Source organism: Bombina bombina, chromosome 6 (assembly GCF_027579735.1).
Source record: "Bombina bombina isolate aBomBom1 chromosome 6, aBomBom1.pri, whole genome shotgun sequence".
NCBI lineage: Eukaryota > Metazoa > Chordata > Amphibia > Anura > Bombinatoridae > Bombina > Bombina bombina.
The window spans coordinates 140,518,553-140,590,641 of record NC_069504.1 but is presented as its reverse complement, the minus strand read 5'-3'; positions in this window follow the sequence as shown (position 1 = coordinate 140,590,641).

Genomic DNA, 72,089 nt, shown 5'->3' with positions numbered 1-72,089 from the left:
TGACTTTTGATATATATATATATATATATATATATACAGTATATATTTATATATAACATATATAACAGGATATATATATATATATATATATATATTTATTTTTATATATATATATATATATATATAGTACTTCACCAGAACCCATCACTCACTCGACGTTGCAGCTCCCAGGGTGCCCACAAAACATTACATACAGTACTCCTCAAGAAGCAGGCACTCACTGGCGTTTCAATATTTTAATTCATCAAAGAGTCAAATACCGTAAAAGTTTTCGGGCTTGCGCCCATCCTCAGACACCAGTGAGTGCCTGCTTCTTGAGGAGTACTGTATATATATATATATATATATATATATATATATATGATAACGTTAATGTAAAAGATATATCTCTATCTATCTATCTATCTATCTATCTATCTCTCTCTCTCTCTCTCTCTATATATATATATATATATATACACACACACACACACACAGGCATAGATATATACAGAACAGTTTTCCCTATTTAAAAATATAAAGAACATTATATTTGTATTAGTTAAACACACACATGTTTTTATATATATATATATATATATATATATATATATATAAAACAGAAAGAAATATTCACAGTCAGTCAGAGGAATAAATCCACTTAAAGACTTACCAGCGCTATCTCAAAATAAAAGAGAACCAGAAACTACCTTGAAATGTTCTCACAGATATCTCTCTGAGAGGTAGTTTAATATTTAGATATAGCTGCCAGTCCAGATGATGCAAATAAATCCCTCAGGCTTATTTTAAAAGATAAATACAAAAAATAACCTGGATGGCGCTTATATAAATATAAATATAAGTGTTAATCAACACTTAATAACCTCCATTACCTTAAAAATATTCAAATCTAAGAAGTGTATGATCACATCATCATATTCTAACTTAAAGCATATAGGGCTTGTGATTTCATTCAGATTATTAACCCATTCTGTCAATTCAGTTACAGTATCCCTCCATGTCAAGAAGACATCATCTATATACCTGGTATAATATGTAACATGACCATTAGACCAAGGTTTCAAGATGAGCTGTTTGTACCATGCCATATAAATATTCACATAGCTAGGGGCCATATTAGAGCCCATACCCATGGTAATAATCCCTCTCAAACTTAAAATAGTTCTTTTCTAGGCAAAGCAGGAGCAGCTCACATAGAAACTCAATAGGAGGACCTTGATATATGTCACTATTTGATAACATAAGTCTGACAGCCTCCACACTCCCCTCATGAGGAATGGAGGCGTAAAGACTGTCAACATCCATCATTACAAGTATATCATCCTGGTCTAAGGCAGAAATTTATTTCAACATTTGTATTAGACTTGCTGAGTCCTTTTGATATGAAGGGTTAGTTTTAACAACCGGTTGTAAAAAATGGTCAATATATTTGGCAGTGTTGGACAAAAAGGAATCCCTGGCAGAAACATTTTGCCTACCCAGTGGCTTTACCATACTCTTATATATTTTAGGTAATAAATATAAAACTGGAATCTTAGGTGTATCACATGTTAGAAAACTTAATTCATTATCACTCAGAATGCCTACCTCAAACCCTCTCTGTAGATATTGATCCACTTGTTTTTTGAAGACCACAGTAGGATTGTTGCAAAGTTTGATGTATACATTAGAATCTGAAAGTTGTCTGAGAGCTTCCTCATGATAGTCAACATAATCCTGAACGACAATAGCACCACCCTTGTCTGCAGGGCGAACGATGATGGTGTTGTCTTTAATAAGGTCAGTGAGGGCAAGACTCTCAGCTTTAGTCAGATTTGAATATATTTTAGTATCCTTTATAGCACTGTAGTCATTACATAACATGTGTAAAATGTTTAATAGAGGCATTAGTTGTATTCTGTAGAGGCTTTCTTAAAAGGTGTTGGAACCTCACCAATAGAATCTTTAAAGTGATCTTTCAACTTCAATTGGTGCTGTAGTTTATGTATGTATACCATTGTATTAAATGTGTCCTCCTTTGGTGTAGGCACAAAGGTTAACCTTTTGTTAAGTAAAGACATTTCATCATGCTAAGGTGTCTACTACTTAAATTATAGACAATATTCACTTCCTCTTGGTGAACTTTTTGCGGTTTGTGTATACCTCTTCTGCTGTGTGGTCATCTATGCCTCTTGTGTTTTGTGGTAAGAGCGGGGGTTTTGCTGTTGACCTTGTAGTTATCCCGGAAAAACACTGGGCATTGATAGACCCCTGAATTTTAGGGACAGTATCATTATTACGTTCAGAAATATCTGGTTCTGAAGAGTCACCACCACTACTATCCACTATACTCAGTTGGTTTTTAGCTCTCACAAATCTGTGTTTCTTTCTGAAGGATTCATCATCTTTTCCATGTAGCCACCTATACACCCATCTCTCCCATTTTCCACAGCAGTTAACTTTTTTGTTTTTAAAGCTTACCAAATCATTTCTATATTTAGCAACCAAATTGTCTAGTTTGGATATCCAATCCTGAGTAGTATCATTTGTCAGAACATGCATACTCTTATCCTTTATACTTTCAATCTCATGTTTGATTTTCTTTTCTAGTCTGTTAACCTCCTGTACTACCAATAGCATTAAATCATATGAGCATTTGTTCAGAATGGAACACCATGTCCTGCAAAAATCTACATTTTGTATATTATAGCCCTTTGCAGTCAAATACATGGCCATATATCTATACCTTTGACCACATATTATATTATATTTTTATTAACATATTTATGAATAATTGTATCATATATTGTTTATATGAGTGTAATAGTTTATTTGAATGAATTTACTTTTATTTTACCCCTCTTTACGCAAAGTCTTCAGTCGCACTAACCCAATGCACATTAAATTAAATAACGTTTGAGAGAATGCGTTTTCTTTCAACTTTTAATATGCATGCAAATTAATACTCTATATTGCTTTATTGTGTGTGCTATAAATTTTGTGCTCCACTTGTAATCTAGCCTTAAATAATTTATCAATAAAAATCCCCATATACCTTAATGAGGATTTTCTGTTGAAAAACATTATATACGATATGTGATTGTGAACGGCCTCCTGAATATTTATTGACAAACTGTACATTTTCATTCAAAAGTTTATAAGAACTTAACAATAATGCAGTACAATCAGTATATCTTAACATTTGTTAATATATAAATTCTGCTCTAAAAAATAGCAGATAAGAATAATAAAATTTGAATTTAACTGTCTATATGTTGACTTTGAAATACATGATAGCATCTAAAAATAACTACTCTGTCTTACTATATTTTAAACAAATTGTATTGAATATAATAAAAGACTGACATATGCAAGTACGATACAAACGTTGACAGATTGATAAAGGTGCCAGAACATGGTTTACATATTCCATATTTCAAAAACATATCTCAAAAGCAACCAGAAGGAAAAAGAGAACCATTATAATTTCCTTCCATGTGAAATAAATTAAAGCAAGCAGGGGGTACAGCCGTAAGAATATTTGTTTTTGAATGCACATTAATCTTTGACAACTAATATAGTAAAGTTGTAAACTTCAACAATTACAATAACAACTTCAACAATAACAATAAAAGCAACAACACAAAATGCCCATAAATTGTAGGCTGTGACAAGGATTCAGTAGATAATTAATCTTAAGTTTATTAAGCCTTAATAGAAAAAAGAAAATTGTTATAAATAGTTCTAATCTGACTCAAGTTGTAGAATGGCAATCAAAATAATAAAATGGGAGAAGTGTCTTGAACTATATGTAAAAAACAATAAAATCACAAAAAAAGCAGTAGCTAAAATGAAGATTATTTTATACAAATAATTATAGAATACATTTTCCTTAAGCTTCGACCACCAACATCTTTTATCCAATTAAAGGGACATGAAACCCAACATTTTTCTTTCATGATTCAGATAGATAATACAATTTGAAACAACTTTCTAACTTAATTCTATTATCTAATTTGTTACATTCTCTTGGTATCATTTGTTGAGGGAACAACAATGCCCTAGAGGTTTCTAACTGAGCACATGGGTGAGCCAATGACAATCGGTATATATATGCAGCCACCAATCAGCAGTGAGAACCTAGGTAATTTGCTGCTTCTGATCTTTCCTAGATAATCCTTTCAGCAAAGGATAACAAGAGAAGGAAGCAGATTAAATAAAAGAAGTAAATTGAAAAGTTGTTTTAAATTGTATTCTCTATCTGATTAATGAAATACAATTTGGGAGTTTCATGTCCCTTTAAGAAAATTAAAATAAACCAACAACAGAAAATACACCTGGGGAACATTAAGGAAAAGAGGGACAAAATGTAATATTGTAATTACAAAGGAAAGCTTGCAATTTAATTTCCATTTAAAAAAATCATGTTGCATCCTTTTGTTTTAGGATAATGTAATCCATGTAAATAGTATGTTGGCTTAGATGGTTAATTGTATCCCCAAGTGCTTAAGGGACCCGAATTCTACTTAAATGAACGACATTTTCATATCTGAGAAATGTGAAAATCAGGAATACAGATTGAGGACTAAATTTATTAAACAGCTAAGGCTGCTTTGGAGTGCATGCAGTAAAGTAGTAAGACTGTTGCTTCCTAACCTTTAAAGTTAAAGGGATATTAAAGTCCAAATTAAACTTTCATGATTCATATAGGGCATGTAATTTTAAACACTTTTCCAATTTACTTTTATCATCAAATTTGCTTTGTTCTCTAATCTCTTGGTATTCTTAGTTGAAAGCTAAACCTAGGTAGGCTCATATACTAATTTGGAAGCCCATGAAGGCTGCCTCTTATCTGAAATGCATTTGACAGATTTTGTGTAGCTAATTCTATGAATGATTTATGTCTGTTAATAAGAATGCTATTGGTAAGCCATTGCGTTTTGCTTAATGAATAATATGCATCACCCTAATGCTATTATCCCTAGCGTCCCTCTTGTTCTAGATATATTAAATCTGAAAGCCACATTTTTAGAATATAAGTTTACATTAGAGTTTAATTAAGGGATAGGTAAAAAGGAATCAGGACATTTCCATAACCCGGGAATCATTGCCATTTGTGTAACATCTTCTTATGGAATTTCATGCTTTAAAGGGACAGTAAACATGTAACTACAAGACATTTCTGTTGACTTGCTACATTTCTTAAAATAAATTAACATTTGTGTTTTAATAGCCAAACTCCACCAAAATAAAAATAAACATACAAAGTGCTCATTTGCATTACAAATCTTTTGGCGCACAGCAACAAACACACATCTTGGGGTGTACAGCAATGCTTGTGCAAACACACAAAAAAGTACACACCTTGGGTTCACACACATCTAAAAACTGTTTATTCTATTAAAGGGACAGTATACTGTAAAATAGTTTTTCCCTTAATGTGTTTACAATTGCTTTTTTTACCAAATGCAGAGTAAAAAATGTATGAAAATTAGCTTTTTAAGGTTTATTTCTGTATATTAAAGCTCTGATTTTGTGTTTTGAAGCCACAGCCTAATAAAATAGGTTGAGCTTGTAGGTATAATCAGATCTCATTACTGTATCACATTGTGCACATATACCTGATTCTTTATCTTATATCTGTCCTTAAAACAATCACCAATGCTTTGAGAGAACAATGGAAAATCAACATTTTATTACCTTATCTCTGCTTTATCATACTGAGAGTGTAATTTCTTCTGCTCGCTGTGTTTAAAAAGCTTATCTATAGCTGGTACGCGCGGCCACAAACTTTCAGAATAGGTGGGGATACCACATGCTAAATTAACAATTTCAAATGCCAATATAAGGGTAAACTGTAAACAATTTAATACACTCCAGCAGGTAAAGTGGATCATTGGGAACAAATTAAAGGGGAGAACATTTTTGAGTAAACTGTCCCTTTAAGCTTACTGACCGGACCACCAACTGTCTGGCCCACCGGCAATTTGCCCGCTGTGCCCCATGGCCTGTCTAGGTCTGGTGTCTAGGTCTGGTTAGGTGGAAGAATGAATGTTATAAAGGAAATTAATATCCTGAACATGCAGAATACTTTTCCTATTTCCTCAAAGGGATGTGGAACCCAAAACAATTGGTTGTAATTCAGATACAGCACTCATTGCCTGAAACACACGTCTGTCAAAAGAACTGAGATAATGGGCAGCCAGCAGAAACTTAGACACAAGGTAATTACAGAGGTAACAAGTATATTTCTATAACAGTGTTGGTTATGCAAACTGGGGTATAGTAAATAAAGGGATTATTTATATTTTTAAACAATAACATTTTTGGTGTTTACTATCCCTTTAAGGGTCCTGAGGACTGGAGTAGAGAAGCACTGAGGATAGAGCATAACAGCTTTGTAATTTATTTGTATTATACATTTGTCTTTGTTGTTATATTTTGTTGGAAAGCAGGAGCGTAAGCTCAGGAGCATGCCCATGCATGGAGCACAATATGGCAGGAATTTTACAAGAATGTTATCCATTTGCAAGAGCACTAGATGGCAGCACTAATTCCTGCCATGTAGTGCTACAAACACCAAAGAACACCATGACAACAAAACAAAGTTTATAATAGAAGTGAAATGAAAACTTTTTAAAAATTGTATGATCTGGCTGAATCACAAAGAAAATGTTTGGGTTTCAAATCCCTTTAATATTGGGGATTAATATTCAATTTATACCATTAATCTTAGGTATGTGGGTCTGTTTGTGTATGTTTTATGAATCTAAACTATCACTTTTCTGCATTTCATAGCATTTACCTAGGTTAGTGAGATAGTGGTCTTCTATAGAAAGTGTCTTCTATGTTCTGCTAGATCATCTTCTTTCCTAAAAAGCACCTCAAGTGCGCTAACCTGACATGAAAATATTATTATTTCACATTCCAATGTTCTTCAGATAGCAGAATGGTTTCTATTTATTCATAAATACATATTTCTACATATATCTGATGTTTTTTGGCACAATCTCTCTCTCTCTCTCTCTCTCTCTCTCTCTCTCTCTCTCTCTCTCTCTCTCTCTCATCTCCTGTATATAAAATTATCTATAGGCATTGATATATACCGATATAATAGGAGCGTCTATATAAATACTTAGAATTGGTATATACAGAAATAAATAGGAACATCTACAGTATATATAAATAATTAGAACATTTTCTGCTATGTGCACAACATTGGAATGAAATATTTACAGTAAATACATAGTATAACACTTTATTAAATACAAATATTGAATAAATATGTTTTTCATGTTCTCATCTACTTGACTGTAAAGGGCACTTATATATGTATTTATGTGTTTACATTTTTATATATGTCTGTAACATAAATGCATCTGTACACACACACATATATAGATTTAGACATTTATATGTATTTATCTCAATGTTAAAGCCCTTTAGAGTGCAGAATTATTAGGCAAGTTGTATTTTTGAGGATTAATTTTATTATTGAACAACAACCATGTTCTCAATGAACCCAAAAAACTCATTAATATCAAAGCTGAATAGTTTTGGAAGTAGTTTTTAGTTTGTTTTTAGTTATAGCTATTTTAGGGGGATATCTGTATGTGCAGGTGACTATTACTGTGCATAATTATTAGGCAACTTAACAAAAAACAAATATATACCCATTTCAATTATTTATTTTTACCAGTGAAACCTATATAGCATCTCAACATTCACAAATATACATTTCTGACATTCAAAAACAAAACAAAAACAAATCAGTGACCAATATAGCCACCTTTCTTTGCAAGAACACTCAAAAGCCTGCCATCCATGGATTCTGTCAGTGTTTTGATCTGTTCACCATCACCATTGCGTGCAGCAGCAACCACAGCCTCCCAGACACTGTTCAGAGAGGTGCACTGTTTTCCCTCCTTGTAAATCTCACATTTGATGATGGACCACAGGTTCTCAATGGGGTTCAGATCAGGTGAACAAGGAGGCCAAGTCATTAGATTTTCTTCTTTTATACCCTTTCTTGCCAGCCACGCTGTGGATTACTTGGACGCGTGTGATGGAGCATTGTCCTGCATGAAAATCATGTTTTTCTTGAAGGATGCAGACTTCTTCCTGTACCACTGCTTGAAGAAGGTGTCTTCCAGAAACTGGCAGTAGGACTGGGAGTTGAGCTTGACTCCATCCTCAACCCGAAAAGGCCCCACAAGCTCATCTTTGATGTTACCAGCCCAAACCAGTACTCCACCTCCACCTTGCTGGCCTCTGAGTCGGACTGGAGCTCTCTGCCCTTTACCAATCCAGCCACGGGCCCATCCATCTGGCCCATCAAGACTCACTCTCATTTCATCAGTCCATAAAACCTTAGAAAAATCAGTCTTGAGATATTTCTTGGCCCAGTCTTGACGTTTCAGCTTGTGTGTCTTGTTCAGTGGTGGTCGTCTTTCAGCCTTTCTTACCTTGGCCATGTCTCTGAGTATTGCACACCTTGTGCTTTTGGGCACTCCACTGATGTTGCAGCTCTGAAATATGGCCAAACTGGTGGCAAGTGGCATCTTGGCAGCTGTACGCTTGACTTTTCTCAGTTCATGGGCAGTTATTTTGCGCCTTGGTTCTTCCACACGCTTCTTGGGACCCTGTTGACTATTTTGAATGAAACGCTTGATTGTTCGATGATCACGCTTCAGAAGCTTTGCAATTTTAAGAGTGCTGCATCCCTCTGCAATATATCTCACTATTTTTGACTTTTCTGAGCCTGTCAAGTCCTTCTTTTGACCCATTTTGCCAAAGGAAAGGAAGTTGCCTAATAATTATGCACACCTGATATAGGGTGTTGATGTCATTAGACCACACCCCTTCTCATTACAGAGATTATTCTCTCTCTCTCTCTCTCTCTCTCTCTCTCTCTCTATATATATATATATATATATATATATCTCAATCTCTTAGTTCTAATAGACAATTCTAATAGTATGCACTAGGATATGGTACTTACATCAATTTTTCATTGGTAATACATATAAAATGAGTACATGAATAGTTTAAAGTTATATACATTAATAATTGACCAACACATGCTTGTGTTACTTTATTCTGATTTTATATATTGAATCCAGTGTTGATAAAATAACAAATGTTAAATGTTATTGTTAAATGTGGGCAGGGTATGCTGCCCGCTCTCAACAATGTTGGTTGGACAGGTTCCTGGGAGTGAACATTTCCCTTCTGGCTTTTAATAAATAGGACCCATCATCTATGGTTATGATTTAGAAAAAGAAGGAAAATAATTTAGAGAATGAACATAGCTCAAGATGCTTATTGGGAAGCCCCTGTTTACAGTATTGGAGTTAAGATATACAGGTATTATGAACATAAGGAGGTAAACAAATTAAATGCCTATTTATTGGTTGGTTGGAAGTCCTGTATATTGGCCTTTTATTCTGTTTCCTAGCATTCTCAGTCCATGTTGCTCTCATTTTTTTAATCTTGTTTGCAAGAAATCATTTAATGAGGATGGAAATTACATTAGGGTTATATATTCAACACGTTACTGAATTGGTCCAAATCATGAATTTCTGTAAATGGTTATTAGCAGATTTCTGGTGAATTTTAAATTACAGTAAAAATCCTTTTGATAACAGTTGTACTGTCTGATGGCTGGGTCTGGGAAGATTAAAAGATCAACTTCATCACGATTGATAGCTTTGTTATTTCCTAACAGCAGTAAGCATGTTTTCCTTAATACTGTAATTCTGAAATCTAATTATTACTTACCTTTAGGGAATAAGGATGTCCAATCTGCAGCATATCAATAGGAAACCTTTAAATAAAATGAAAAACTACGAAGACTTTGGTTCCTGTTCACGTTATTTAGGCATCACGTATTATCCCAGGGCCAGTTACAAACTAGATTATTACCAGGATGCTATAATTTTAAAATAACAAAATTTACTTGGGTTGAGAATATCTAGTCATATTATGATTTTTTTAAATGCTTTCCTCTAGCTGTTCCACTATGAAGATCATTGATTTTTTAATATTTTTTTGTAATCTCTACTAACTCTTTTTAATGTATCATTGACCTGAACATGAATATCTGGTAAGTGGAGTCTGATTCTCTGGAGAGGTGTGGTGTAAAATTGTATTTGATATGGAATCTTGCACCTAGGCTTGTTGAGTCAGATGTAAACCCAGTTTTCTGAGATTTTTAGGTGAGCACCCATAGGGGCCCATTTATAAAGGTCCGATCGAGTACGGGTTGATTGACATCCACCTGCTGGTGGCACCCGATTGACACCTGAATCTGCAGGGGGCGGCATTGCACCAGCAGCTCACAAGAGCTGCTGGTGCAATGCTGAATACAGAGAGCGTATTGCTCTTGGCATTCAGTGAGGTCTGTCAGACCTGATCCGCACTCTCAGATCAGGTCCGACAGACCTTTGTTAAATAGGCCCCATAGAGTGCGGTCTGCAAGTTTTGTATATGTCTAGGTAAGTTTACTAATATCTTGGCACCCTTGTTTGTATTTAAGTGTGTTGGGCTGGAGACTAATATGTATGACTTTAGGTTAAGGACTTTGGTAAGAAGAGGCCATGGTGTGTTACTCGGACCTACCAGAATTTGGCCAAATGTTGTCACTACTTCTTCATTTCATGCTTTTAACTCCTTCACTACAAGAGATTTCAGAAAACAAACGTACCAAAATACCAAGGTTTTTTTTAACACTTTGCCTATAACTGCTTATTTTTTTTGGTTTATCTATGAAATCTGTATTTTTTGGCAAAAAAAGGCTTCAGGTAATGACAGTTTTAACTAGCTTTTTATATACATAATTAAAAAATGAGTGTAAAATGACAAAATAAAATGGTTAAAAAATATAAAAATATAAAAATATTATCACATTCCACATTTAATTAAAAAAAATGGAAATATTTGTTCATTGACATCTTCTGAGCCAGCTAAGACCCAACATGTATATATATGATTATAAGTTTTGATCATTTTAAGCTCTTCATCTGCAGCTATGTATATTATGTTCTAAAATTATGCAATGGGGTAACTCTCATTTGGTATTGCAGAGCTTCCCAAATTCTCAAAGTTGACCCTCAAACTATATATATTTTTAAAGTAGATAACCCAAGGTATAGGCCTACCCGTGGGCATTCAAACATAGATAGTGGTCACTCAGCCAATATTCTAAAATGTTGCGAGTCAACTAGTGGTCACTCAGCCACCATCCTACAATGTTGTGAATCACCTAGTTTATACTCAGTCAGCAACCCTCAATGATGTGAATCACCAAATGGTAACTCAGCCAGTCTCCCACATGGGCATAAATCACCAAGTGGTCACACAGCCAGCAACCTGCAATAGTTTTTTTTCACATACTAGTCACAACCAGTCACCTTTTTCTATCTTTAGTTAATTAAAGGTTATACAGTATATCTGCTCACTTTTTATTCAGCTAAAGAAGACTTAAGCAATTTACATAAATTTAAATATGCAAATTACAATTTCCTAATTTCCCTTGCATGTGAAAAACAGTTTTATTTAAGTAACTCTTTTAGGTCTATTTGGCCAAATGTGGGAGCTTAGTATCCTCAATATGGGCCAGATTACAAGTGGAGCGGAATTTATTGCTACCACTAACATGCTAACGCCTTTTGCAGCTGGAGAACTCATATCTTTGAGCCCTTATAACTTTTTTGTGCAAAATTTTTTTTTTAATAATTTTTATTAGTGTTATTATGAATGTGACTGTACTTTTAAATGTACTTTTGGTGTATTTTGTGACACTTTTTTGTTTTGAGAAACAGTTAACCAGAGCTCTAAAGTTGTGCTTTCCTGACATGCATTAAACTCAATTGCTCTAAAGTGATTGCAATCACTTTCAACTTCTAATATGAGCGATACATCCGATGTGCGCAAACATCCATGATAAACCCCTTATCGCTCGCACGTGACTGTTAGCATGTCCCTTGTAATCTGGCCCTATATGTTTTGGGTCATATGAAGTATCAAGATACAAAAAAAATTGTGGGGGGGGGGGGTTCCACAAGCAACATAAGGAGAGAAAGATACGTAGCACCAACTTTCTTGCATTACAGTCTTTTAAATTCCTTTCCAGTTTAACCAGGCACTGCCAGCATTTTGTTACACATGAAAGGAGTTCTCAGCTCCACTGGCAGCTGGGAAATTACTTTGGAAGTTTAAAAACATCATACGGCCCTTTGTTTATAAACATATTAGAGCTGAGGGGGTTAATTCTTCTGTATGCACCAGAGTGAGTGCTGGCTAACCTGGGTGATGTGTTTGATATTTTTAATAAATCTTAAGATAACATGCGAAACTAAGAAGACTTTTGTTTCTATTTAAGTTATTTGACACATCACTTATAAGCCTTGGACCAGTTTCTTTCTAGATTATTAAAGCCTTTTCACCTAACCAAAGATTGGATCCTTATATGGAAGAACATATAAACCTGTATAAAAGGTTTGTAAAATTAGTTTGAGGCAATCTGCTGTAGATATTTCCATTACTTTAAAGTTGAGTTACCAATGGATCAAGTTAAGGACATAGCTTCATTTTATTTGTCTTCCATTTGTGATCTTTTGGATGCCTTGATGCTTTGTTTAAAATGAAAAATCAAGGACAAATCAAGAGAGCTATTATAAATGCCAGGGAAGTCCTTTATCATTATGTGATTTTGAGAAGAGTAATTTCCTAATGAAGATTGATGTACCTGAAATATATTCTGATACTAAGTATGATGAAAGCATATGGGGGGTTGATTACAAACCTTTAGGAAAATATATCAAATGATTTATCTACAAAAATCTTCATAGAATCTAATGATACATTTTGTATAAACATCATTAGATAAACTTTTCTTAAGACTTGTAATGAACACCCCAGGTTAAATGAAATAAGTGGAAATTATAATACATTTTGGATTCAGATTCAGGGAATAGCTAATATAGACAATATTGATAAAAGTCTTATATTCTAGGATTTGAACAATTAAAAGAATCCTATAATGTAAGATTTGTATTAGTATTTATTGTTTATATCAGCTGTTCCTATAAAGGTAACAATTCTTAAATTCAATATTCATCCAAACCAAATGCCTGAATGGTTGAAATTTGGCCGAATCAAATGTTTAAAATAAATCCAAAACAAATCTTTTGAAAAAAATAAATATTTTGCCTCTACAAGTCTACTAAACAGTTTTGTCCATGCTGCTTTATATTGAACCTGGCCTGGTTTACACAACTTTATACACTGCACCAAATGACCAGCAAATGTGTGTGTATGTATGTATATATATATATATATATATATATATATATATATACCAGGTGTCAGCTGACCACTGGCTGCAGGTCGGCTTTTGAAATAATTACTTTGGCTGAAGTCTCTGTAAAGAGACTGCGGGCTCCATTTATCAAAGGGTTGGCAGACAAGGTTTGGAGTCTTCAACCTCGTCTACCCAGCCTTGTGGTGAGCAGGAAGCCTTACGTTGTCCATAGTTAACATTGTACAATTCGCTGATTGTGCAACACTGCCCCCTGCTTGCCAATCACGTGCAATAGGGTGCTGTCAATCATCTTGATCTGATCAGATCGAGAGGATTGCAATACGCAACCTAAAGTGTTGCAGATAGGTTAAGTAGCAGTGAGACTGAAAAGCTAGGGCTTGTTAAATGGAGCCTTGTATCCTATATATTAAGGTTTTGTGCATCTTGTAAGTGCAATCTTATGGTTTTTAATAGAATGTGAATAAATTATGCTATGAATCACAGAGGCACTCTGTCTTGTTTGTCTTGATAGAAGTTCTGATTGTGGATTATGCACAGCCAAATCAAGGAAGTTAGAGTGCCACTGAGAGGTCACTGGTAGCGTAATTGTTGCAACTTTTGACAATATGACGGTTTTGTTACTTTGATTTGAGAGGTGCTGTTCTATTTTTTTTTTGGACATAACCACATCATTCTCAATTCCTATGGTGGGATCCGGAAATACTGGTTACTTACTATTTGGACTTCTGTGCTGCTGTCTATAAATGCTTATTAGCACCCAGGGCTGTGACTTTTGCTTTGCAGGCTAATAAATGTGTTTTCATACTGTTTTGAGAGTGTAGTTCATTTATATATATATATATATATATATATATATATATATATATATATATATATATATATATAAATATATATATATATATATATACATAAACAAATATATGACACATCCCTTTAAATCACTTTTACAATTTTAATTTTCAATAATAAACCTTTATTTTGCAATTATGCTTAAAGCTTAAATATAGGGAAAATAAATTTTTTAGTATATTTTTCACTTGTTTTCCAATGCATATTTTAAAGCATTAAAATTTTACTTCAGGTCTCCAAAGCATTAAATATTCCAGCTCTATTTTGTGTTGTGCTCGAGTGCCACACTTAAATCACCACTTTCACTATGAGTACTAAAAGCGTCTCTGCTCGATCCATTAAAAATATAGGGAACACATACCAAAAAATCCCGGTATAAAAGATTGTATACCATAAACCCGGTATAAAAGATTGTGAGCAAGGTCATGTAATTGGATAATGCATTCAACACTATCAATTGCGTGCCATTTTTAATCTAGGACATAATATACAGTATCTAAATTATTTGTGGCTTTATTGCTTAAAATAAAACAGATACAGAAAAAAATAATTTATATTATTTATATATCTCATGATGTATCAAGGATATTTTTTGCCTAGGTTTTAAATCTCTTGGAAAAATAAGTGAAAATAAATTATATTTATTTGCATACACAATAGATTAGGACATATAATATAATGTAGTCCTATAAAAATGTGTTATAATACCATATTGTATATTTATGTCCTACCTCTTGAATATATATGGAAACAAATACTTATATTCTTTTTAAAATGTTAAGCATCATGACAATTTATGATAACTGGTGAGACTATATCCACAGCTTAAGATGACATTATAGCCATATCTTATACTTGCCATGATTGATCAATATCTATATTACTGTTATCTTAATATGAATTAGCATCTGATGTTGCCTATACATCTTCTTGATGAACTGCATTCCTTTTATGCTTCTGGGACAATTTCTTTCTTGTATCTATGATCACTGCATCAACACTTCTACGAATAGAGTGATTGTAATGACAGAAACACTATAGAAGAATGCTAATTTTGTTCTCCTATATGACTGATTGGACAACTTCAGCAAAAATTGATTATTCTGTCACCACTTTGAGTCTGCTAATGGCATGTTGTTCTTCCAAAGAGACTCAGTCCTACTTGATAGACTTGGCCTCAGGTATTTCATTCAAATCTCAAAAGGAAGACAGCAATAAGTAAGGTTACAAAAAAGGCCAAAACCTATTGAACTCAAATTAATTAAATGACCAACAGACCTTTAAACAGCTAATTATAATATGCCTTTGTGGAATTAACAAGTAAAATGTTCAATTTCAACTTCACAATAAAAAAAAAAGCTAAGTGACTTGCAAATGCAATGTTCTTAGGACACAGGTTTAGACAAACATATACATTTAATTGATGTATCTATTTTATTTTATTTGTTATTTCAATATTTATTTATTTGGGTTTTATTGTTACTGCCAAGCAAATATAGTCATAGAGATTAAATTCTTTTTTCCCCCTTATAATTATGAAGAAACTATGGGCCAGATTACAAGTGGAGCGCTAAATATTGCTTTAGTATGCTAATGTGTGCTGTTATTACAAGTTTTCAGCATACGAGAGCGCGCTTCCATAGGCTCAAATGGGAGCCTCGTTCTGATGCTGTCAGAGATGACATCAGAACCTAAGCACAGCGAAGGGTTAAGTAGCGCAGCGATGGCCGCAAATATAATTATATATGTATATGATTGTATACATATATATGCTGGGAATAAACCCTACTCCCACCAACTTTACCCCCAAAATACTGCCTAGTGGAGTTATTTTATGGAAAAATAAAGGTACTGCTATCTTTATTTTTTTAATAAAATATACACCACTGTATTTTGGGGGCATTTGGGGCACATTAATAAAATTAATCAGAGATCCGTCCTCGAGGTAGCAATAACCAGCCACTTAATGGCTGGTTAATTATCACGCGCCTGCAAACGGGCATATTTGCCCATTTGCAGGTGCACAATAATTTTGTGCACCACTTGTAATCTAGCCCTATGTAAATAAATATTTGGTTTTAAGTCCTGCATTGCAGTGAAATATTTAATTAATTCTGTACATTAACATGGTGCATAATATAGATTTATTGTTGTAGATTTATTAATTGTCAAAGTATTTAGTACTGTCATGATTACAATTATTTTTAAAGTGTCTATTTGAATATGTATTAAAGGAATACTAAACCCATATTTTTTCTTTAATGATTCCGATAGAGCATGCAATTTTATGAAAATTTCTAGTTTACTCCTATTGTCAATTTTTCTTCGTTCTCTAGGTATCGTTATTTAAAAAGAAGGAATGTAACGCTTAGGAGCCGGCCCATTTTTGGTTCAGAACCTGGGTTATGTTTGCTTATTGGTGGCTAAATGTAGCCACCAATAAGCAAGCGCTATCCAGGGTGCTGAAACTAAATTGGGCTGGCTCCTAAGCTTTACATTCCTGCCTTTTAAATAAAGATAGCAAGAGAATGAATATGAAATTGATAATAGGAGTAAACTAGAAAGTTTCTTAAAATTGCATGCTCTATTGGAATCATTAAAGAAAAAATGTGGGCTTAGTGTCCCTTTAACGTATATAATGTATATGAGAAAAAGGTCAGTGGAAATCCCCTCAAGCATCTAGTATTGCGGAATTTACTAAAGGGATGATAAGTCGTCTTGATGGAACAATATAACATAGTTTTAGACTCGGAGGAACAGATTGAAATATTTTTCCATAAATGGTTAAATGTAATAATAGATCAGCCCGCAAATGTACAAATTCAAATTTTTAGGCCATTAAGAAAATCTAAGTTAGTAATACTTTGGATTGACAACAACAAACTCCCTGCCACATGGAGGTTTTTAATGTAAAACAACACTACCTCTTATATACATTTATTTATTGTTAGATCTATGGGGCCGATTTGCTATGCCCCGAATGGGGCCAACTAGCCCTGTTTCCGTGCGAGCCTTTAGGCTCGCCGGAACCAGGAGTTAAGAAACAGCGGATCCACCGCCTCTGAGCGGCATACAGCAATCAACCTGATTAAATACGATCAGGTTGATTGACACTAGAACTGCTTGTGCAATGCTGAATGCCGACAACATATGCTTTCCGCATTCAGCGATGTCTGTCGGACATGATACGCTACAGCGTATCATGTCAGACAGACATTGTTCAATCGGCCCCTATATCTGTATGTGGCACCCTATGTACAGGGGTAAGATATGTTAAATCGATTATGTTTTAGATGTGATATGTAGTATTAGTACTAAATATGAAAAGATTAAAGATCGCAAAAGATAACTTAATGTAAGAGTGTTCAGAGCTAATTTTGTTTGAGGATGGCAAAAAAGCAGAGTGTGTTATAAGAGATATAAAGAGAACACTTCTGGATTTTGATATAATTATAGAGACCCAACAAGGCTTGATACTGAAGAATTACTATGTTTATGTTATGTTATTTATGTGATTCTATACTCATGAACACAAATGTATAACTGCTTTCAGATATGATGCTTCTGTTTGTATTATATAAAAAAAGAAAAAGATTATATAAAGAAAAAGAAAAGGGTCATTCAGCTGAAGAGAGGTATGAAAATCACAGTTTCTTTAGTGCAGTTAAATGAATATACTTTTAAAGATTTGAGACTTTCTGCACAAGAAATAATATCTAACATTTGTAAAACAGCTGCTAAAATCTTTCAATTTCACAAAATAGTTTCACTTTGTCTGACTAATTGGGATAAGGATTATGTTTTTGTACTTTATTTTAAATTAAGTAGAAAAAAGGTTGAAACAATTCTGAATCTGCATCATAAAAAAGTAAAAAAACTTTGTCATTATTATGTCACTGATTTTTTTTTATTTTCTTTTTAAAAAGATAGATAATTCCTTTATTACCCATTCCCCAGTTTTGCATAACAAACACAGTTATAATAATACACCATTTACCTATGTAATTACCTTGTATCTAAGCCTCTGCAAACTGCACCCTTATTTCAGTTCTTTTGACAGACTTGCATTTTAGCCAATCAGTGCTGACTCCTAGGGGCCTATTTATCAAAGGTCTTGCGGACCTGATCCGACAGTGCAAATCAGGTCCGCAAGACCTTGCTGAATGCGGAGAGCAATACGCTCTCCATATTCAGCATTGCACCAGCAGCTCACAAGAGCTGCTGGTGCAACGTTGCCCCCTGCTGACTCTCGGCCAATCGGCCGCCAGCAGGGAGGTGTCAATAAACCCGATCAAACTCGATCGGGTTAATTTCCGGTGATTCCTGTCCGCCTCATTAGAGCAGGCGGACAGGGTTATGGAGCAGCGGTCTGAAGACTCGCCAGAAACACGGGCCCACAAGCTCCGTTCAGAGCTTGATAAATGGGCCCCCTAGTGTGTGAGCACAATGTTATCAATATGGCACACATAAACTAATGCTCTCTAGTGGTGAAAAACTGTCAAATGCATTCACATAAGAAGCGGCCTTCAAGGTCTAAAAAATTAGCATATGAGCCTACCTAGGTTTAGCTTTCAACTTAGAATACCAAGAAAACAAAGTAAAATTGGTGATGAAAGTAAATTGGAAAGTTGTTTAAAATTACATGCTCTATCTGAATCATAAAATTTTATTTTGGACTTGACTGTTCCATTAGCTAAAGCTTCCTATTATTTTTAATAGGAGGAGAAAAATGATTGTGTGGAGAATTAACAATCTATTTGCAGTTTCTAGCAACCCGTGTCCTTACAAACCATTTATTTTTACCTGCCTTGACCTGGTATAAAGACAATAGTCATAAGGCAAAGTAAAACCAAATGTGATTGGATCAAACATTATTCTGACCAATCACCAACATAAATGTAAGCCCCAATATCTATGGGTTCCACATCTTAATAATTCTTCCTTATTGGCTGATCCAATCAGCCAATAGGATTGAGCTCGCATTCTATTGGCTGTTCCAAGGATTTTTTTTACCTTAATTCCGATTGGCTGATAGAATTCTATCAGCCAATTGGAATCTAAGGGATGCCATCTTGGATGACGTCACTTAAAGGAACCTTCATTCATCGGGTAGTCGTCGGATGAAGAGGATGCTCCGCGTCAGATGTCTTGAAGATGGACCCACTCCGCGTCGGATGGGTGAAGATAGAAGATGCTGTCTGGATGAAGACTTCTGCCCGTCTGGAGGACCACTTCGCCCGACTTGGATGAAGACTTCTCCCGGCTTTGTTGAGGACTTCGGCCCAGTTGGATGAAGACTTCTGATGCTTCCTTGAGGATGGATGTCCGGTCTTCAGAACTGTAAGCCGATCTTCAGGGGGTTAGTGTTAGGATTTTTAAGGATTTATTGGTGGGGTTTTATTTTTAGGTTAGGGTTTGGGCCGCAAAAGAGCTAACTGCCCTTTTAAGGGCAATGCCCATCCAAATGCCCTTTTCAGGGCAATGGGGAGCTTAGTTTTTTTTTAGATAGTATTTTATTTGGGGTTTTGGTTGTGTGGGTGGTGGGTTTTACTGTTGGGGGGGTTGTTTGTATTTATTTTTACAGGTAAAAGAGCTGATTACTTTGGGGCAATGCCGCAAAAGGCCGTTTTAAGGGCTATTGGTAGTTTAGTTTAGGCTAGGGTTTTTTTTTCTATTTTGGGGGGGCTTTTTTATTTTGATAGGGCTATTAGATTAGGTGTAATTAGTTTAAATATCTTGTAATTTGTTTATTTTCTACAATTTAGTGTTTTTTTGTACTTTAGCTAATTTCATTTAATTTATTTAATTGTTGTTAATTTAGTTAATTTATTTAATTATAGTGTAGTTTTAGGTGTTATTGTAACTAAGGTTAGGTTTTATTTTACAGGTACTTGTAACTATTAGTTATATTGTAGCTAGCTTAGGGTTTATTTTATAGGTAAGTAATTAGTTAATGATAGGAATTTTTAGTTAGATTTATTTTAATTATATTTAAGTTAGAGGGTGTTAGGGTTAGACTTAGGTTTAGGGGTTAATACATTTAGTATAGTGGCGGCGGCGTTGGGGGCGGAAGATTAGTGGTTAAAAAGTGTAGGTAGGTGGCGGCGATGTTAGGGATGGAAGATTAGGGAATAATAATATTTAACTAATGTTTGCGAGGCGGGAGTGCGGCGGTTTAGGGGTTAATATGTTTATTATAGTGGCAGCAACATAGGGGGCGGCAGATTAGGGGTTAATAAGTGTAGGCAGGTTGTGGCGACATTGGGGTGGCAGATTAGGGGTTAATAAATATAATGTAGGTGTCGGCGATGTTGGGGGCAGCAGGTTAGGGGTTCATAAATATAATGTAGGTGGCGGCGGTATCTGGAGTGGCAGATTAGGGATTAAAAATTTTATTTTGGTGTTTGCGATGGGGGAGGGCCTCAGTTTAGGGGTTAATAGGTAGTTTATGGGTGTTAGTGTACTTTTTAGCACTTTAGTTATGTTTTATGTTACGGCGTTGTACTATAAAACTCATAACTACTGACTTTTAAATGCGTTAGGACTCTTGAAGGGGTAGGGTGTACCGCTCACTTTTTGGCCTCCCAGGACAGACTCGTAATACCGGCGCTATCGAAGTCCCATAGAAAAAAGACTTTACGAAGTTTACGTAAGTCGTTTTGCAGTAAGGCCAAAGAAGTGTGCGATGCTCCTAAACCTGCAAGACTCGTAATAACAGCGGTAGGCTAAAAGCAGCATTAGGACCTGTTAAAGCTGCTTTTTCAGCCTAACGCACAGCTCGTAATCTAGACATAAATTTGTTAATACAGTATTAATTAATTTGTGCAACAATCAATTTTAAAATTGAGCATTTTCATTCTTATATTGATAATCAGTTTTTAACCAATCTGAAGAGTGGGAAGGCTAATAGTTGCTTAATAGTTTCCAGCACCTGGGATTATTCCTCAGATCACTTCTGAAATGGTATCATTAAATTAAATTATATATTGGAGATTTTATAAAGGAAGCAGACCATTCAGCATGATTCAGGAAAGGAGAACCCTAAATATTCACTATTACAAGATCTACCATTTTAACAATCAATATCTATGAAGCATAATTTAAAGGAACATACAGGTTTGTTTAAAAGTTACAGCAGTGGATTTCTGGTTTAGTGATACCAGATAGGGTTTAAAATCCTGATTACGATTTCAGCACAATGTTTTTCTTTTGTGATTCATATAGAGCATGCAATTTTAAGCAACTTTCTATTTATTCCTATTATCAATTTTTCTTCGTTCTCTTGCTATCTTTATTTGAAAAAGAAGACATCTAAGCTTAGGAGCCAGCCAAAGAGCACTTGTTTATTGGTGATGTCCAATCAGCAAGGACAACCCAGGTTGTTCACAAAAAATGGGCCGGCATATAAACTTACATTCTTGCTTTTCAAATAAAGATACAGAGAGAATGAGGAAAATTTGATAGTAGAAGTAAATTAGAACATTGCTTAACATTGCATGCTCTATCTGAATCACAAAAGAAAAAATGTGGGTTCATTCATTCTTTCATTCACTATTAAATAGTTTTGAGTAATTGCATTCATTTTGGTTATTTTCTTCATTCTGAGGAAGGGGATTTTAGCCCATAAACATCTCTTTCATAAATTACACTATGTATTGGAAGAGTATAGAGATTGTTTGGCCTTTTTATACTTTTTATGTGCCTACTTAATCCATGTATAAGAACTTGATTTTACAGTATTATCAGTCATTATTTGTGCAACATATTTCACAGATTAGTTTCTAATACATTAAAATGACATAGAAAGTGAAGTGAAAGAGTGACCTGGTTTCTCATGGAAGATTCAAATGGATTAAACTAGAAGACATAATATTAATTAAACAACCTACACATGTGTCAAATATAGATGTAAAAAAAGTTATTGGGTTCACTTTAACTAATTCTATCACATGACTCCATGAAGCAACTGATAATCTCAAGTATAACATTGTTTAATTCCTAAAGGCAAGGCTAGCTCAATACATTGTGCTAACTGACGGCTAGATTACGAGTTTTGTGGTACGTCTATACCGCTGAAAAATTGTTCATTGGGTGTGGAATGGCCCGGAATGCATATTACAAGTTGCGGTGGTATAGGTATAGCTATAGCGCAAGCATTTTAGCCTGTAACGCAACGTCCATTCCGCATTAAAAAAAAAGACGTTTCAGTGAGGGATTTTCCATAGCGCCATGTTACAGGTTTGTGGTCCGGCTAAAATGCTTGCGTAACAGCCTATACCGACACGATCCATTCCGCCATCTGAGAGCAGTAGTTATGGATTTTTTACAAAACATAACTAAAATGTTACATAGTACACTAACACCCATAAACTACCTATTAACTCCTAAATTGCTGCCTTTCCGCATCGCAAACACTATATTAAACTTATTAACCCCAAATCTGCTGCCCACCCACATCGCGACTATTAAATAAACCTATTAACCCCTAATCCACCGGTCCCCAACATCGCCGACACTAAATAAGCCTATAAACCCCTAAACCGCCACCCCCGCATCGCAAATGCAATAATAAATGTATTAACCCCTAATCTATTGCCCACCTATATCGTCGACACTAGACAAAATGTATGAACCCCTAAACCGCCGGCCCCCACATTGCAAAACACTAAATTAAACCATTAACCCCCAAACCTAACAACCCCCTAACTTTACATTAAAAGTTACAATATAACTATCTTAAAATAAATAAAAACTTACCTGGGAAATAAAAAAAACTAACATTCAACTATAAATTAACCTAACATTACTATTCTAATAAAATAAAAAAAATACCAATTAAAAAAACTAAATTAAAAATTAACCTAATACTACGAAAAACTTTTAAAAATCTAACATTACAAAAAATAATAAACACTAAATGACAAAAAAATAAAAAAAAATTACAAAAAATAAATGAAATTATCAAAAATAAAACAATTACAACTATAGCCCTATAAAAATAAAAAAGCCCCTCCAAAGTAAAAACACCCCCTAACCTACAATAAACTACCAATAGCCCTTAAAAAGGCATTTTGTAGGGCATTACCCTAAGTTAAACAGCTACTTTACCTGGAAAAAAATACTAAGTCCCCCCAACAGTAAAAACCCCCACCCAACCAACCCCCCAAAATAAAAAACCTAAGTTTAAAAAAAACTTAAGCTACCCATTGCCCCTAAAGGGGCATTTGTATTGGCATTGCCCTTAAAAGGGCATTTAGCTCTTTAACTGCCCTTAAAAGGGCATTCAGCTTTTACATGCCCAAAGCCCTAATCTTAAAAAAAAAAACACCGTAAAAAATGAAACAAAAAAACCTAACACTAACACCAAAAAATCTACTCATGGTTACTGAAGTCCAGACATCCATCTCCATCCAGGCGGCAAGAAGTCTTCATCCAGGCGGCGACACCTTCATCCATCTTAGGGACGTCTTCTATCTTCATCCCGGTGGCGTGGAGCAGAGCTATCCTGGATGGCAATGACATCCTGCGTGGAGCGTCCTCTTTATACGATCAGTGCCGTACACTGAAGTTGAATGCAAGGTATTGGCTTACTTGATTCTTCAAATTTAAATCAGCCAATAGGATGAGAGCAACTGAAATCCTATTGGCTGATTTGCGAACAAGGATGTTCTCAAGATGGCCACCATTTTCTACCAAAGATTAACCACACTCCAATAGTGACTGCTAGTTGCTCATGCATATTTTGCTAATGCCATTCATTTAAACCGGCAAACATATACTTCCTTAAAATATCATTAATCATGTTTTTAGGGGAATTTCCAGCAGTAATGTCAGTCAATAGTAGAGGGTGAGCAATGGCAGGTAGCAGCAGAGGCTGACTAAATGGCAGGTCAAAGCAGAGAGCTGGTAACTGAAGACAGACTTAGCACTAGTGCTTCAAGGCTTGACAGTTTATAAGGGAGAAGTAGCCAGGAGTATTCAGAAAATGCCGAGGTAAACAGGTAAGCTCAGGGATTGCAGAGGACCAGGTGTACTTATGAGCTGCAGCAAACAAGGTATACACTGAAGCTGCAGAGGAGAAGGAAGGTTCAGGCACTGCACCAAAAAGATGGCCTCAGGAGCTGCATCTTAAAGCAGAAAACAAGGTCAGACTAGCAGGGTTGGTATCTCTCTGGCAAGTACAGTACAAGGGTAATCCAGAGGCTTGGTCAAAAAACAGGCAAGGTAGAAAATCTAGCAAAACAGTAAAAAATAAGGCATCAAAGCAAGGGTACACACACAAACAGAATCAGGAACAAGTCAAGGTCAATACCAGAAAGCAACAAGGATTCTTCTTAAGCAGGCAAAGGGACAGACTGAGTAGACTCAAAGTCAGGGCAAAGACTATTTAGCCAAGCATGTTTAACCCTTTAAGGACACAGCTTTCAGTTTGCTCCATAGTTTTATGACGGAAAAATTCCGTCATATGTCCTTAAGAGGTTAAATAGTCTGGTGGTAATTGCACATTACCAACAGCTGGCAGGAGGTGGAGCCAGAGAGAAAGCAGATAACCAACAGGAAAGCATCCACATGACAGATAATTTACGCTACTTGACTGCAAAGCGCTCCAATGCCATGTATGTATATATATATATATTATTTTTGTGTATATATGTCTGTAAATACATATATAAACATATGTATACATATTTAGAAATGTAAATGTATGTATCTCTATGTTAACCGTTAAATGTTAGCCATTTTCCCAACATATATATACTGTAAATATAAATATATATATATATATATATATATATATATATATACATATAAACACATAAATACACATTAATACACATATATATACACCTATACATACACACCACCAGAAAAGATTAAGACTCATTTAAGACTCAGATGATGATTTGCATTTTTTTTTTAGCAATATCATGTTTTTTAATTAAGGAATGTACATTTTTATTATTATTATTTTTTATTTTTTTTTAGAAATAATGCTATTGCACACTTTATATACTACAGTATAGTGTATATATAACTTTTATATGCACTGGGGAACAAACTCACTTTAGTGCTATATTCGCTTTATTGTGGTGGTCTGAACAGAAACCACAATATCTCTGAGGTAAGTCTGTACTGTTATATGTGATGACACTGATCAAATCATATGTTAGAAAATAAAACAAGCTCATCATCAAAGGCTTAATGGTTCTTTGGTTACAGTTTGAGAAACATTAGTTCCTGTTTTTTTAGATTTTGAGAAAGTGTCAGTTTAAAAACATTTTTTGAATGGAATGTTTTTATTTAAATTAAAGGGACACTGAACCCAAATTTTTTATTTCGTGATTCAGATAGAGCATGAAAATTTAAGCAACTTTCTAATTTACTCCTATTATCAAATTTTCTTTATTCTCTTGGTATCTTTTTTTGAAATGCAAGAATGTAAGTTTAGATGCCGGCCCATTTTTGGTGAACAACCTGGGTTGTCCTTGCTGATTGGTGGATAAATTCATCCACCAATAAAAAAGTGCTGTCTAGATTCCTGAACCAAAAAAAGCTTAGATGCCTTCTTTTTCAAATAAACAAAGCAAGAGAACAAAGAAAAATTGATAATAGGAGTCAATTAGAAAGTTGCTTAAAATTGCATGCTTTATCTGAATCACAAAAGAAAAAAATTTGGGTTCAGTGTCCCTTTAACTAAATGATTGACTAACTTTGCTATTGGGTCAAAAAGTTCATTTTATTTGAGTAAGCTAATGCAATTTTTGTTAGGAAAATGGCTCTAAATGTATTGTTTAATGTTAATTTATTTTTATACATATAGGGCATTATTATGATTAAAATCTGTTGTTTTTTAAACATTCACTAGAAAATAAGTGAACCCTACTATTTTAAAAACTCTTATAAGCTTTGATGTATATTATCTCCGTTTAGAAGTGCTAAAAATATTCATATTAGTTTAAACATATTTCACTAAAAGTTAATCATATCTAAGATTAGGTCTTAATATTAAATGTAATTTATTTCAACATAATATGAATGAAACACTGAATATGTGCTGTACTTTTGCATCAATAATACAAAAAAGACATATATTCATTACAATTCTAAAATTTAACATCAAATATTAAAATTCATTATAGCAGTAGTTATATTAAAGCATAATTTATAATTGACAATATGGTATTCTTTTTTACATTTTCACTAACTTTCATAAATATACTTTATAAGACTGAAAATATATTTTACAATTTTTGTAGTTGTATAATTTTTATATAAAAATGTTATTTTATGTATGAAAATGTTCCAATACAACACATGAATTATGTAATTGTTCTAAAAACTGTTAAATATTAATTCTACTATTTTGGCAAACTGACATTAAAGGAATAGTCTCGTCAAAAATAAACTTTCATGATTCACATAGAGCGTGCAATTTTAAGCAACTTTCTAATTTACTCCTATTATCAATTTTTTTCTTTGTTCTCTTGGTATCTTTATTTGAAAAAGTAAGAATGTAAGCATAGGAGCCAGCCCATTTTTTGTTCAGAACCTGGGTAGCAAGCCACCAATTAGCAAGCGCTACCCAAGTGCTGAACCAAAAATGGGCCGACTCCTATAATTACATTCAAATAAAGATACCAAGAGAACAAAGAAAAATTGATAATAGGAGTAGAAAGTTGCTTAAAACTGCATACTCTATCCGAATCATAAAAGTTTAATTTTGACTACACTTTTCCTTTAAAGGCTGGCTAATATAATGCAGGAAACATTGTAGAGTATAGAGAGAATAGTTTGAATTTTTTTTTAATAATAATAATAATAATAAGTGCATACAGTAAATATATATGTAAAAAGAAAAAGAAAACAATATTCTATGTGAAGAACATTGGAATGTAAAATATGCACCTTTGCGTTAGCGCAGTTGGTCTAATGCGTGTTGGATTAGCGCATGAGCAATAAATGTAAGGTTTTTTTCCGTTTACATGCTCTATTGAAGTTTACGGTCTACTATCACATTGTGATAGACTTTCTAACACGCATGTGTTAAAAGTTTACTCCTAAAGTGCTAAATAGCTTGCCACTTATAATCTGGCCCATACTTAGGAAACATTCATACTTTGCACACACTGTAGGACACTGATCTAACTTTTTTTGTTCATTTATGTACCTTGTTATTTGTTTCTGTATATTTCAATAAAAAATTCTATTATAAAAAAAGAAATTCATTCATAGTAAAATTGGCTGAGCATAGGGTTGCCACCTTTTGCCCAGAAGATTCCTGGACACTTTCTAAATGGGGGTGGAGGGGGCGTGGTTTGGGGTGTGGCTTCTCGCAGCCTCAAATTCAATATGAAATCAAATTGTTGTCTGAAGACCAGTGAGTGCTTACTTCCAATTATTATTTATATATATATATATATATATATATAAAATATTTATATAATATATATATGTATATAATATAATATATATATGTGTGTATATATATATATATATATTATATAATATATATTTATATATAATATAATATATATATATATATAAATACAATAAATATATATATAAAGTATATATATATATATATATATATATATATATATATATAAGCCACAGTAGGAAGCTAGTCTCCAAGAAACGTGTTTGTATTTGTAGTACACCTCTAGACTTAGACTTGGCAATCAAACATGGTCAATTATCCTCTGAGCTGTTAGTTATGGGACTGGTCACCGGCTGCACGCACCTCTGAACCTCTGCTGTTTGACTGTCTCGTCTCCTCTGCAGCTGTTGCTCCCGGTTCCGAGCACTTCACAGTGCTAATGGCACTAATCTAAGCATCACTCATAGCTGAGCAGTGCAGGCTCAGTGCAGCAATAGATTGACATAAACGTGACCCTCCTCTTGCTCCCTCCCACATACTCCAGCAGGCAGGCTCCGTCTCTCCTCCCGTCGGGCTAACAGCTCCCCTGGCCAGCTAATTTTTTTTCTATCTGCGCTCACTGCTGTGCCAGCCCCAGGGGAGCTCTTGGCCCGGGGCATTTGACGGTAGTTCCGGGACTGTCCCAGTGAATCTGGGGCAGGTGGCAACCCTAGCTGAGCATGGATATTCCATGCGCATGTATGACATTTTCTCTCAAATCCCTGCACAATTCTCTAAACATTTACACATTACAGATCACACTATTTTTTTTATTGCAAATTAAAAGGTGGCGATCTTTTATCAACATACTGAAAATACTAATTACTGTGAAAGGAAAACCTATGCATATTTAAAAAAAACAGCTCTTTTAAGGTACAGTGGACAAAATACAACATAATTTGATTTGTATTAATTATAATATTACATGAGCTGAGATCAAGAGGTTTAAATACCCCATCAAGCTCTCTAACGCTTTTTAAAGCACTTCCTGGTCTCCAGATTGATGATGTCACCATGTCCATAAGTAGTGACATCACCAGCACAGCTGGATTGCCATTGTGTTCTGTAATCATTACAATCCATAAAAAGCTAAATATATTACTTTGATGTAGAATGCAATAATTTAAAGAGTGCAGCAGTTATTTGTAAGGACTTTATAGCTTGTATCTAGCAGACTGAAAAGCTGCATACTTATGAGTGAAAACTGAGGTCATTATTGTTGATTTAATTATAATTTTATCAAGACTATTATTTTTCCAATCACATTCATAATAAAATATTATTCATATCTTTTTATATTGTCATATTTGCAAAATTAATATATTAATCTAGATTGAACCTTTCATTTTACAAACTTACCGATTATAATTACATCATTTAATTGAATATTAACTTCCTCTGATTAAAAATGTAACTGTAATTCACTTTAAATATTAAACTGCTGTTGAAATAAAATGATGCAAAATGAGAGAATAAACTTCAGGAAAATGAAAGAAGAGTATTTTATATATCGGAAGTACTCCTTTTTTATTATGTATACATATTCATAGATTATAAAAAACAGTCTGTATTTTTTAGTAATGGGCTATTATAAATCCTGCTGAGTTCAGAGTGTATTGTATAAGTATAAGTCAAAGTTCACATGAGCATATTGGTAGTAGACTTAATAATGCCATTGTTGGATATTAGCACCCAACCCCACCTCTCTCACCACAACCCCTCCAGCACAAGCTTGAGGAACTATTCTTTAGTCTCAAAGCGGTAAGATACTATCGGGTAAGACATTTAAATTTAAGTTCTAAGAACCTACCAGAATTTTAAGGGTTTCTAGAGATTTCAAAGTTCTGTTGACAATCAGAGGGACTAAGTTTCTAACTAAGTTTTCTCTGCCATTTTTCTGTATACAAGTGGAGCACTTTTTAACCTGCGTCCATCAGTATTCTACAGGCCTACAAAAAATGTGTTGCACATAGGGGTTTCCAGGAGACATTATTGCTCTAAAGGAAGTGAGTAACCTAGTAAGAGAGTTACAAAAGGAGGAAGTTTCTAGAAAATGTTGTATCTGACAGTATTTAAGCCATTGTTTAGCACCATACAAATGGTAAAGGTAAGACCCAGCTCTGGGCTTGCTGTGGGTCTTAATTTTAAACCCTCTTACTAATTCTGAATTACATGAAATATGAGACAAGGGAGACCTCAATGTAGAGATTGTAGGATACTGCTGTATAATACTGTCCCACAGACTAAACACATTCTTATATAGTGGGAAATAATGTATCTAATTAGGCTTGTTTCCTCATGGTATCCAGCACAATGCCCCCAATGAACGAGCTGTCTCATACATTTTATGGTATAACAAATTATTAGAAGAAAATTAAGGAGAAAGGTATTTTACAGTCTATTGTCCATTTAGTAGCTTATTATGTTGTAGCAAATAAAATAGTTACTGTGTGCTTAGAAACTTGTCAGTTTAAATGACAAATATATAAAGGCATAAATAGTATACTTTAAAAAGAAAAATCTTTAAAAATCTATAATTTTATATTTTAGCAATACATATCTATTGTTAAATAATTGTGTTGTTCTTGAAAACAATACAGATGGCAAGTCTTCAAGACACCGTGGGTCGGATTACAAGTATAGTGCTAACTAAATTTTTAACTAGCACGCTAACTGCTGCCAGGTTACAGAGCGTATTACAAGTTGAAAGTAAAAAGTTAGAGAGTGAAAGCCCGATGCACACTAACTTCAGATATTGCAACCATGTTAACTTCTTCTCTCATCAACTACAATGGGCATGCTGTTAAAAAAACTAACACTTATCGCTTGCAACCCGACACCGCATTTGAATATACTATATGAATGTATACAGGTATATATATATATATACATATAAAACATTTTCTTTTAAGTGAAGACCATTGGAATGTAAAGAATTTCTATTCAAAACACAATAAAACACATTAAAAATATTATATATGTGTGTGCATAAAATCACAACCCCCAACTAGAATTGAAATCTAGTGGAGCTAAAAGTCCAACGGATATGAATAGCATAGAAAGAAAAAGCAAAAAATCCCCATGGGATAAAAGCCTGTCATTCACATATAGCCATATATATATTTATAAGCTCTGAGCTGTTACAAAACGCAACATGCAGTGTGCAAATGTAAGGTACAGTAAACATTCATATGTAAAGGGCAAATAATGTCCGGAAGCTATGGGGACCGAGGCCGTAGCCTCTCCTACCCTTTAATAGCAATTCAGTCCCCCCTTTAAAAAAAGGCAGTATATGGACAGCAGAAGAAGCATGAATTCAAACATGTGGAATGTAATGTAATGGTAAGCCTATTCCCAGTCTTATCTGTAAGTGGATGATCCAGTTAAGGGACTGTTCGCCCAGAATGGCAAACATAATCCCCAACTCACCGACCAAACAATCCGCAGGGCTGGGTCCCAGGCAACAAGTCATGTTCACTTGTGGAATCTTCTTCGCGGCTAGGAGGTATTCAACCTGCTCACTTTCTCCACGTCCTCGGACTGACTGGTCCGTAAAGCACTCCTCCACTGCCCTTTGCACACCGCTCAGCTCAGTGATGACATCACAGACTCCTAGATCCAGAATATCTGTATGAACAGCAGCTCTCAATGGCAAATAGGACCGCTATGGGGTATAGGCAGTCCCAGTACTCCGTGGTAAGTAAATGGGAAAATAGCAGTCCATTAAAGAAGCCAGAGTGAATCTTGTTAAATAAAAGCAATAATGTATTTATAACATATTAAAAAGAAGGCAGACTCCAAACAGACAGAGAGTAAGGAGAAAAAGTAAGTATATATATATATATATATATATATATATATATATATATATATAAAAAGAGATTTAAAGGGAGAATAATGCCAGAATAAAAGATTTAGGATTCAGATAGAATGTGCAATTTAAAACATCTTTCCAGTTTACTTCTATTATCTAATTTTCTTTGTTTTCTTTGTATAATTTGTTGAAAAGTATACCCCGGTAGACTCCAACAGCAATACATTACTGGGAGCTGCTGATTGGTGGCTGTACAGTAGTGCATTGTTGCTCCTTCAATTAAGGATATGGGGAGAATTAAGCAAAATTAATGATAAAAATAAACAGAAACATTGTTTAACCCCTTAAGGTATGGGCATTTCAGGCTAAAACTTCCCCAAAAGTATTTTTAGCATTTTTGCCATCACTACATTTAAATAGAAATAGAATCTTTTTTATATTTACCTATTAAAACTATATATATATATATTTTTTTTTTTAGTAGACAACCCAAAGTATTGATTTAGGCCCATTTTGGTATATTTTATGCCACCATTTCACCGCCAAATGCAATCAAATAATTTTTTTTTTACTTTTTAACAAACTTTAGGTTTCTCACTGAAATTATTTACAAACAGCTTGTGCAATCATGGCACAAATGAATGTAAAAGCTTCTCTGGGATCCCCTTTATGCAGAAATAGCAGACATATATGGCTTTGCCGTAGCTTTTTTGGAATTAGAAGGACGCTAATTTAAACTGCACACCACACATTCCCAGCATTAAAGGGGTTTATCAGGTAGATTTTAAGGTTAATTTTAGCTTTAGTGTAGATATTACCTTCCCACCTGAAACTTCCCACCCCCTGATCCCTACCTTACCCCTCTCAAACTGCTCTCTTTCCTCCCCCACCCCCCAATAGACACCCCCATCTTAAAGTGAAAGTAAATCCTTGCATTTTACAAACGCTAGGATTTACTATTGAAACAAATAAAGGGCACTTTCATTCATGAAGTATAAGATATACTTCCACACTAACATGCATTAAAGTGAAAGTAAATCCTAGCGTTGTACAAGCGCTAGGATTTACTATTGAAACAAATAAAGGGGACTTTCATTCATGAAGTATAAGATACTTCATGTAGAAAGCCCCTTTATTTGATTCAATCGATCGCCGCTCTTAGCTCCTACAGCAGAGCAGGGCTCTTAGCCAATAGCAGTGCGGTAAATCTGGCTCCCATGGGCGCCAAGCCGGATTTACCGCACGACTATTGGCTAAGAGGTGAAAACGTCACCTCTTAGCCATAAATATTTTTAGCCGTGGGCTGCTGTAGCAGCTAAAAACGGCAATCGATTGAATCAAATAAAGGAGTATTTTACATGAAGTATCTTATACTTCATGAATGAAAGTGCCCTTTATTTGTTTCAATAGTAAATCCTAGCGTTTGTAAAATGCTAGGATTTACTTTCACTTTAAGTACTGGCAGAAAGTCTGCCAATATGAAAATATTAATTCTATATTTTATTTACTATTTTCTGTAGTGTAGGATCCCCCCTTACCCCTCAACCTCCCTGATCCCCCCCAAACAGCTCTCTAAACCTTTCTTTGTAGTGTAGCTGCCCCCCTCATTACCCTACCCCTTCCCAAGCTTTCCCACCCTCTTATCCCCTTTCCACTATAGAAGCCCCCTCTCCCTCCTTCCCCCTCCTCCCCACTCACTGCGTCAGTAAATTTTTTCCATAGCATAGTGGTCCCAACCGCTCCCGCCCCCCTCCCACGATGGGCTGTCCACCCACCTCCCTCCTAACCCTCCCACACCACCAACGATCAGCACCACTGCTCTCTGCATCGGTAACGCTGCCCGTCTATTTCTGCACTGCCACACTCATGGGGCGGGCAGGAATAGCATGATCTTGCTAATTTTAGCAAGATCACGGCAGAGAGAGGCCCAGGCATAATGACTCAGCATCGTACAGGGTACAACGCTGGTCGTTAAGGGGATAAAATCATGAAAGAAAGATTTTGGATTTTGTGTGCCTTAAAATGATTTTAGATGAGTTAATTAAAATAATTGAGTCACTCAATTAGGTTATCTCAGATAGGGAGACAAAAAACTATTTAAATCTTAATTTTCAAGGGTACTTGAGGATAAATACCCAAATTTTTAAGTTTATGATGTAGATAGAGCATGCAATTTTAAGCAACTTTCTAATTTACTCCTATTATCAAATTGTCTTTATTATCTTGGTATCTTTATTTGAAAAGCAGGAATGTAAAGCTTAGTAGCCAGCCCATTTTAGGTTCAGCACCCTGAATAGCATTGCTTATTAGTGACTACATTTACCCACAAATCAGCAAGTGCTACCCAGGTGCTGAACCAAAAATGGGCCGGCTTCTAAGCTTTACATTTCTGCTTTTCAAATACAGATAGCAAGAGAACTAATAAAAATTGATAATAGGAGTAAATTAGAAAGTTGCTTAAAATTGTATGCTCTATCTGAATCATGACAGAACAAAATTGTGCTTGGACATTAAACCCACATTTTTTCTTTCATGATTCAGACAGAAAATACCATTTTAAACAACTTTCTAATTTACTTCTATTATCTAATTTGCTTCATTCTATTGATATTCTTCCCTGAAAAGCATATCTAGATAGGTTCAGTAGATGCTGATTGGTGGCTGCACATAGATACCTCATGTGATTGGCTCACCCATGTGCATTGCTATTTCTTTAACAAAGGATAGATATAGAATTAAGCTAATAGAAGTAAATTGGAATGTTGTTTAAAATTGTATTCTCTGTCTGAATCATAAAAGAAAAATGTTGGGTTTAATGTCCCTTTAAAGGGACACTGAATCCAAATCTTTTCTGTTGTGATTCAGATAGAGCATACAATTTTAAGCAACTTTCTAATTGACTCCTATTATCAATTTTTCTTCATTCTTTCGCTATCTTTATTTGAAAAAGAATGCATCTAAGCTTTAACTCTGGACAGCACTTTTTTATTTGTGGATGAATTTATCCACCAATCAGCAAGAACAACTCAGGTTGTTCACCAAAAATGGGCTGGCATCTAAACTTACATTCTTGCATTTCAAATAAAGATACCAAGAGAATGAAGAAAATGTGATAATAGGAGTAAATTAGTAAGTTGTTTAAAATTTCATGCTCTATCTCTAAATGGAAAGTTGCAAATTGAAATCTGTCCATCTCAACTTGTTGCACGCATGAGCTATTAGAAAAGTGACTGCACCATTTTGTTCATACATGATCTCCTAATTTAACAATAAAAGCTTTCTTTTCCAGAGGAGCACAGTTTTTTTTAAACTTTTTTTTTTGTGGAAGCAACATCCAAAAATGTACATGGTATCACTGTAACCAGTGCACATTTTTAACAGCGAAAAAAGGATAAAATTACCCCATGAAGCCTGTTTTTCTTCTGTATACCTCAAAAAAAACCTCAGTGAATGTGGTTCATATTTCAAATATTTTTAGTTATTTACAATTTCACCTTAAAATTCAGCCATTGTTTTGGCGCTATCACATAAGACACACACATTGTTACATTTAGAATAATTTTGATGGGAGCTGGTTAGTTTTGAAAATGGGTTTATGTTGAGAGAATTATACAGAATGTAGAATTATGCGACTTAAGTCAGTGAAGATCACACAGAGAGGGCACTTTGGGTGTTGGTGTGGGGAGTCTAGTAAGGGGTAAAGCAGTTAAGACAGTTTAGAAAAAAGGGTTTCCATGACCATCACAACATAGCCACAACAGCCATAATAAATTGGCACTGCTATTGTGTAACAGGTCCCTTAGAAAGTTATAGCTGTCACTATTACTTGGGAACTTGCCACATGATTAGTGCTACATTTTTGTGTCCCTGGATTTTGTCTTCATCAAAGCTGCACAGCCTAGCAATAAAGCTTAAGGTCTCAACCCCCTATTCCATCTTACGACTTGCCATGTAACCTTATAACTATAAATAAACAGACCAGACACATAATTGGGAGAAAAAACAAAGACCAGTCACGGTCACGTTTATTTTAACATAAATGCCTAACTTGTGCCTGCGATGATATTTATTACTATTGCAGGCACTCAAATAAATTAACTTTCCAAACTTGGCAACAAGTTCGTTACAACAATCCGTTGGCGGCATCTAACCCTAACCTAACCCCTACTAGCAGCCGGTCAAGGCCTCTTTCGGTGTTTGCAGCGTGACACCCGGCTGTTCACGCCCAATGGCACAAAAAGAGAGCTGTGGAAGTAAGAGATTTTCAGCCTGTAATCACGAGGGAGGGGACCCCCTAAGCCGGCACCTAGGTGGGCGTAACCCCTCCCCTTTCCTAGACCGTCACTCTTCTCCTTCTGTGCCCGCTCCCCAGGGCCTTGACCACCCGCCAGCTAGGGCATCTCCACCCAGCCCAATAAGGCATCCCCATCAAGCGAATCGTACAACCCTCCTGATGTGGGTGGGTGGCTATCTTAACAACCCGGGCTTACAAAAGGCTAGCTCAATTAAACCTACCCCTGCCGGGTTCACTCACCCTCATGCTGCCGCATCGTTGCCGCCATTCTTCTTCTATGGGGCTGGGTGGGCGGGGAAAACTTTCTCCTCAAAGTCTGGAACAGAAAGAGGCCGGATACACTGCTGCAGGACCCTATAAAGGTAAGCACAAACACCGCCTCCAACCCTGCAACATTGTAACAAAAACACTCTAGCATTCTCCAAACTTCAAGTTGGTAATCCCTTAATGTTGTTACAGGCCCACTAGAGGGCCCTCCACTCTCAGTATCTATATAGTGAGCCATCACTCTAACGTGTATCTTAGTTGAAATGTAGACTTTATAATCTTTTAAGTAAAAACAATTATTGAATTTAAACACTTTTATGTAAATTATATGTTTTGTTTGATTAGTTTAGAGAACTGCTTAATCATCAGTGTCTTTTGTATTGGTTAATCACTGTCTGCAAATGTTGTCATGTGCTGGCAAAAGCAGTACTTCCCATTTACTGCTTTGTTGTGCTATTTATCCATCCATCCATCCATTACCTATCTACAGTATATTCATATATATATATATATATATATATATATATATATATATATATATATATATATATATATATATATATATATCTATCTATCTATCTATCTATCCATCTATTATTATTATTATTCTTTATTTATAAAGCGCCAACAGATTCCGCAGCGCTGTCCATGGGTACAAAGATAAAAGTACAGTACAATACAATATAGAAGACACCGAAGTTTAACAAAACAAATACAGGGGGAATTGAGGGCCCTGTTCCCATGGTAACTTACAATCTAGATGGTAGGAGGGTGAGAAACAGGAGGTGGGGACTGCAAAGGTGAGAATGATGTTAGTGTGGAGTTAGATGGGGCAGCAGTTAGAATTCATTTTTTACTGATTTAGAGATAGGCTTCCATGAACAGAAAGGTCTTTAGGGAGAATTTAAAGGAGGAAAGGTTAGGGGAAAGTCTAACAGCTCTGGGAAGTGCATTCCAGATGGTTGGTGCTGCAGGAGAGAAGTCCTGTAGCCTGGCATGGAAGGAGGTGATGTTAGAAGATGCAAGGAGCAGGTCATTGTTGGATCTTAGGGGGCGGGCTGGAGTATATTTCTTGATGAGTGAGGACAGGTAGGGGGGGGCTACGTTGGTAAGGGCTTTGTAGGTCAGGATGAGAATTTTGAATTTAATTCTGCTGTGGATGGGTAGCCAGTGAAGGGACTCGCAGAGAGGTGCAGCAGATACAGAGCGTCGGTAGAGGTGGATTAGCCTAGCAGAGGCATTTAGGATGGATTGAAGAGGGGAGAGGCGGGAGAGAGGGAGGCCAGTTAGTAGGTTATTACAGTAGTCAAGTCGGGAGATTACCAGGGAGTGGATTAGCTGTTTAGTAGTTTCAGCACTCAGAAATGGACGGATTTTGGAGATATTGCGTAGATGGTTGCGACAGAAGGATCTATCTATCTTTTAGCTTAGGTTGAACTGTCAACATGGAGTAAATAAAATATAGATCATTAGCCACCAGAAAGAATGGACATCGGTGCAATATAAGATATGCTAGCAAATATCTGGGAAATAATAAGAAAATCACATCAGTGGCTAAACACTATTTGGATTACCACAAATAAAAAACACTAACAGTTTTAAATGCTGGGTTTAAAATGTATTAAACCTGGAATAAGAAGGAGCACGCTCACTAAGGAGTAGAGCTGTGCAGCTAAAACATTTTTATTCGGAATATTCATGGAAATTAATTTCCCTGAATATTCAGTGGCTGTAGTATTCTGTTTTTGTTTTGTTTAAAACTGAATTTTAGTTAAACATTTATATTTGTTTTTATTAAAACAAATGTAAATGTTTTAAAGCTGAAGCTGAATAGTTCACCTGTAGCTACAATAGTAACAATACTTATATTAATGCGCACCTCTACTTGCCAGAGCCCCGGCCGCGCTAACACCTGGCTTCACACTCTTGGTTCCCAGGACCTGCATTCACTTTAGAGCCGAGAGAGATAAGTCTCCTGTTATAGAGTGGCCAGGGTTCTGGCAAGAAGAGGGTCGTGATATTGTTCTTTGCAGAGCACATTAAGGTAAGTATTAACCCCTTAAAAAAAAATTAAAGCAAACTAATGAATACTGACGGTTTTTATCAGTATTTGTTTGTTTGCTTTAATTTTCTTTGGTGCATTCATTAAGATTTTTGTTTTATTACCAATTAAATAGAGAGATTAAATTGATATTTCTACTCAATAATGTTTAACTCTTTGGGATGAATTAATATAACAACTATTAGGTTTATATTTACATTTTTAAAGCATTCTTTGTAATAAAGGATTAAAAATTAGCTATACATATTTCATAGTTCTATTAAAAAGTTTTAAAAAGCTCTAAGAGTTAAAGGGACATTCTAGGCAAAATTAAACTTTCATAAGTCAGATAGGGAATGCAATTTTAAACAACTTTCCAATTCACTTTTATCAACAAATTTGCTTTGTTCATTTGGTATTCTTTGTTAAAAGCTAAACCTAGGTAGGCTCATATGCTAATTTCTAAGCCCTTTAAAGCTGCCCTCTTATTTCAATGGATTTGGCCGTTTTCACAGCTAGAGGGCATTAGTTCATGTGTACCATACAGATAACATTATAACCATGGCAGTGGAGTTACAAATGAGAGGGCGCTAATTGGCTAAATGCAAGTCTGTCAAAAGAATTTAAATAAAGGGGCAGTCTGCAAAGGCTTAGATACAAGATAATCACAGAGGTAAAAAGTGTATTTATATAACCGTGTTGGTGAAAGGTATTATCTACCTTTTTACACAATAACAATTCTGGAGTAGACTGTCCCTTTAAATAATGCTTTAAAATTACATTGACATAAATAAAGTTATATTTGAGCATAAAAGGTTAAATAAGATGGACTAAACGTGTCCCTCTTTTGTTGAAAAAGTTGATAACTTTATTTAAATACTTTTAAACGTTAAAATTTTGAAGTAATGTTTTAAAAGTGACAGAATTTTCTGATTGGCTATTTCCAATATGTTATAAAAATAGATATAATGTTTTTCAAAATGTAGTTCTCAATCAACTATGTGTGAGTTTCAAAAAAATGCTGAACAGCGACTGTCTTTGCCTATGTTAGATCAGGGGGTCGATCCGATATAAATCGTCGCCCGCAAAAGCCGGCGACACCAATATTTACGCTGGTTTGGTATCACATATACGGCGTAACCTAGAAGTTACGCGCGTATATTTCTGCCGTCGCCCATAGTTTTTTGGGCTATAGGCAGGTATACCAAACCAGCGCAGTTTGGTATCCAATATGCAGCGTAAGGACTTACGTGGCGAAAATGGAGAAAACTTACTCCATTTTCACCTCACCACAAAAAGCAGCCGTAAGAAGCCTTACGCTGACTATTGGAGCCCCGTAACTCCCTAAACTGGCTGCTAAAATAAACCTAACACCTAACGCATGCGCTATGTCTATCTCCCTGTCAACCGCGATCTTCTAAAATAAACCTAACACCTAACGCATGCGCAATGTCTATCTACCTGTCAACCGCGATCCCCCCCCCCCCCGAAATCCCTAATAAAGTTATTAACCCCTAAACCGCCGCTCCCGGACCCCGCCGCCATCTACATAAACTAACCCCCTACTGTGAGCCCCTAAAACCGCCGCCATCTACCTTATCTATCCCCTAATTAGAACCCCTTACACCGCTGTCATCTACCTTATCTATCCCCTAATCTGACCCCTTACACCGCCGCCACCTATATAAAAATTATTAACCCCTAATCTAATCCCCCTATACCGCCGCCAGCTATATTAATATTATTAACCCCTAATGTAAGCCACTTACACCGCCGACATCTCTATTAAAATGATTAACCCCTTATTTAATCTACCTACCCCGCCGCCAGCTATATTATCTATATTAACCCTAAGTATATTATAGTTAATATAGGTATTACATTATATATATTAACTATATTAACCCTAATTATATTAGGGTTAATATAGTTAATATAGTTACTATAGTATTTATATTAACTATATTAACTCTATCTAACCCTAACACCCCTAACTAAATTTATATTAAATTAATCTAATTCATTTATAAACTAAAATATTCCTATTTAAATCTAAATACTTACCTATAAAATAAACCCTAAGATAGCTACAATATAATTAATAATTACATTGTAGCTATGTTAGGGTTAATATTTATTTTACAGGTAAATTGTTAATTATTTTAACTAGGTATAATAGCTATTAAATAGTTATTAACTATTTAATATCTACCTAGTTAAAATAATTACCCAATTACCTGTAAAATAAATCCTAACCTAAGTTACAAATACACCTACACTATCAATAAATTAAATAAACTACAAACATCTATCTAAAAATACAATTAAATTAACTAAACTAAATTACAAAAAACAAACAAACACTAAATTACAAAAAATAAAAAAAGATTACAAGATTTTTAAGCTAATTACACCTATTCTAAGCCCCCTAATAAAATAATAAACCCCCAAAATAAAAAAAATTCCCTGCCCTATTCTAAATTAAACAAATTTCAAAGCTCTTTACCTTACCAGCCCTTAAAAGGGCCTTTTGTGGGGCATGCCCCAAAGAATTCAGCTCTTTTGCATACAAATACAATACCCCCCCCATTACAACCCACCACCTTGTCTTCACCACACCGGGCCGAACTCCTGATCCGATCCGGGCGATGTCTTCCTCCAAGCGGCAAAGAGGAATTCTTCCTCCGGCGATGTCTTCCTCCAAGCGGCAAAGAAGAATTCTTCCTCCGGCGACGTCTTCCTCCAAGCGGCAGCAAAGTCTTAATTCTTCCGGCGGCATCTTCAATCTTCTTTCTTCGCTCTGCCGCCGCGGAGCATCCATCCCGGCCGACTACTGAACTACGAATGAGGAACCTTTAAATGACGTCATCCAAGATGGCGTCCGCCGAATTCCGATTGGCTGATAGGATTCTATTAGCCAATCGGAATTAAGTTAGAAAAATCTGATTGGCTGATTGAATCAGCCAATCAGCCAATCAGATTCAAGTTCAATCCGATTGGCTGATCCAATCAGCCAATCAGATTGAGCTCGCATAGAATCCTATCAGCCAATCGGAATTCGGCGGACGCCATCTTGGATGACGTCATTTAAAGGTACCTCATTTGTAGTTCAGTAGTCGGCCGGGATGGATGCTCCGCGGCGGCGGAGCGAAGAAAGAAGATTGAAGATGCCGCCGGAAGAATGAAGACTTTGCTGCCGCTTGGAGGAAGACGTCGCCGGGGGAAGAATTCTTCTTTGCCGCTTGGAGGAAGACATCGCCGGAGGAAGAATTCTTCTTTGCCGCTTGGAGGAAGACATCGCCCGGATCGGATCAGGAGTTCGGCCCGGTGTGGTGAAGACAAGGTAGGGAGATCTTCAGGGGGGTAGTGTTAGGCTTTTTTAAGGGGGGTTTGGGTGGTTTTAGAATAGGGGTATGTGGGTGGTGGGTTGTAATGGGGGGGGTATTGTATTTGTATGCAAAAGAGCTGAATTCTTTGGGGCATGCCCCACAAAAGGCCCTTTTAAGGGCTGGTAAGGTAAAGAGCTTTGAAATTTGTTTAATTTAGAATAGGGCAGGGAATTTTTTTTATTTTGGGGGTTTATTATTTTATTAGGGGGCTTAGAATAGGTGTAATTAGCTTAAAAATCTTGTAATCTTTTTTTTATTTTTTGTAATTTAGTGTTTGTTTTTTTTTGTAATTTAGTTTAGTTAATTTAATTGTATTTTTAGATAGATGTTTGTAGTTTATTTAATTTATTGATAGTGTAGGTGTATTTGTAACTTAGGTTAGGATTTATTTTACAGGTAATTGGGTAATTATTTTAACTAGGTAGATATTAAATAGTTAATAACTATTTAATAGCTATTATACCTAGTTAAAATAATTAACAATTTACCTGTAAAATAAATATTAACCCTAACATAGCTACAATGTAATTATTAATTATATTGTAGCTATCTTAGGGTTTATTTTATAGGTAAGTATTTAGATTTAAATAGGAACATTTTAGTTTATAAATGAATTAGATTAATTTAATATAAATTTAGTTAGGGGTGTTAGGGTTAGATAGAGTTAATATAGTTAATATAAATACTATAGTAACTATATTAACTATATTAACCCTAATATAATTAGGGTTAATATAGTTAATATATATAATGTAATACCTATATTAACTATAATATACTTAGGGTTAATATAGATAATATAGCTGGCGGCGGGGTAGGTAGATTAAATTAGGGGTTAATCATTTTAATAGAGATGGCGGCGGTGTAAGGGGCTTACATTAGGGGTTAATAATTTTAATATAGATGGCGGCGGTGTTAGGGGCTCACTTTAGGGGGTTATAGATATAATATAGCTGGCGGCGGGGTACGGGAGCGGCGGTTTAGGGGTTAATAACTTTATTAGGTTGCGGCGGGGTACGGGAGCGGCGGTTTAGGGGTTAATAGCTTTTTTATTGTTAGGATAGTGAGGGGGGATAGCGGATAGAGGGTTAGACGTGTCGGGCTTTGTTAGGGAGGCGTGTTAGACTTGTCGGGCTATGTTAGGGAGGCGTGTTAGACAGTGCGGGTGTTTTAGACTTTAGTCAGGTTTTATAGGCGCCGGCAGTTTCTAACGTGCCGCAAGTCACTGGCGACGCCAGAAATTTGTACTTGCACAGATTTCTGGACATCGCTGGTTTGTCAGACTTACGGCACGTTAGCATCTGACGGCGACTTATATAGGATAGCTCGAGTTGCGAGCTGAAACTGCGGGCGACGCCGGTTCCCTCACTTGCGCCGCAAACTGCGATCTATATCAGATCGCGCCCCTAAATTCCAAGTGGTTAGGTTTATTTAAATTACTGACAGCATTTTAATTTTTATTGGTAGATTTTTTTGCTAGTTTGGAATGCTGTGACCCCTCACCTCTAACTGAGGTTTTCCATCTATGGAAAACCTCGGTTGGGGGTGAGGGGTCACAGCATTCCAAACTAGCAAAAAAATCTACCAATAAAAATTAAAATGCTGTCAGAAATTGGTGTTCCCGTTACCCCATATTTTTTTTCTGGAACATCTTTAAGGCTTTTTAGACCACTCCTTGTCCTTCCTTTCCATTGAAATATGTTTTCTTAGAAAGTTAGGACACAGATTGGTCCAGAGTTATTTTGCACCTTTAAGGATTCTGAAAATTAGATCTATTTTAATACATTTAAAACAAGTTATATTTTAAATGAATGAGCATAAGAACATTTTCCTCTTTGATTACAAATTATAAAAAAAAAACATAAAGAAGAGAAGGGAGAAAGCAATACAAAAAAAAAAAAAAAACAATAAAAAAGTTAGTGGTTTCTAGGAAACCTGATCTTGTTGTTTTCTCTAAAGACATAGCATATTTGAATATATGAGACAATTTATAGACCTTGGATTGTCTAGTCTTAATACATATATACTTCTCTTTACCCATATAAGTAGGCTGACCATATTGCCGCTTTAAAAAGGGACACATATGAAAAATACATATGTGAGGGCTGTTTTCAGGGCTGTTTAAAGAAATGGTTTTGTATAAGAACCCTCACATATGTATTTTTCATATGTGTTCCTTCTTAAAGCGGCAATATGGTCAGCCTACATATAAGTTGCACATATTTTTAAGATAATTTAATAGATTTCATACAATCTCTACATAAAATATATATATATATACTAATTTCTTGCTACATGTAATTTATATCTAAAATTTTATTTTGATATTTTCAGTATATAGATTTATTTTGAGAATTAAACATAGTTGTTATTCAGAGCCACCAGAGGGCACTGTTGTATAATAAAGTTATAGTTATTCAATAGATTTTCACTGAAATAATAAAAAAGATGAATACTATTTTGCTAAATATTTCTTCTCACTTTCCACATGGCAAATGTCACCAATGCATGCAGATGGCATAATAATTCAGAAAGGTTTGCAAGGTTTATTGGCCAGATTTTGTTAACAAAGCAACAACACCTGGTACTTTTGTTGCAATCAGTTTTTCTCACTGCTCTTCAGCAATCACTATATACTATAGGGCATTACTTAAAATGTTTTTATATAAGAATCTAAATATAGAAACTGTGCTTGTTTATTTATGTCTGTGTCAGCAACCTATGATAAACATATGTTTTGCAGATTACAAGACAAGACATTAAAAAGGACATTTTTTTTCTTTTTGTTGTATCTAAAATATTGCATGTTTTATACAGTAGGTATTGCAATTATTATTATTATTTTTACTATTGTTATTGCTATTATTACTACTATTGTTATTATCATTACTATTTTAACTGGATTTTTTCATAATGAAAAATATATATATTTTTTTGTCACTGTCTCCCATTAGAGCTTCTTAGCCATTGAGCATTTCCTGTTTCAAAATTAAAATGAGCAGCTATAACCTAACCATTTCTATGTAACTAAGGCTACTTTATCATGTTTAAATTGTGGTCTGTCATAAGTCTGACATAAATTTGTTGAGTTTAATGTCCCTTTAACATTTGAGATGCCATTTCCACCTAGGCGTAAACTGTGTATCAATTTAAAGAGACGTGAAACCCACATTTTATTTTCCATGATTCAGATAGAGAATTCAATTTTAAAAAAGTTTCCAATTTGCTTCTATTATGAAATTTGCTTAATTCTTCAGTTATTCTGTTATATCTGGATGAGTAGCATGCACGTGTCTCGAGAACTTCATGACAGGAAATAGTGCAGCCATCATTCTTGCAAAACTGCCTTTGCACCTAGCAATCAACAAGCACTCAATGCTTCTATCATCCATAATGCCACTAGTGTCAGTTTCTCTCTAGCAACCAAGGGCTATCCCCTGATCTGTAGATATGGAGTGTACTATCCCCTGATCTCCCACATACATCCTTGACACTTGACATCTAAAGAACTTCTACCCAAGGAATTCTTTCATTTCAAACCCTCCTTGCAAATACTTCTACTCTAAAACAACAAAACACCTTAAAGGGACACTAAACCCACATTTTTTTCTTTCATGATTCAGATAGGGCATGCAATTTTAAGAAACGTTCTCTTTACTCCTATTATCAATTTTTCTTTGTTCTCTTGGTAGCTTTATCTTATTGGTATCTAAGCTTAAGAGCCGGCCCATTTTTGGTTCAGGACCCTGGGTAGCGCTTGCTGATTGGTGGCTACAGGTTGTATATGCAAACCTTTGTATTGAGCTCTCTCACCACATATATTCCAATCCACCAACAGTTTTTACACACATTTAAATTAATTTTTCTGATTCAACAGTCTTACCTTCTAGAAAACTATTTTGCTGTGAATCTACAGCCTTCAGACAATTTTAATCAACCAATTATAGATTGAAAAATGTTTGCAAAATAGCATTGTTTATTTTGTCCCCTTTTTATAATTGAATTCTGAAAATTGTGGGCTTTCAAAGTGGATGTGCTATATGTCCCCCAGTCATTGGTTGCACATTTTAGTGACTCAATTATATCTGTCCCTAATTGGATTCAGCACAAAAAGAAACATAGTGCCTATTGCTTTAAATAAAATCTGATTATATAATATAATTTTAAAAATTACATTTGCATATTATTTTTATGGTAATCTTTGTTATGCACAATTATATTAAATATTTAATTGTACTAATCTTTGTTGTTATTATTAGATAAGGGAAAAACTGCAAAACCATTATACTATAATCATTAATAGTTAATTAATTGGTATTGCCTGCTAATGTTTGCTTCTGTGTAGACAGAAAAGAGAAGAAGACATATTGGTAACCTTATGTATGCCACTTTGATGTACACACACCTGTGAGTAAATTTATTATGTGCGTTCACAGCTTTTTTTACAGCTTCTTTTTACTCTCCCTCACTTAAAAAGTGGAGAGATCAATCGCCCCGACACTTGCTCATTGAGGAAATTAACATGCCCTGCTCTATGATTGACATGCCCTGCTCCAGCACAATTGGATGTACCAGAGCAGGCAGTGACATTGCACAAGTGGCAATTGCAGGCATACAGGTTCACTACTTGCGAATCTGTGCATCTACAGGGATGGTAAATTTAACCCCTCAAAAACTATAAAAAAATCTATCCACATAATGTCAGGTTCTCTTCATAAAATACTTTTAATTTTTAAAATAGACATTTTAAAAAAAACACATCTGGCACATAAAGTCACTTGGGGTGAAAAATAGAATCGTCAGCAGACACTCAGAACTCAAACGTCCAGTCTGTAGCCAGTTTACACACAGCGTGTGTCAGCTACAAAGTATCTACCAGATTCAGTCCAAATCGTTGCAACAAATTCAGCTGGTTCTCTGCCCCACCTGATGATATAAACACTGACGTATGTTTCTCCCTGTGATCATTCTATGTTTTCTAGAGATGTGCAGCCACAAAATTTTCATTTCGGACAAAATTTTCGTTCCGAATATTTATGGAAATTGGTTCCCAAAATATTCGGTGGCTGCTCTATTCGCTATTCGTTTAGTTTAAAATGAAACAAATACTGAATTTTACTTAAACATTTACTTTTGTTTTCAATAAAACAATGTAAATGTTTTAAAGCTACAGATGAAAAGTTCACCTGCAGCTACAATACTTACCTTTATGTGCTCTGAAGAGCATGGAGAGTATGGAGAGTCCTTCAAAAAAATAAATTAAGTAAACAAACTAATACTGAGGATTTTCGTCATTTTGTTTTCATTTTCTTTTATTTTCATTGGGCATTCATTCAGATTTTCGTTTAGTTAAAACAAAACAAAAAATCCTATTTTCGCAAACTATTGCCTAGATTACAAGTGTTGCGCTAAACAGGGTGCGAAACTAACGCCAAAAAAGTTATTTCAACACCTGAAGTGCGGAATGAAAAATCTCCATAACGCAACCCCATTAATGTCTAAGGTGGAAAAAAAAGTCATGTTTAAAACTAACACCATAACATAAACCCCAAGTCTAAACACCCCTAATCCACAACCCGACAACGCTGACACTTAAATAAAGTTATTAACCCCTAATCCACCGCTCCCGACATCACCAACACTAATAAAAGCTATTAACCCCTAATCTGCCACTCCCCGACATCGCCACCACTAAATAAAATGATTAACCCCTAAACCTCTGGCCTCCCATATCGCTGCTACTAAATAAACCTATTAACCCCTAAACCTCCGACCCCCACATTGCCGCCACTAAATAAACCTATTAACCCTTACACATCGCAAAACACTAAATTAAACTATTTACCCCTAAACCTAAGTACCCCCTAACTTTAAATTAAAATTACAATATAACTATCTTAAAATAAATAAAAACTTACCTGTGAAATAAAAAAATCCTATATTTAAACTATAAATTAACCTAACATAACTATTCTAATAAAATAAAAAAAATACCAATTAAAAAATCTAAATTACAAATTTAAAAAAACCTACGAAATAAAATTAAAAATCTAAAATTACAAAAAATAATAAACACTAAATTATGAAAAATAAAAAAAACCCACTAAGCTTACAAAAATAATAAACAAAATGATCAAAAATTAAAACAATTACACCAAATCTAATAGCCCTATAAAAATAAAAAAGCCCCCCAAAAATAAAAACATCCCCTAACTAACAATAGACTACCAATAGCCCTTAAAAGGGCGTTTTGTAGGGCATTGCCTTAAGTTAAACAGCTCTTTTACCTGGAAACAAAATACAAAGTCCCCCCAACAGTAAAACCCACTACCCAACCAACCCCCCAAAATAAAAAACCTAATTCTACAAAAAAACTAAAAAAAACTAAGCAACCCATTGCCCCTAAAGGGGCCTTTGTATTGGCATTGCCCTTAAATAGACATTCAGCTCTTTTACACTGCCCTTAAAATGGTAATCAGCTCTTTTAGAATTTGCCCATCCCTATTCTAAAAAAAACCCACCCAAAGAACTAAAAAAAAAAAACTAACACTAACTCCATAAAATCTACTCACGGTTCCTGAAGTCCGGACATCCATCTTCATCCAGGCTGCAAGAAGTCTTCATCCAGGAGGTGTTCAAATCAGCCAATAGGATTTAAGTAGCTCTCATCCTATTGGCTGTTTTGAATAGCCAATAGCATATCAGAAGCTCTCATCCTATTGGCTGATTTGACTTTGAATAATCAAATCAGCCAATAGGAATGCAAGGTACACAATTTTGAAATGACTACCTTGCATTCAACTTCAGTGTACGGCAGTGACCGTATGAAGAGGATGCTCCGTGCAGGATGTCTTCGCCGTCAAGGATAGCTCCGCTCTGCGCTGCCAGGATGAAGATAGAAGATGTCCCAGAGATGGATGAAAGTGTCGCCGCCTGGATGAAGACTTCTCGTCACCTGAATGAAGATGGATGTCCGGACTTCAGGAACTGTGAGTAGATTTTATGGGGTTAGTGTTAGTATTTTTTTTTGGAGGAGTTTATTTTTTAAATTTGGAATGGGCAAATTCTAAAAGAGCTGATTGCCCTTTTAAGGGCAATGCCCATACAAAAGTTTATTATTTTTTGTAAGCTTAGTGTTTTTTATTTTTCGTAATTTAGTGTTTATTATTTTTTGTAATATTAGATTTTTTTAATATTTTTTGGTAGTGCTAGTTTTTTTTACATTTGTAATTTAGGTTTTTAATTGGTAGTATTTTGTTATTTTATTAGAATAGTAATGTTAGGTTAATTTATAGTATAATCTTAGGTTAATTTTTTTTTCACAGGTAAGTTTTTATTTATTTAAATATAGTTATATTGTAATTTTAATATAAAGTTAGGTGGTGCTAGGTTTAGGGGTTAATAGTTTAATTTAGTGTTTTGCAATGTGAGGGGGCCAGTGATCTCGGGGGTTAATAGGTTTAGTTCAGTATTTTCGATGTGGGGGCTGGAGGTTTAGGGGTTAATACTTTATTATACTGTTGGCAAAGTGGGGGGCTGGAGGGTTAGGGGTTAATAGGTTTATTTAGGTGTCAGCAATGTCGGGGAGCGGAGGATTATGGGTAAATAAGTTTTATTAGTGTTGGTGATGTCGGGGAGCAGCGGTCTAGGGGTTAATACATTTAAATAGTGTTGGCGTTAATAACTTTATTTAATAGTCGCGATGTGGGTGGGCGGCAGATAAGGGTTAATAGATTTAATATAGTGTTTGAGATGCGGGAGGGTGGCGGTTAAGGGGTTAATAGGTAGTTTATGGGTGTTAGTGTACTTTGTAACATTTGAGTTATGAGTTTTGTGAAACATTTTTGTTTTGCAAAATCCATAACTACTGGTCTCAGTAGTTATGATACTAGTATCGGTATCAGTGCTGATACCAAGTATTTGCATGAGTACTTGTACTCGTGCAAATGCACCGATACTTAAACGGATACCTCCAATTCCTACCCATACGCCATCTTGTGGCATTTTTCAAACTGCATGTTCCCATTTCATTTTAAGCTGGAGTGGAGACTTAACTAAAAATAGTTCTGCCAATACAAATTGCTGTTATTTGTATTATTGTACATAAGAGCAGTCATTCAGACAAACCCCTGAAGTACTGGGCAGTTAATAAACTGAGATTTAATGGCCCAAAAATATCTTTCTAACCCATGCAGTAGTGTGAAAAGTGAAAGATTGTTCAGCTTAGCGTCAAACGTCCTTGCTTTTAGCAGAAACAGACTTATAGCTGAACATGCAGAGATGCTTCTGTTCCTTAATAAGAACTTTCCACTAACTTATGAAAAAATATTCTAATTGCTAGATTGCCTGTTATACTACTAGTTCTCCTCTTGCACAATTATGCTCAAAACATACTGTACTCTGAGAAACAACCTTAGCCAGGGCTGGACTGGGAATAAAAAGCAGCCCTGGAAAAATATGAAGGCCAGCCCTATTTTCTGTTGAGTCAGTAGAATGCAAATGCCCCATTTTTTTCAAAGAGGATTACTGGGATACTCCTTCCTCAATATTATTTTCAGAATTAGATTATATTACTTTGTATTAAGTACAAATGTCAGATTGATGAGTTATATAGGTACCCTACAACCCAATTGCATCCAATAATCCCCCATTTAAATTGCAGCTTTCCAGCCCTAGCTGCTGCAGCTGTTATTTATTGTTGTTATTATTAACATGTTATTGTAATATTATTATTTATAAACATGTTCTGTAAACTTTGTGACCACAAGCACATAAAACTGTTTTATTATTTCAAAATGTCTTTTGAGATACAGTTCATAATGTAAAGAAGTGATCTTAAATCATTACTTGTGCTAGGTAAACTGTCATGACAAAAAAAAGTATCGGTAATTGGTATTGGTGAGTATTTGAAAAATAGTATCGGTACTTGTACTCGGTCTTAAAAAATGGTATTGGTGCAACCCTAGAACCTAGTGATGACGTATAGATTGAGAAGAGAAGGGGACCGAGGACAGAGCCTTGCGGTACTCCAGCAGAAAGTGGTGATGGGGCAGAGGAGGCCCCAGAGAAGGCTGCACTGAAGGTAAGGTTTGATAGGTAGGAAGAGAGCCACGAAAGGGCTGTGTCACAGATGCCGAAGGATTGGAGGGTTTGGAGCAAAAGAGGGTGGTCGTCAGTGTCAAAAGCTGCGGAAAGATCAAGGAGGATAAGCAGAGAGAAGTGGCCTTTTGATTTTGCTGTAAGTAGGTTGTTGGTGACCTTAACAATAGCTGTCTCTGTGGAGTGAGAGAGACGAAATCCAGATTGCAGTGGGTCAAGAAGGGAGTTTAATGTAAGGAAATGGGATAGGCATGCATATACTAGTTTTTCGAGAAGCTTTGAAGCAAGAGGGAAATTGGGCGGTAGATGGATGGGGAGGTAGGATCAAGGGAAGGTTTTTTGAGGATAGGTGTGACCAGTGCATGTTTCATCAATTAGGGAAATGTACCAGTGCTGAGGGAGAGGTTGAAAATGTGTGTTAGTATAGGGGTAAGGGTAGCAGAGAGGGAGGGGAGTAGCTGTGAGGGGATAGGGTCAAGGGGACAGGTAGTGAGGTGAGAGCGCAGTATAAGTGCCGAAACTTCTTCCTCAGTAACAGGGGAGAATGAACTAAGTTTCAGGTTATGAGGGTTGTGGTTGAGTGAGAGCATTTGAGGGGGGAGAGAATGGAATTATGTTGAGAGCAGATTTCATGTCTGATGGAGTCAATTTTGTTAATGAAGTGACTGGCAAAGTCTTGAGCTTACAGAGAAGTTGTATTAGGAAGTGGGGGAGGGCGGAGGAGAGTATTGAAAGTGGAGAACAGACGTTTTGGGTTTGAACAAAGATTAGAGATAAGAGTAGAGAAGTAGTGTTGCTTGTGGAGATTAAGGGCAGAATAGTAGGAGTTCAAGATGAATTTGTAATGAAGAAAATCAGCTGAACTCCGTGATTTTTTCCAATGCCGTTCAGCAGTACGGGAACATATGCGTAGGTACCGTGTCAGAGGAGTATGCCAGGACTGGGGATGAGTGTGTGATTTCCGAGCAATGGTAAGAGGGGCGAGATTGTCAAGGACGGATATAAGGGTGGAATTATAGTGGCAGATAGATTGTTCAGGGCAGGAAAATTAGGAGAAGGATGAGAGGAGTGGTTTAAGGGAATTAGCAAGTTGTTGCTGATCTAAAGACATAATGCTTCTGTGAAGTTTGGTGTGAGGAGTAGAAGGAGGGAGAGTTGTAGGAAGGGATGATGAGATGGTGGTCAGAAAGAGGAAAAGGGGAGTTTGAGAAGTTTGAGCGAGTGCATTGATAGCTAAAGATCAGGTCAAGAGTGTGACCGTCTTTGTGAGTGGGAGAAAGAGGAAGTGAGTTGCAGAAGTTGTTTAGCAGATGAGGCAGTGGGATTGTTAAGGGGGATGTTGAAGTCGCCAAGAATGAGGGAAGGGGTGTCTGAGGAAAGGAAATAGGGTAGCCAGGCAGCCAAGTGATCTAGAAATTGAGTTGAGGAGCCAGGGGGTCGGTATATGACTGCAACACGTACAGAGAGAGGGGACAATAAGCAAATCATGTGGGTTTCGAATGAGGGAAAAGTGAGGGAAGAGATAGGATGTATTTGTTGAAAGGTGCAACGAGAGGAAAGTAAAATACCTACACCACCTCCTTGTCTATTACCAGAATTAGGAATGTGGCTGAAGTGGAGACCCCCATGTGACAGAGCAGCAGTGGATGCTGTGTCTAGGGGAGAGAGCCAGGTTTCTGTTAGGGCCAGAAGGTTGAGGGAGCGGGAGATGAAGAGGTCATGTATAGAAGTGAGCTTGCTGCAAACAGAGCGAGAGTTCCAGAGTGCACAAGTGAAAGGGGTAGTGGCTTTAGATGCAAGAGGAATGTGAGTAAGGTATGCAGAGTTTTGATTTCTGAGTCTATGGGATGGTACACATGGATGTGCACGACTTGTCAGTGGTTGGGGACCAGGATTAGGGGAGATGTCACCAGCAGTAAGTAGAAGCAAGAGGGAGAGTTACATGAGATGAGATACAGATTTGCAGTAGTGAGACTGCTTTTGAGATGAGCTGCAGGGGGGAGAGAGAGTGTTTAGGAATAGGTAAAGTTCATGAGTACAAAAGTAAGGTGAGTTTAAGAGAGATGGGCTAATGAACAGTGCAGGTGGAGAGGGAGAAGGAGTAATTGAATAGTGTAGTTTGTTATAGAGACAAAGGGTAGCAAAAAGGAATATGAATATATTGAGCATTTTTACAGAATTGGAAACCAGTTAAAAACATAAGACACAGAATTACTACATTATTGATCTTACATTCATGAAGGTGTGATCCTGTTTATAAATTAAATAATGTAGGCATAAGCACTAACATGCTTGAACTTTCGGCTCCCTATAAAAAACCTGTTATAAAGTGATTTAATGATCTCATTAGAACATCCTCTTTAAAGATACAATAATGCAATGAAGTGTTTTCACAATTTACATTTTCAGTATCATTATTATCAGTTTTTTGTTGAGTGCCAACAGATTCTGCAATGCTATAAACATTGATATGATGTGCAAATGTAGCATTTATAGAAGACAAAGTTGCACTGTTGTAAATCAGCTCCTATGAAGGTGATCTACAAAACAGCTGGGCTCATAGGCTTACATGCTATGGGGGTTCAAGGTGATAATAAAAGGAGGAGAGGAACTGAAGTAAGAAAAGGTTAGTGTATATTGTATTCATCCGCGAACAGTAAAGTTTTAAGGAGCACTTGAAACTTTTAAAATCCAGAGAGAGTGTTGTGGAATGAGACAGAGAGGTCCACAAAATAGGGGACATTCTTGGAGAAGTCCTGTAGATGGGAATGGAAAGAGGTAAAAAGACGAGGAGAGCAGTAGATCATGAATGGAGTGAAGGAGTGAAGGAGATGGGAGGTAGAGTATATGGAGGTAGAGTATATGGAGATGAGGTCAGAGATATAAAAGGGAGCAGTGTTATGTAGGGTTTTGAATGTCAGAGTCAGGAGTTTCTGTTTAATTCTGGAGGCTAGAGGAAGCCAGTGAAGGGATTTGCAGAGAGGAGCAGTAGATGAATAGTGGCATGTAAGGAAGATGAGCCTGTCAGAGGCTGTCATGATATAACTCCAATTACTCACAGCAAGAGAGCCATTGTATATTTTGCTGCTGGCACTGAACAGGGATTAGTGCAATCTGCTATACCCGATGCGAGAACTGCATCTTGTCCATCCTTGATCTGTTTGCCCAGCAAGGCAGCCACTTACCTTGAGGTTCCTTCCCTTTCACCCTTGCTTAACTCTTTTTATGCGTCTCTGCCCATTCTGCCATTAATCCAGTTACCAGGCTTGAGGCTTACAGCACAACAGTATACAAACATACACAAGAGCACCAGAAATCTTTGTGGTGAAAGTGAAGTTCTCAGGGTGGATAGCTGTCATCCCCCAACATTACTTAGGAGAATAGTCAGATTACAGATGATCAGGACAATGAGGAATAACTCTGACAGTGCTACAGGGGTCTCCCAGTTTGAAGGAGTAAAAGAGAGATTCCTCCAGAGAGGTTACTAACTGCAAATAGTGACCAGTACTCTTGAGGAAGTCTCATCACTTACCCAAGATGATCTCATTAAAAAAAAATCAAAGATACCAGACGGGAATAAGTTAATAATGGCCACTACCTTCGCACCTAATACCACTGATGCAGGGAGAATTTTGAGGACACACTGGCCAGTGGTGGCATAGGACCCCAGACTTCCATTCACACAAAACCTCACACCTATGGTGGCATACAAAATATGGACTAACTTGCGTGATATGTTGGTTAGAACAGACCCTAAGCCGAGCTACATGGTCAAGCCCAAAGTGAATTTTAAGGGTTCATTTAGGTGCCTTGGGTGCACTACATGCAATGGTCTGATTGCAACCAAAACCTTCCATCACCCACACATGAATCGGACGTACACCATTGGACACTCATTATCTTGTAATACCACACATGGGGTTTATCTATTATTCTGTCCATGCTCGAGCTTCTACATTGGAAAGACCATTGGCACACTACGTGAGAGGATGGCAAATAAAAGGTGGGCTATCCGGCTAGCCCTTGAGAAAGGCGAATCAGAACAACTGGTCGTGAGACACTGTGCTATGATGTCACATCCAGTATCATCTATTCGTTACATCCTGATTGACCATATACCAAGGCTGGACAGGGGAGGCGACAGCAACAAAGCACTCCTGATCCGTGAGGCTGAGTGGATATATAGGCTTGGCACTGTACACCCTTGGAGTTTGAACTCGACACCAGATTTCAAGTCATTGATCTAACATGGAGTTACATATCAGGGGTGCAAACCTTGGCAGTGTGGACCTAGTGTGGTTAATGATAGCAGCATGCCCACAGAGTGGGTATGTGAGTCTTTCAAAGTCCCTATGGCCTCTATGTTTCCGGAGCTAGTATAGGTTCTGAAAACTGCGGGTGGAACACATCATGCCATTGTAGTAGTCACCATCAGAAGAAATCACTCCTTTGATCTCACTATGTACTGAATGGTCTCGCTATAACACCCTTTTTTTGGGATAGGCCATAAGTGGATAGGTACAACAGACCAGGGGTGCCGTCTTCTGGGCCTTTACCCAGGTAGGATGAGACATATGGGCCTGGAGTGCCTAAATAATCAGATCAATATTCCCCTTTGGGGATTTGTTTGTATAAGTCCATCAATACACACTATTGAGAGGGGATGGCTAAAAGATCGGTCACTCTCTATTTTTTGTACTATTATCAAAATAGCCTTGGATGTATGTGTGCATACTTGAAGATGTCTATTTGTGTTGCCGGGACAGGTTACAGAAATATACCCATATTCTTATTGGGCACATATGTCTATTTGTGGCTATGTAGACGTATGCGTGTATACATAAATATTGTTTTCTGTGTTTGGATGGGTTATACTCTACATTGTTGCAATTTATATAAAACAATTGAGTAATGTGTATTAGGATATATATATATATTGATTATTTGTGTATGATATATGATACCTTTATACATATTTGTCCAGCTCAGGCTAACTGGGAGATACATAAAAATTGTGATAAAGACAGTTATTAGTATCCACTATGAAGAAATGCGACAGAGTTTACTATGGGCTTTTAAACAATTTTGAATAGTAATTTTAAGTAAGTGTGTATCCACCTATGCCAAGAAAAATGAATATGCACATATGTAGATAGGTCAAGTCACTTGGTACGTTAAGTGTTGGTTATTACATGATATCATTAGTATGAATATCTGCAAACTTAATTCAATATGAGACTAGTAAGCGATTTAAGTAAATCACATTAAGACCATATATAACCAGCATATGCTATTGAGGTTGCATATATGAGTATAGTAAGCAGTTTAAGTAAACCACACTAAGACCGTACATAACCAGCATATGCTATTGAGGTTGCATATTAGATTTGCAGACACAGTGCACACTATGGGGGAACACATTGTAGTTTACAAAACAGCTTGGTATCCATGACAACATTCTATTCACTGGATAGGCCGGTATAACTCTGCCTCTGCTATAATGCTTGTAATGAGTCAAGCCTATGGGAGCCAAGGACTCAGTAACAGAGGGTAATGTTGGTTAAGTATTAAATAATCCTTTGTCAATACGATCTAGTAGACATAGGACTTACAATTTAGCACACAGGCCAGTGGAGTTAGCATAAGTACACACTGCACTGCTGCATACTAAGATGAGGTTGTACACAAAGAAGAGCGGATGCACTAAGCTGTTTTTGGGATCACATATTTATCTATATAGCGTTATAGAGATGCCATGCTTTTCATAATTTTATACAAGTGTTTAGATTTATTATGTTCACTGACATTGTGCAGTTTTGTTTATGTATTAGATTATATTCAATTTTTTTTCTGTACTGGAAGTGATTTAATGGCAACTTCCATTTTTACAATGTAATGGAATGCATTGTTTGTGTTCCAGCACGGCACTTTGGCGCCACTTATGTATATGTTTGACATGCTGATGAAGGAGAGGATTTCTCCCAAAACGTTCCATTAAATTGATTGGTGTTTTGAGCAAGTCCTGAGAGTGCCTTCGTTTTTTTATTCTAGGATTTACATTTTTACACCCAGGCGGTTGACAACAGGAGGGTTGGGCTGTAGACTGGACATTTGGTATATATATATATATATATACAGGACTTCTCCAGACTGGCTCATCTTGTGAAACTCTCTGCCTCGCTCCACAAGACTCTCCCCTAGTTTGAAAGCTTCAAACGCTCCCTAAAGACTCTATGTTCAGGGATGTATACAACCTATGCTAACCTTACCTTATACCAGTTTCTCTCCTCCATTGCTATCACCTGAACTCCCTTAGCATGTAAGCCTAAGAGTCCAGCTCTATGTATATCACCTTCTTAAGAGCTGACTACAACAGTGCAACTCTTGGTAGGGCCCTCTACCCATATGATCCCTATATTTGTTTTGTTGTACTCCGCCTTTGGTTATAGCGCTGCAGAATCTGTTGGCGCTCTACAAATAACCGATAATATATATATATATATATATATATATATATATATATATATGTATATGTGTGTACATATGTATTTAATTATTTATGTTTTTACTGTATATGTACTGTATATATTTAACATTCCAATGTTCTTCACTTAGAGAAAAATGTCCTTTTTATTGTAAATACATTTTTATTATATATATATAAATATTGGTATATACCTATACCTGTGTCTCTATTCTTATACATTTTTAGATGTATAAAAAGATTTGTCACTCTCTATTTTTTGTACTATTATCCGAATAGCCTTGGATGTATGTGTGCATACTTGAAGATGCCTATTTGTGTTGCCGGGACAGGTTACAGAAATATACCCATATAAAACAATTGAGTAATGTGTATTAGGATATAGATATATTGATTATTTGATATATGATACCTTTACACATATTTTTCCAGTTCAAGCTAACTGGGAGATACATAAAAATTGTGATACAGACAGTTATTAGTATCCACTATGAAGAAATGCGACAGAGTTTACTATAGGCTTTTAAACAATTTTGAATAGTAATTTTAAGTAAGTGTGTATCCACCTATGCCAAGAAAAATGAATATGTACATATGTAGATAGGTCAAGTCACTTGGTATGTTAAGTGTTGGTTATAATATGATATCATCAGTGTGAATATCCGCAAACTCAACTTAATATGAGACTAGTAAGCGGTTTAAGTAAATCACACTAAGACCTTATATAACCAGCATATGCTATTGAGGTTGCATATATGAGTATTGTAAGCAGTTTAAGTAAACCACACTAAGACCGTACATAACCAGCATATGCTATTGAGGTTGCATATTAGATTTGCAGACACAGTGCACACTATGGGGTGAACACATTGTAATTTACAAAACGGCCCGGTATCCATGACAACGGTCTATTCACTGGATAGGCCTGCATAACTCTGCCTCTGCTATGATACTTGTAATGAATCAAGCCTATGGGAGCCAAGGACTCAGTAACAGAGGGTAATGTTGGTTAAGTATTAAATAATCCTTTGACAATATGATCTAGTAGACATAGGACTTACAATTTAGCCAAAATAGACACCCCCACAGACACAGAAAAAATAAAGAAATACCCACAGAGAATAAGGAGGAAACAAACATACAGATATCTACAAAAGCCGTGATTAATTTTCTCAGGTTATACGTTAAGTCAGGACGAGGAGAGGGTATTATCACGAGGACTAAGTTTTTCTCCATCTTGTAACTTTAATCTGTTTCAGACCATATCAGATCTTAACAAATTTGTGAGATTGCTCACTCTCAAAAAACATTTTTTGAAAGAGGGATCTGAATCAGAGTTGTCTCCAGATGAAGAAAACACCATCTCCCCTATTGTCCCAGAGGACAACATTGAGTATGACTTGACTTTTGGGGATAGATGTTGCATACAAGATATGGAGGATTTACAACTGGTGGATAATGATAGCACCATATATGGTCCATCCTCTCAGGATATAGATGTGTCTAAATTAAAAAATAGGTGTACTTTTTATCCAGTTCAGACCAGATGTAACTCTCTGGATATTTTTCAACAAACAATAGAAAATCAATTAATTAAATTAGACTCTGAATTAAGGACTACACCCGCACCATCTGAGAGTGAGAATAGTGTTAGGACTAACAGGACACATAATATCAAAAATAATTTTACTGAGTCTGATAACAGGGCTTTACGACAATTATCCTCAAATAAGGATCTCGTTTTTCGAGAATCAGATAATGGGGGCAACCTAGTGATTTTAAATAGCCAAGATTATGTCCTGTAGGCCTCTCGTCAACTATCCGACACAAATACCTATTGTGTCCTTACCACCCTTTTTGAGGGTCGTTTCTATCTCCAAAGATGTGGAACAGCTATGGGCGCTAAATTTGCGCCATCATACGCCAACCTTTTCTTAGGTTGGTAAGAGCTCTTCCACATCTTTGGAGATAGAAACCCTTTTCATACAAATATCGTCTATTACGGGCGGTACATAGACAATTTGGTTTTTGTATGGGTTGGCGAACATGATTCTATCAACAGATTTCATAATTATGTATCATACAATAATTTGAATCTCACATTCACTATTGAGTCTAGTACCGAATCTTTAAACTTTCTAGATGTGACAATGAGACCAATTGATGGAAACATCCAAGTAGAATTTTATCACAAACCCACTTCGGGCAATAGCATTCTAAAATATGATTCTTGCCATCCTCCACACCTTTTGAGATCTATTCCTAAGAGTCAACTCATTAGGGTAAAGCGTAATTGTTCTGATCCCATTACATATGAATAAAAAGCAATTGACCCTATGGAGAGGTTAAGATTACGTGGCTATCCACAAGCAGTATTAAAACAAGCCAAATTGACTGTAGATAAAATTCCCAGGACTGACCTGCTTATATATAAAAAGGATACCAAGAAGAAAAAATATTCTTCCACTCCCATTTTTACCACACCATATAGTCTTGATTATGGTAAAATGTGTGATCTAATCAAACAAAGTCTTCCCATACTCCAAAATGATGAAAGGTTGAGTAAGATTGTGCAGGGGGGTTGCAAATGTGTGTCACATAAAGCAAAAACATTGAGAAATATTTTGTCTCCTTCCATGTTGCCCAAAGTAACAAGTGGTACATGGTTGCAGAAACGCAATGGTTGTTTTAAATGTAATGCATCTAGATGCAAGACTTGCTCACATATCATTCAGGGCAACACCTTTAGATCTGAGGCACTTGATAAAGAATGTGATATATACGCTATTTTATACATTGCAACAGTACCCATGTGGTATATCTTTTGACATGCCAATGATGTAAGATACAGTATATAGGTCGCACCAAGATGTCCTTAAAGGACCGGTTTATGGAGCACCTTAGATCCATTGAGGATCCTGAGTCTAAAACACCAATAGCTAAGCATTTTAGATTTAATCACAATTCAGATAATGCATTACTTAAGGTTCAAGGTATTGATTTAATACCCAGGCATCCCAGAGGTGGAAATAGAGAAAAGAAACTAGATGAAAGAGAGGTCTTTTGGATTCCCCACCTAAAAACTAGGGTGCCCACAGGATTAAATTCCAGAATGGACGTTAATATGTTTATCAAACATTAAAAATTACAAAATTAATCAGAGTACTCTAACTCATATACGCATACATACATTTTTTTAAATAATTTGAAAAATTTACATGGTTTACTAGTGCAATTTACAGCAATATCATGAATTCAGTATAAGAATGTATATATATTTTTCATACAAACATAATTTTTATTTGTGTAGTCTTATATGATATATTTTTTCAAAAGACTGTATTTATACTTAAGTTGCTGTAAATAACTAGATGTGTGCATATACAAGTGTTACAAAACTGTTTAGTATTAGGATAGAGCTTCACCATAATTTTTGGGCTGTGCCATATTTGGTGGAGGTATTATAGGGGTTAATTTTGACATTTTAATTGATGTTTTCTCATTGGGTGCTATATCCTTTATAATGAGCTTACTCACCACCTGTTCTCCATCAGTGAACAAGTGCCCCAGAGGCATGAAACACGTATGATGCCACAGGAGGGTGATGTTCCCCTTGTTTCCCTTTGCTAATATGTGTTTTTATTGGGCTGCTGTATACGGATATGTTTTTAAGCTCACTTACTCAGTCCCTTGGAGTGCCGAGGAGTTCTTTGTTTCCTTCTATTGATGGACATATACAGACAAATCCCCAAAGGGGAATATTTATATGATTATTCAGGCACTCCAGGCCCATATGTCTCATCTTACCCGGGTAAAGGCCCAGAAGACTACACCCCTGGTCTGTAGTACCTCTCCTCTTATGGTCTATCCCAAAAAAGGGAACCATTCAGTACATAGTGAGATCAAAGGAGTGATTACTTCTGATGGTGACTACAATGGCATGGTGTGTTCGACCCGCAGTATTAAGAACTTATACTAGCTCTGGATACATACAGGTCATAGGTACTTCGAAGGACTCACATACCCAGTCTGTGGGCATGCTGCCATTATTAACCACACTATGTCCACACCACCAAGGTTTGCACCCCTGGTATGTAAATCCATGTTAGATCAATGACTTGAAATCTGGTGTACAGTGCCAAGCCTATATATCCACTCAGCATCACGGATCAGGAGTGCTTTGTTCCTGTCGCCTCCCCTGTCCAGCCTTGCAAATAGTGACCAGTACTCTTGAGGAAGTCTCATCACTTACCCAAGATGATCTCATTAAAAAAAAATCAAAGATACCAGACGGGAATAAGTTAATAATGGCCACTACCTTCGCACCTAATACCACTGATGCAGGGAGAATTTTGAGGACACACTGGCCAGTGGTGGCATAGGACCCCAGACTTCCATTCACACAAAACCTCACACCTATGGTGGCATACAAAATAGGGACTAACCTGCGTGATATGTTGGTTAGAACAGACCCTAAGCCGAGCTACATGGTCAAGCCCAAAGTGAATTTTAAGGGTTCATTTAGGTGCCTTGGGTGCACTACATGCAATGGTCTGATTGCAACCAAAACCTTCCATCACCCACACATGAATCGGACGTACACCATTGGACACTCATTATCTTGTAATACCACACATGGGGTTTATCTATTATTCTGTCCATGCTCGAGCTTCTACATTGGAAAGACCATTGGCACACTATGTGAAAGGATGGCAAATAAAAGGTGGGCTATCCGGCTAGCCCTTGAGAAAGGCGAATCAGAACAACTGGTCGTGAGACACTGTGCTATGATGTCACATCCAGTATCATCTATTCGTTACATCCTGATTGACCATATACCAAGGCTGGACAGGGGAGGCGACAGCAACAAAGCACTCCTGATCCGTGAGGCTGAGTGGATATATAGGCTTGGCACTGTACACCCTTGGGGTTTGAACTCAACACCAGATTTCAAGTCATTGATCTAACATGGAGTTACATATCAGGGGTGCAAACCTTGGCAGTGTGGACCTAGTGTGGTTAATGATAGCAGCATGCCCACAGAGTGGGTATGTGAGTCTTTCAAAGTCCCTATGGCCTCTATGTTTCCGGAGCTAGTATAGGTTCTGAAAACTGCGGGTGGAACACATCATGCCATTGTAGTAGTCACCATCAGAAGAAATCTCTCCTTTGATCTCACTGAATGGTCTCGCTATAACACCCTTTTTTGGGATAGGCCATAAGTGGATAGGTACAACAGACCAGGGGTGCCGTCTTCTGGGCCTTTACCCAGGTAGGATGAGACATATGGGCCTGGAGTGCCTAAATAATCAGATCAATATTCCCCTTTGGGGATTTGTTTGTATAAGTCCATCAATACACCCTATTGAGAGGGGATGGCTAAAAGATCGGTCACTCTCTATTTTTTGTACTATTATCAAAATAGCCTTGGATGTATGTGTGCATACTTGAAGATGTCTATTTGTGTTGCCGGGACAGGTTACAGAAATATACCCATATTCTTATTGGGCACATATGTCTATTTGTGGCTATGTAGACGTATGCGTGTATACATAAATATTGTTTTCTGTGTTTGGATGGGTTATACTCTACATTGTTGCAATCTATATAAAACAATTGAGTAATGTGTATTAGGATATAGATATATTGATTATTTGTGTATGATATATGATACCTTTATACATATTTGTCCAGCTCAGGCTAACTGGGAGATACATAAAAATTGTGATAAAGACAGTTATTAGTATCCACTATGAAGAAATGCGACAGAGTTTACTATGGGCTTTTAAACAATTTTGAATAGTAATTTTAAGTAAGTGTGTATCCACCTATGCCAAGAAAAATGAATATGCACATATGTAGATAGGTCAAGTCACTTGGTACGTTAAGTGTTGGTTATTACATGATATCATTAGTATGAATATCTGCAAACTTAATTCAATATGAGACTAGTAAGCGATTTAAGTAAATCACATTAAGACCATATATAACCAGCATATGCTATTGAGGTTGCATATATGAGTATAGTAAGCAGTTTAAGTAAACCACACTAAGACCGTACATAACCAGCATATGCTATTGAGGTTGCATATTAGATTTGCAGACACAGTGCACACTATGGGGGAACACATTGTAGTTTACAAAACAGCTCGGTATCCATGACAACATTCTATTCACTGGATAGGCCGGTATAACTCTGCCTCTGCTATAATGCTTGTAATGAGTCAAGCCTATGGGAGCCAAGGACTCAGTAACAGAGGGTAATGTTGGTTAAGTATTAAATAATCCTTTGTCAATACGATCTAGTAGACATAGGACTTACAATTTAGCACACAGGCCAGTGGAGTTAGCATAAGTACACACTGCACTGCTGCATACTAAGATGAGGTTGTACACAAAGAAGAGCGGATGCACTAAGCTGTTTTTGGGATCACATATTTATCTATATAGCGTTATAGAGATGCCATGCTTTTCATAATTTTATACAAGTGTTTAGATTTATTATGTTCACTGACATTGTGCAGTTTTGTTTATGCATTAGATTATATTAAATTTTTTTTCTGTACTGGAAGTGATTTAATGGCAACTTCCATTTTTACAATGTAATGGAATGCATTGTTTGTGTTCCAGCACGGCACTTTGGCGCCACTTATGTATATGTTTGACATGCTGATGAAGGAGAGGATTTCTCCCAAAACGTTCCATTAAATTGATTGGTGTTGACAACAGGAGGGTTGGGCTGTAGACTGGACATTTGGTATATATATATATATATATATATATATACAGGACTTCTCCAGACTGGCTCATCTTGTGAAACTCTCTGCCTCGCTCCACAAGACTCTCCCCTAGTTTGAAAGCTTCAAAGCTCCCTAAAGACTCTATGTTCAGGGATGTATACAACCTATTCTAACCTTACCTTATACCAGTTTCTCTCCTCCATTGCTATCACCTGAACTCCCTTAGCATGTAAGCCTAAGAGTCCAGCTCTATGTATATCACCTTCTTAAGAGCTGACTACAACAGTGCAACTCTTGGTAGGGCCCTCTACCCATATGATCCCTATATTTGTTTTGTTGTACTCCGCCTTTGTTATAGCGCTGCAGAATCTGTTGGCGCTCTACAAATAACCGATAATATATATATATATATATATATATATATATATATATATATATATATATATGTATATGTGTGTACATATGTATTTAATTATTTATGTTTTTACTGTATATGTACTGTATATATTTAACATTCCAATGTTCTTCACTTAGAGAAAAATGTCCTTTTTATTGTAAATACATTTTTATTATATATATATAAATATTGGTATATACCTATACCTGTGTCTCTATTCTTATACATTTTTAGATGTATAAAAAGATTTGTCACTCTCTATTTTTTGTACTATTATCCCGAATAGCCTTGGATGTATGTGTGCATACTTGAAGATGCCTATTTGTGTTGCCGGTACAGGTTACAGAAATATACCCATATAAAACAATTGAGTAATGTGTATTAGGATATAGATATATTTATTATTTGATATATGATACCTTTACACATATTTTTCCAGTTCAAGCTAACTGGGAGATACATAAAAATTGTGATACAGACAGTTATTAGTATCCACTATGAAGAAATGCGACAGAGTTTACTATAGGCTTTTAAACAATTTTGAATAGTAATTTTAAGTAAGTGTGTATCCACCTATGCCAAGAAAAATGAATATGTACATATGTAGATAGGTCAAGTCACTTGGTATGTTAAGTGTTGGTTATAATATGATATCATCAGTGTGAATATCCGCAAACTCAACTTAATATGAGACTAGTAAGCGGTTTAAGTAAATCACACTAAGACCGTATATAACCAGCATATGCTATTGAGGTTGCATATATGAGTATTGTAAGCAGTTTAAGTAAACCACACTAAGACCGTACATAACCAGCATATGCTATTGAGGTTGCATATTAGATTTGCAGACACAGTGCACACTATGGGGGAACACATTGTAGTTTACAAAACAGCTCGGTATCCATGACAATGTTCTATTCACTGGATAGGCCTGTATAACTCTGCCTCTGCTATGATGCTTGTAATGAGTCAAGCCTATGGGAGCCAAGGACTCAGTAACAGAGGGTAATGTTGGTTAAGTATTAAATAGTCCTTTGACAATACAATCTAGTAGACATAGGACGTAAGTTTAGCACACAGGCCAGTGGAGTTAGCATAAGTACACACTGCACTGCTGCATACTAAGATGAGGTTGTACACAAAGAAGAGTGGATGCACTAAGCTGTTTTTGGGATCACATATTTATCTATATAGCGTTATAGAGATGCCATGCTTTTCATGATTTTATACAAGTGTTTAGATTTATTATGTTCACTGACATTGTGCAGTTTTGTTTATGTATTAGACGATGTTCACTTTTTTTTCTGTACCGGAAGTGATTTAATGGCAACTTCCATTTTTACAATGTAATGGAATGCATTGTTTGCGTTCCAGCACGGCACTTTGGCGCCTATTATGTATATGTTTGACATGCTGATGAAGGAGAGGATTTCTCCCAAAATGTTCCATTAAATTGATTGGTGTTTTGAGCAAGTCCTGAGAGTGCCTTCGTTTTTTTATTCTAGTAAGCGTTTTAAGTAAATCACACTAAGACCGTATATAACCAGCATATGCTATTGAGGTTGCATATATGAGTATAGTAAACGGTTTAAGTAAACCACACTAAGACCGTACATAACCAGCATATGCTATTGAGGTTGCATATTAGATTTGCAGACACAGTGCACACTATGGGGTGAACACATTGTAATTTACAAAACGGCCCGGTATCCATGACAACGGTCTATTCACTGGATAGGCCTGCCTAACTCTGCCTCTGCTATGATGCTTGTAATGAATCAAGCCTATGGGAGCCAAGGACTCAGTAACAGAGGGTAATGTTGGTTAAGTATTAAATAATCCTTTAACAATATGATCTAGTAGACATAGGACTTACAATTTAGCCAAAATAGACACCCCCACAGACACAGAAAAAATAAAGAAATACCCACAGAGAATAAGGAGGAAACAAACATACAGATATCTACAAAAGCCGTGATTAATTTTCTCAGGTTATACGTTAAGTCAGGACGAGGAGAGGGTATTATCACGAGGACTAAGTTTTTCTCCATCTTGTAACTTTAATCTGTTTCAGACCATATCAGATCTTCACAAATTTGTGAGATTGCTCACTCTCAAAAAACATTTTTTGAAAGAGGGATCTGAATCAGAGTTGTCTCCAGATGAAGAAAACACCATCTCCCCTATTGTCCCAGAGGACAACATTGAGTATGACTTGACTTTTGGGGATAGATGTTGCATACAAGATATGGAGGATTTACAACTGGTGGATAATGATAGCACCAGATATGGTCCATCCTCTCAGGATATAGATGTGTCTAAATTAAAAAATAGGAGTACTTTTTATCCAGTTCAGACCAGATGTAACTCTCTGGATATTTTTCAACAAACAATAGAAAATCAATTAATTAAATTAGACTCTGAATTAAGGACTACACCCGCACCATCTGAGAGTGAGAATAGTGTTAGGACTAACAGGACACATAATATCAAAAATAATTTTACTGAGTCTGATAACAGGGCTTTACGACAATTATCCTCAAATAAGGATCTCGTTTTTCGAGAATCAGATAATGGGGGCAACCTAGTGATTTTAAATAGCCAAGATTATGTCCTGGAGGCCTCTCGTCAACTATCCGACACAAATACCTATTGTGTCCTTACCACCCTTTTTGAGGGTCGTTTCTATCTCCAAAGATGTGGAACAGCTATGGGCGCTAAATTTTTGCCATCATACGCCAACCTTTTCTTAGGTTGGTAAGAGCTCTTCCACATCTTTGGAGATAGAAACCCTTTTCATACAAATATCGTCTATTACGGGCGGTATATAGACAATTTGGTTTTTGTATGGGTTGGCGAACATGATTCTATCAACAGATTTCATAATTATGTATCATACAATAATTTGAATCTCACATTCACTATTGAGTCTAGTACCGAATCTTTAAACTTTCTAGATGTGACAATGAGACCAACTGATGGAAACATCCAAGTAGAATTTTATCACAAACCCACTTCGGGCAATAGCATTCTAAAATATGATTCTTGCCATCCTCCACACCTTTTGAGATCTATTCCTAAGAGTCAACTCATTAGGGTAAAGCGTAATTGTTCTGATCCCATTACATATGAACAAAAAGCAATTGACCCTATGGAGAGGTTAAGATTACGTGGCTATCCACAAGCAGTATTAAAACAAGCCAAATTGACTGTAGATAAAATTCCCAGGACTGACCTGCTTATATATAAAAAGGATACCAAGAAGAAAAAATATTCTTCCACTCCCATTTTTACCACACCATATAGTCTTGATTATGGTAAAATGTGTGATCTAATCAAACAAAGTCTTCCCATACTCCAAAATGATGAAAGGTTGAGTAAGATTGTGCAGGGAGGTTGCAAATGTGTGTCACATAAAGCAAAAACATTGAGAAATATTTTGTCTCCTTCCATGTTGCCCAAAGTAACAAGTGGTACATGGTTGCAGAAACGCAATGGTTGTTTTAAATGTAATGCATCTAGATGCAAGACTTGCTCACATATCATTCAGGGCAACACCTTTAGATCTGAGGCACTTGATAAAGAATGTGATATATACGCTATTTTATACATTGCAACAGTACCCATGTGGTATATCTTTTGACATGCCAATGATGTAAGATACAGTATATAGGTCGCACCAAGATGTCCTTAAAGGACCGGTTTATGGAGCACCTTAGATCCATTGAGGATCCTGAGTCTAAAACACCAATAGCTAAGCATTTTAGATTTAATCACAATTCAGATAATGCATTACTTAAGGTTCAAGGTATTGATTTCATACCCAGGCATCCCAGAGGTGGAAATAGAGAAAAGAAACTAGATGAAAGAGAGGTCTTTTGGATTCCCCACCTAAAAACTAGGGTGCCCACAGGATTAAATTCCAGAATGGACGTTAATATGTTTATCAAACATTAAAAATTACAAAATTAATCAGAGTACTCTAACTCATATACGCATACATACATTTTTTTAAATAATTTGAAAAATTTACATGGTTTACTAGTGAAATTTACAGCAATATCATGAATTCAGTATAAGAATGTATATATATTTTTCATACAAACATAATTTTTATTTGTGTAGTCTTATATGATATATTTTTTCAAAAGACTGTATTTATACTTAAGTTGCTGTAAATAACTAGATGTGTGCATATACAAGTGTTACAAAACTGTTTAGTATTAGGATAGAGCTTCACCACAATTTTTGGGCTGTGCCATATTTGGTGGAGGTATTATAGGGGTTAATTTTGACATTTTAATTGATGTTTTCTCATTGGGTGCTATATCCTTTATAATGAGCTTACTCACCACCTGTTCTCCATCAGTGAACAAGTGCCCCAGAGGCATGAAACACGTATGATGCCACAGGAGGGTGATGTTCCCCTTGTTTCCCTTTGCTAATATGTGTTTTTATTGGGCTGCTGTATACGGATATGTTTTTAAGCTGCACAAATAAAGAACTTTTATCTTACTCAGTCCCTTGGAGTGCCGAGGAGTTCTTTGTTTCCTTCTATTGATGGACATATACAGACAAATCCCCAAAGGGGAATATTTATATGATTATTCAGGCACTCCAGGCCCATATGTCTCATCTTACCCGGGTAAAGGCCCAGAAGACTACACCCCTGGTCTGTAGTACCTCTCCTCTTATGGTCTATCCCAAAAAAGGGAACCATTCAGTACATAGTGAGATCAAAGGAGTGATTACTTCTGATGGTGACTACAATGGCATGGTGTGTTCGACCCGCAGTATTAAGAACCTATACTAGCTCTGGATACATACAGGTCATAGGTACTTTGAAGGACTCACATACCCAGTCTGTGGGCATGCTGCCATTATTACCCACACTAGGTCCACACCACCAAGGTTTGCACCCCTGGTATGTAAATCCATGTTAGATCAATGACTTGAAATCTGGTGTACAGTGCCAAGCCTATATATCCACTCAGCATCACGAATCAGGAGTGCTTTGTTCCTGTCGCCTCCCCTGTCCAGCCTTGGTATATGGTCAATCAGGATGTAACAAATGGATGATACTGGATGTGACATCATAGCACAGTGTCTCACGACTGGTTGTTCCGATTCGCCTTTCTCAAGGGCTAGCCGGATAGTCCACCTGTGATTCGCCATCCTCTCATGCAGTGTGCCAATGGTCTTTCCAATGTAGAAGCTCGAGCATGGACAAAATAATAGTTAAACCCCATGTGTGGTATTACAAGATAATGAGTGTCCAATGGTGTATGTCCGATTCGTGTGTTGGTGATGGAAGGTTTTGGTTGCAATGAGACCATTGCATGTAGTGCACCCAAGGCACCTGTATGAACCCTTAATATTCACTTTGGGCTTGACCATGTAGCTCTGCTTAGGGTCTGTTCTGACCAACATATCACACAGGTTAGTCCCTCTTTTGTATGCCACCATAGGTGTGAGGTTTTGTGTGAGTGGAAGTCTGGGGTCCAAAGCCACCACTGGCCAGTGTTTTCTCAAAATTCTCCCTGCATCAGTGGTATGAGGTGCAAAGGTAGTGGCCATTATTAACTTATTCCCATTTGGTATCTTTGATTTTTCTTTAATGCACAGGAGGGACATAGTAGGAGACAGCAAAGGACTAGGAGGGTGCACTTTAAGACTGTGGATACTAGTGGGGCAGAATCATAAGACACGGATAGAAATCGTTCTATGACCTCCCACCCCTCACCCCTAAATACAACACACAGTCATCACGAGGCTTCCCGTTTGTACATAGCGGTCAATCTACCCCTAGTCATTTTTTTAGGGGTAACCACAAGATCCAGAGGGGGAGACACAGCAGACCACACATTAGAAGGGCACGAAAACAGATACAGACCCCCCGACGGGGCAAGCAGAGGATATAGTTGTCAACCTCAGCACACACATTCTAACTAAGGCTGAATGAGAGGTTCTGAGCACAGGGCTATCATTTGTACCCACTAGTAACACCTCAGAATTAGATATTAGATTAGACATCTATAAATTAAACAGAACTATGAAAATTAAAGACTTTTTTCAACATTCTAATACATTAGCAGATCAGAAACCTTCCGATTATAAATGTAAAAAAACCTAGCACTTTTGAGCCTCAAAATAGTAAACCTAGTACCAAGACCTTTATTAGATTGGTTAAACAGGACCTTGACTCTGAGCGACAACTAAAGGCTTGGAAACATAATTTGGACAGGACTGACATGGAGGCTATCAAGACTCTGCTGAATGACAGTGCTACAGTCATAGGACCAACAAACAAGGGTGGGGTGATTGTTCTGTTGAACTATACTGACTATAGAAATTACATTATGCAGCAACTTACAGACAATTACACTTATAGGGTGCTATCCACTGACCCAATGACATCTTTTAAAAGGGAACTCAATGATCTCAAGGTTATATTACAGAACACATATGTGAATTCTCCCTGACACAATACTCTAGGATCCCGGTGTTATATACAATACCCAAGATCCATAAAACACTTGACAACCACCCTGGGCAGCCTATCATCTCAGCAGTACAATCCTTTCTACAGCCAGTGGCCCAGTACATTGACATGATTTTACAACCCATCGTGAGGAACATTAGATCATACATTCTGGATACCAATGACCTCATTAGACCTCATCCTATGCAAACATTTTTATGTCTCAGTTTGAGGATGAATACCTCAGGGGCAAAAGTGATACATGGAAGATATATTGATGCCATCTTTCTTGTTTGGCGTGGGGGTCAGAAAAAACTCCTGGAGTGGTTTGAGGTATTTAATGGCACAGACACCACTGTCAGGTTTAAACTGTCCATGAGTGATAAAGAAATTCACTTTCTGGATCTCAATATTTTTGTTTCGGACCACACACCGGGTACTATGTTATATAGTAAACCCACTGACAGAAACTACATTCTCAGGGCGGATAGCTGTCATCCCCGAACACTACTTAGGGGAATAGTCAGATTACAGATGATCAGGACAATGAGGAATAACTCTGACAGTGCTACAGGGGTCTCTCAGTTGGAAGGAGTAAAAGAGAGATTCCTCCAGAGAGGGTACAGACCGCAAATAGTGACCAGTACTCTTGAGGAAGTCTCATTACTTACCCAAGATGATCTCATTAAAGAAAAATCAAAGATACCAGAGAGAAATCAGTTAATAATGGCCACTACCTTTGCACCTAATACCACTGATGCAGGGAGAATTTTGAGGAAACACTGGCCAGTGGTGGCATCGGACCCCAGACTTCCATTCACACAAAACCTCACACCTATGGTGGCATACAGAATAGGGACTAACCTGTGTGATATGTTGGTCAGAACAGACCCTAAGCAGAGCTACATGGTCAAGCACAAAGTGAATATTAAGGGTTCATACAGGTGCCTTGGGTGCACTACATGCAACGTCTCATGGCAACCAAAACCTTACATCACCCACACATGAATCAGACATACACCATTAAACACTCATTATCTTTTAATACCACACATGGGGTTTATCTATTATTCTGTCCATGCTCGAGCTTCTACGCTGGAAAGACCATTGGCACACTACATGAGAGGATGGCAAATCACAGGCGGCTATCCGGCTAGACCTTGAGAAAGGCGAATCGGAACAACCGGTCATGAAACACTGTGCTAGGATGTCAGAATCCAGCATCATATATTCGTTAAATCCTGATTGACCATATACCAAGGCTGGACAGGGGAGGCGACAGCAAAAAAGCACTCCTGATCCGTGAGGCTGAGTGTTTGTTTTTATAATTTGTAAATGCTTGATCAACTAACTTTAGTCAACTTGTGCCTAATCGAGAAATATTGTTATTACTGGAGTGACACACCAATAACAATTTTATCAATAGGTCAAAAACACTTACGATGTGTTTATTTATCAGTATTAGCCGACACTGCAGTACATCGGGACCCGATGTCAATTACTACACATATTTG